The 72089-nt window shown below is 38.3% G+C and overlaps 1 protein-coding gene and 2 long non-coding RNA genes across 3 annotated transcripts; 2 read left to right on the forward strand and 1 right to left on the reverse strand.

Moving 5' to 3' along the window:
* The first annotated feature begins 36306 nt into the window (after nt 1-36306).
* LOC143482278 (uncharacterized) lies at nt 36307-40251 on the forward strand. The gene is made up of 10 exons (XM_076980604.1): nt 36307-36565; nt 36819-36934; nt 37582-37748; nt 37940-38137; nt 38231-38317; nt 38636-38889; nt 38968-39100; nt 39264-39404; nt 39586-39700; nt 39803-40251. The coding sequence occupies exons 1-8, from the start codon at nt 36509-36511 to the stop codon at nt 39278-39280; spliced, it is 1029 nt and encodes a 342-aa protein (XP_076836719.1). The 5' UTR covers nt 36307-36508; the 3' UTR covers nt 39281-39404; nt 39586-39700; nt 39803-40251.
* Nucleotides 40252-40382: 131 nt separating this feature from the next.
* LOC143481418 (uncharacterized) lies at nt 40383-41590 on the reverse strand. The gene is made up of 3 exons (XR_013122023.1): nt 41184-41590; nt 40689-40953; nt 40383-40558 (listed from the first exon to the last, which is right to left on the reverse strand). It is a non-coding gene; the product is annotated as an uncharacterized LOC143481418 (long non-coding RNA).
* A 3111-nt stretch (nt 41591-44701) lies between these two features.
* On the forward strand, nt 44702-45592 carry LOC143482052 (uncharacterized). The gene is made up of 3 exons (XR_013122126.1): nt 44702-44827; nt 44939-45046; nt 45183-45592. It is a non-coding gene; the product is annotated as an uncharacterized LOC143482052 (long non-coding RNA).
* The last annotated feature ends 26497 nt before the right edge of the window (nt 45593-72089 follow it).

Genomic DNA, 72089 nt, shown 5'->3' on the forward strand with positions numbered 1-72089 from the left:
TTTAAAATTGTCTTTGTTTCTTGCCTATTTTGCAAACTGGTCTATTAACAGTAAAGCATAGGTGTTAGGGCAGGTGTGCACATGTTTAAACATTCCCTGCTTGTTTTAGTGTTGCTCTCCTCCAGCATGCCTAATTTAATTGTCATTTAGGAAAACATCAAAATGTTCCAGACAGAAAATCCACGACCATGGTTGAGGCACATTGTATAATATTCTGGTCACTTGACAGTTCTGCAACAAGCTATCAAAGGTTAATTGTAAATTTAAAATACTAGTTATTTTACAGAATACCAGGTACAAGCTGGTTTTGGACAGTAAAACCACCCACCAGCAACAAGATGGTTTAAGATGGTGTAACCAGCTATAAACCAGCTACCACCTATGAACCAGCTAACAGCTGGTTTTGAATGGTTTAACCAGCTACCAGCTACAAACCAGCTACCAGGTTCCAAAACACAGCTTAAGCTGGTCAAGCTGGTTAACCAGCTTGACCAGCTTAAGATGGTATGAGCTGGTTTTTCCAGCAGGGCAGGCTTTAAGCTGGTTTATACTTGAAGCCTGGTTTATACTTGACGCGCCGCGAGCGGCGCGAGGGTCCGCGCGGCGAAAATGACGTAATCGCTGAGGCTCCGCCCGTGCGCGAGTGCCTCGCGCGCTGTCGCTGCACGAGGTCGTGCACCTCTCGAATTTTGCAACTTTGCGCGCGCGCCGCGCTTCAGCGCGATCGACAAAGTCATGTTTGCAGGGTTCATACACCTATACAAGGTGGAATTAAAGCACTTGTACGGCACTTTCAAGGTCCATTTCAATATTTTCCAGCATGATAAACATAATTAAGTTAAATATTGACACGCCGCGAGCGGCGCGAGGGTCCGCGCGGCGAAAATTACGTAATCGCTGAGGCTCCGCCCGTGCGCGAGTGCCTCGCGCGGTCGTGCACCTCTAGAATTTTGTAACTTCGCGCGCGCTGCGCTTCAGCGCGATCGACAAAGTCATGTTTGCAGGGTTCATACACCTATACAAGGTGGAATTAAAGCACTTGTACGGCACTTTCAAGGTCCATTTCAATATTTTCCAGCATGATAAACATAATTAAGTTAAATATTGACGCGCCGCGAGCGGCGAGGGTCCGCGCGGCGAAAATGACGTAATTGCTGAGGCTCCGCCCGTGCGCGAGTGCCTCGCGCGTTGTCGCTGCGCGAGGTCGTGCACCTCTCTAAAGCCTGGTTTATACTTTCGCGAGTGACTGTAGCGCGCGGCTCCGCCCACCTCGCGCGACCCTGCGCGAGCGGTGTAGGCGTTTATACTTTCGCGAACGTCGCGAGCGTCGCTGCAGTGTTCTCCGAAACGATAGGTGGCGATAGGTGGCAGTGGAGAATAAAAAACCCCTGCAAAACCGGGGAAAGAACATTTTTACCTGACCAGAGACCGTATATATACACCAGGCATCAAACATAAATATGACTTTGAAATGTTGTCCGAAACTATATGTGGTAGTATAAAGAAACACCCCTCAAAAAAAAGGGAATGAACATTTACCTGACGCATTTTAATGTTGCTTTGTGTTTCAGGTTTGAAAAGTGCTGGAATTTAGGCTAAAGTACATTAAAATGTTGAAATTACGTTAACAAATACGAGCCTCTTGTAATTCCAGGACGAAACATGAGAGAACGTGAAGACGTTAAGATTGGGCGTTTTGAAAATAAACAACCATTAAATAATGTGATAAAAAAGCGAATTATTTCGATTCATTTCGAGTATATGTATAAATATTTAAATTAATTAAGTTTAACGTGCTGGGAAATATTGAAATGGACCTTTAAAGTGACGTACAAGTGCTTTAATTCCACCTTGTATAGGCGTATGAACCCGGCAAACATGACTTTGTCCATCGCGCTGAAGCGCGGCGCGCGCGCGAAGTTACAAAATTCTAGAGGTGCACGACCTCGCGCCGCGACAGCGCGCGAGGCCCTCGCGCACGGGCGGAGCCACAGCGATTGCGTCATTTTCGCCGCGCGGACCCTCGCGCCGCTCGCGGCGCGTCGAGTATAAACCAGGCTTAATTTTGCAACTTCGCGCGCGCGCCGCGCTTCAGCGCCATCGACAAAGTCATGTTTGCAGGGTTCATACACCTATACAAGGTGGAATTAAAGCATTTGTACGGCACTTTCCCACTGCGCAAAGATACGTTGAAACGACGTCTTTTCCAAGTCATTTTTGCACGTCGGATTTTGGTCCCCTGAAGGTGCAGACTGTGACGCCAGATGACGTCTTTTTTCCGACGTCTTCTGCACGTCGTGTATCGACGACCCCGGGACGTCCGGATAAGGGCCATTTCTAGTCCAAATGAAGTCTTGTGTAGGTCTTTTTTGCGTAAAACGTTGACTCCTTTTAGACATCGTTTTTATAAGCCTACCAACAGCTATTTCTAAATAGAGCTGTAATATCGAAGGAAATGCTTTCTTAAAACACAATTTCCATGGGGATTCATAGTTTCTGTGCACAACTAGTGCCATTTTAGAAGGTAGCATTTTGTCCTGGTAAATTTTCCTAGCTTCCTTTCCGTCGCAGCAGATAACTGGAAACGTATACAAAAGTGTAAGGTTCAAATCTGCTGAGCCTAACGAACTTCAGAAAGATGAACGGGAACAATAAACAGGTCCGCCACCTTCTGGCACCAGTTACACACGTTACAATTGTATATGCTTTACAAATAAATCACATGAATGGCATTTCCAATTTCTTTCCACCTTCATTTTTATTGATCACTGGCCAAAACGCCAACTTATAAAAGTAGTAATGTCTGTGGTAAATTCCATCCAATACGTGAGTAGCTAGCTAGCCTTTTGGCTAACGTTAAAACGTAACAAACCTTACAAAAATCCATTACAAAAGTACAAGGTAATGTGATTATATCTATTGATCTGTTACTACAACATATAAACATTTTAGGTTAATATTTTGAGGTTTGTTAAAGACCAGTTGTTAATGTTACCTTGAAATCGCCAGTAAATAACTGTAAAAAGTAACGGATTTCTTTTTAATTTAAACTCCTAAATGCGCGAGGCAACTCGCTCGAGCTTTTTATGTAGGCTCACTTTTGTATCATAGTCAATTGATTGTATTTAACATAATAGTTATACATAAATATTATATATAAACAAATATTTTGATAATACATACATTTTCTTATACGTGTCTACATTAAATAATGTATAATAATATGGATTTATTACAGTTCACAGGCTGCACCATTGAGGACATGGAGTTTTAGGTTGACGGAGTCGAGCAAAAGTGTTTATCGCCCAAAAGACAAATTTTCTCATACCGCTTTACTCAACATTTAGAAATGTTCATTAATATAAAAAAAACAAATATTATGTATCATGTACATTTCTGTACCCTTCTTAGACGTCTCCGTGACGTTGAAATTCCGACGTTCAAGTGTTTAACTGCATATCGACGTCCAAGTGGGGTCATAGTTAGACGTCCAAATAACGGACCTAGTTTGCACGTCGAGTAGAAGTCCAGAATTGGTCTTGGACCGACGGACGCAATATAGACTTGATCTGCACGTCCATAAGACGTCTAATGTTTAGTGGGTTCAAGGTCCATTTCAATATTTTCCAGCTTGATAAACATAATTCAGTTAAATATTGACACGCCGCGAGCGGCGCGAGGGTCCGCGCGGCGAAAATTACGTAATCGCTGAGGCTCCGCCCGTGCGCGAGTGCCTCGCGCGGTCGTGCACCTGTCGAATTTTGTAACTTCGCGCGTGCGCTGCGCTTCAGCGCGATCGACAAAGTCATGTTTGCAGGGTTCATACACCTATACAAGGTGGAATTAAAGCACTTGTACGGCACTTTCAAGGTCCATTTCAATATTTTCCAGCATGATAAACATAATTAAGTTAAATATTAATACATATACTCGAAATGATTCAAAATAATTCGCTTTTTTATCACATTATTTGATGGTTGTTTATTTTCAAAACGCTCAATCTTAACGTCTTCACGTTCTCTCATGTTTCGTCCTGGAATTACAAGAGGCTCGTATTTGTTAACGTAATTTCAACATTTTAATGTACTTTAGCCTAAATTCCAGCACTTTTCAAACCTGAAACACAAAGCAACATTAAAATGCGTCAGGTAAATGTTCATGAATATATATACAGATAAAAACGGTCTGCAAGCGAGTTAAATTTAATTAGTGGTCGGCCGTTATCGGCGTTAACGGCCCACCACTAATATATATACACATATTCACACGCACGCACACACACACAGCATAATTATATATGTATGTGTCTGTGTGTCCTCATTATTGCTGGCTATAAAATCGCATCACCGTGTCATACTTTAATGTCCTGCACTGATGAGCTGCGCGAGCCTCAGAATTGTTCGAATGGAGGCTGCGTTCGAATACCATTACAAGTTTGTTAGCCACCTAGCTCTCTCATATTTTTCCTTGTTCTTTTCTTAAGATTTTTTCGCATTAATAAAATGTTTGCCTACGTACAATACATCGAAGACGGAGTAAAAAATATTGTACATATTAAAGACATCAAAAACTTTGACCCAAAAAATACAGAAGACTATTCTGCAGTACACGCATACTGGATTCTGTGGAAAGGGGAGTTATTCGCTGGCCAAATCTTGATGCTAAAAGGTAAGTAGCTAACGTTTTTATAATACAGAATAATAGTATATCGTATAATAATAACAATTCAACATTTTGTTTGACGTACGACGTGAGTTAAACTTGTCGCTATCTGATACAATTTGGCTACAAGTTACCCGAACCGGGATCTACAAAACATTACCTGTCGCAGCGATCAAAATCGTCCGTGGTCTGTTCATTAAATGTTACTTTGATCTGTCTGTATGAAGCTGTCTACACTGTCAAGACTGGATATTAGTTAGCAGGTTGTGCTACTCGTGTTACCATTAAGAGGGTTACTCAGCAACATCATCTACGAACCTAATAAGACCTAATAAGCCTTTATATAGTTAGTTGTGTCGCGTGCGGTAGCCTGGCGACCATGGACCACCTTGCTCGTTAAAATATATTTATAAAACAAAAGACTTACCTTCTGCACCAACAGCCGATGCAACATCCCATGCGTTGTCTTTCATTTTTTACATTCTTATAATTAGTCTGGTCTGAGAATCATATTAGTTGATCAAGTTTAAAAGGGCACGATTTAACCGAAAGGCTGCCTTCTACCTGTTCTTGGGTAATACTTAACTGAGAATGTTGGTGGAGAACTTTTCACTTCCCTTTTGAGGACCAAAATGCCGCAAGCGCACTGACAATATCTGCTCTTTAATTATAATTAAACACGGAGGTCTGTAAACTGTGATTTTCATGTTTTAGCTGAGCCATTTGTATAAGACAAATACTGAACATTCAATGATTAAACTATCATTCTGGGTTCGACATTCAGCATGAAAAAGAAACTGAGCATAATATAAATGTTTGTATTAATTTTTTGTATATAAATTTTATATAATCATATATAAAAATTATAAGAGGGAAGACTTGAGTGTGCCTGACCAGTATTACGGTTTAAAGTGTTACATATTTTTCTTCACAGACACTTCTGAAGAAATAGAGGACATTCTAGGTGCAGGGAAAAGGATTCGGGTTCCAAAGTTACTGGAGAGAAATCCTGTGGAGAGCCAGAGAAACTCAGAAAGGAAAGAAATTGAAGATACTGCTGTAAGTATATATGTGCATGCATATATATATATATATATATATATATATATATATATATATATAAGAGCAAGTGAGATGTTATGTGCTATTATTATTTGCAGATGTCACAAAAGGCAAGCATTATTGAGGGAAAGCGGGCCTCACTAATAGAAATTTTAAAAGAGCGGCAAAGCCAGAAAAGAATCCAGCCACTGTGTGCCTCTAATAGTCAATCAAAGAGGCAGAGGATTCTGCTGGATGATGAAACATCTAGTGGCAGTGATGATGATTTAATTGCCAAATCTGAATTTGATGAATTAAAGAAGAAGCACACAGTACTTGGGCATAAATATCAAGAAGCCATTAGTGAACTGGAACAACTGAGAAAATTGAACACTGAACTCCAAAAGTGTTTGGTCTCCAAAATCCTTCCTGGTAAGTTTGTAACACTCACCCTTCTTTCCTAAAAGGCTGCCTCACAAAACACAAAACAATCGTTATCATTTTATCTAAACTGGAATTTAAAGCTGTACTATTTATTGAATGTAATGACAGTGAATTACATTTAAGGTCTCATTTATGTTATAGAGAATAACAGCCTTCCTGATTTTATGGACACCCCTCAAACAATTAGTAAGACCTTTCAGTTATACTGCTATTACTATTACTGTTGTTATTATATTTTGAACATTATCTGTTTTGCTTGAGAAGGTGTTTGTGGTTTTGTTGCATATAACACTAACAGCTTGTTGCGTCTACCTATTGTCTAATAAAAAAGCCCTAGTTAATGTTCATTTAATCTGTGATACAAACTTGTACTGAAGATTTATTATCATTATATTATACATTTCAGGGCAATCCAACTTGTCACCCCCATTAAACACTTCTCAAGCAACAGTTGGTAAGTATATTGCTAATAAAACATGAATGACTTGGTTACACTTATACATTCATCCTATCTCTGATAAGAGATAAGAGACATGCACAATAATATTGTACTATTTAATCATTCTACAACTGTCATTTACCAAAAGTAAGGTAATAATTATTCAATTATTTTATATTTGCAGTAGAAATAAGCCAACAGAAAGAGCAAGCTTCAGAAGAAGAAAGGGTATTTTAGATTTAATTATAAATGTACAGTAACGGTGGTATTGTCTTTGATTATACTGATATGATTTAGAAATAATCGTAAAATAAAATAAAATTTCACACAGACGCACATTGGTGAAGGAATTTACATCAATACAAATCAGTGGAAGAGAGTCCAAGGAAACAGCAAGGACAGCTTGTTTGTGAAGGAGCTGGCAGTGTGCATTTGGGGCACAAACATTTTGGCCAACCGGAGTCTGGAGGGTAAAAGTTGTCCAACAACAAAGACAACCCCCAGGCCCCCTCTAACCCCTCACAAATTAAGAGCACTAAAAAGTAAGTAAGAATGTTGATAAAGAATACTAATCTGAAAATGATGGAGGATATTACTGCTGCATGAAATATTACATGTGTCTCTTTTGGACCAGGACACTTGAATTTTATTAAAATTTCTCAATGACCTGCTAATAATCTTATACATATCTTCTGTGCAAAATGTTGACATTTAATAAAACTGTTCATAATAATAGTCATGTGGCCTTTGAGCAGGTTATCTAGTCTTCATATAGGCTAGAAGTTTATACCTCACATTTAGGAGTTTAGCTCCTCTGAGAAGGCCTATACATGCAAGTAAATGATTTGTACTTTGTTTCAAGTAAATAGTTTTTGAAGTCTTTAGAAAACTATATGATTTTATTGTTGTGCAGTAACATGCATATTTTATGCATATTAAAGTTTTCTCATGACATTTTGCTTTATTTTGTTTTGTTAAAGATTGCTTCCAAAAGTGGCTCGAGACAAAAAACCTGGAAGAGTTCGAGCTAAGGACCAGAGCAGGAAAATTTGGACGTTATGTTACAGAAAAAATCCAAGACATCAACAAAAAACAAAAAAAACAAAATCAATAAGTACATGATTTGTTATTTGATAAAATTATATTACTTGTTTAAAATGTCGTTTGTACAAATAGCATTTTATTAAAGCAGCTGTTATAATAATTTCTCAGTAAATTAAGAAAAATAAATATTTTTGAGTTGTCTTTTAAAATTGTCTTTGTTTCTTGCCTATTTTGCAAACTGGTCTATTAACAGTAAAGCATAGGTGTTAGGGCAGGTGTGCACATGTTTAAACATTCCCTGCTTGTTTTAGTGTTGCTCTCCTCCAGCATGCCTAATTTAATTGTCATTTAGGAAAACATCAAAATGTTCCAGACAGAAAATCCACGACCATGGTTGAGGCACATTGTATAATATTCTGGTCACTTGACAGTTCTGCAACAAGCTATCAAAGGTTAATTGTAAATTTAAAATACTAGTTATTTTACAGAATACCAGGTACAAGCTGGTTTTGGACAGTAAAACCACCCACCAGCAACAAGATGGTTTAAGATGGTGTAACCAGCTATAAACCAGCTACCACCTATGAACCAGCTAACAGCTGGTTTTGAATGGTTTAACCAGCTACCAGCTACAAACCAGCTACCAGGTTCCAAAACACAGCTTAAGCTGGTCAAGCTGGTTAACCAGCTTGACCAGCTTAAGATGGTATGAGCTGGTTTTTCCAGCAGGGCAGGCTTTAAGCTGGTTTATACTTGAAGCCTGGTTTATACTTGACGCGCCGCGAGCGGCGCGAGGGTCCGCGCGGCGAAAATGACGTAATCGCTGAGGCTCCGCCCGTGCGCGAGTGCCTCGCGCGCTGTCGCTGCACGAGGTCGTGCACCTCTCGAATTTTGCAACTTCGCGCGCGCGCCGCGCTTCAGCGCGATCGACAAAGTCATGTTTGCAGGGTTCATACACCTATACAAGGTGGAATTAAAGCACTTGTACGGCACTTTCAAGGTCCATTTCAATATTTTCCAGCATGATAAACATAATTAAGTTAAATATTGACACGCCGCGAGCGGCGCGAGGGTCCGCGCGGCGAAAATTACGTAATCGCTGAGGCTCCGCCCGTGCGCGAGTGCCTCGCGCGGTCGTGCACCTCTCGAATTTTGTAACTTCGCGCGCGCGCTGCGCTTCAGCGCGATCGACAAAGTCATGTTTGCAGGGTTCATACACCTATACAAGGTGGAATTAAAGCACTTGTACGGCACTTTCAAGGTCCATTTCAATATTTTCCAGCATGATAAACATAATTAAGTTAAATATTGACGCGCCGCGAGCGGCGAGGGTCCGCGCGGCGAAAATGACGTAATTGCTGAGGCTCCGCTCGTGCGCGAGTGCCTCGCGGGCTGTCGCTGCGCGAGGTCGTGCACCTCTCTAATTTTGCAACTTCGCGCGCGCGCCGCGCTTCAGCGCCATCGACAAAGTCATGTTTGCAGGGTTCATACACCTATACAAGGTGGAATTAAAGCACTTGTACGGCACTTTCCCACTGCGCAAAGATACGTTGAAACGACGTCTTTTCCAAGTCATTTTTGCACGTCGGATTTTGGTCCCCTGAAGGTGCAGACTGTGACGCCAGATGACGTCTTTTTTCCGACGTCTTCTGCACGTCGTGTATCGACGACCCCGGGACGTCCGGATAAGGGCCATTTCTAGTCCAAATGAAGTCTTGTGTAGGTCTTTTTTGCGTAAAACGTTGACTCCTTTTAGACATCGTTTTTATAAGCCTACCAACAGCTATTTCTAAATAGAGCTGTAATATCGAAGGAAATGCTTTCTTAAAACACAATTTCCATGGGGATTCATAGTTTCTGTGCACAACTAGTGCCATTTTAGAAGGTAGCATTTTGTCCTGGTAAATTTTCCTAGCTTCCTTTCCGTCGCAGCAGATAACTGGAAACGTATACAAAAGTGTAAGGTTCAAATCTGCTGAGCCTAACGAACTTCAGAAAGATGAACGGGAACAATAAACAGGTCCGCCACCTTCTGGCACCAGTTACACACGTTACAATTGTATATGCTTTACAAATAAATCACATGAATGGCATTTCCAATTTCTTTCCACCTTCATTTTTATTGATCACTGGCCAAAACGCCAACTTATAAAAGTAGTAATGTCTGTGGTAAATTCCATCCAATACGTGAGTAGCTAGCTAGCCTTTTGGCTAACGTTAAAACGTAACAAACCTTACAAAAATCCATTACAAAAGTACAAGGTAATGTGATTATATCTATTGATCTGTTACTACAACATATAAACATTTTAGGTTAATATTTTGAGGTTTGTTAAAGACCAGTTGTTAATGTTACCTTGAAATCGCCAGTAAATAACTGTAAAAAGTAACGGATTTCTTTTTAATTTAAACTCCTAAATGCGCGAGGCAACTCGCTCGAGCTTTTTATGTAGGCTCACTTTTGTATCATAGTCAATTGATTGTATTTAACATAATAGTTATACATAAATATTATATATAAACAAATATTTTGATAATACATACATTTTCTTATACGTGTCTACATTAAATAATGTATAATAATATGGATTTATTACAGTTCACAGGCTGCACCATTGAGGACATGGAGTTTTAGGTTGACGGAGTCGAGCAAAAGTGTTTATCGCCCAAAAGACAAATTTTCTCATACCGCTTTACTCAACATTTAGAAATGTTCATTAATATAAAAAAAACAAATATTATGTATCATGTACATTTCTGTACCCTTCTTATACGTCTCCGTGACGTTGAAATTCCGACGTTCAAGTGTTTAACTGCATATCGACGTCCAAGTGGGGTCATAGTTAGACGTCCAAATAACGGACCTAGTTTGCACGTCGAGTAGAAGTCCAGAATTGGTCTTGGACCGACGGACGCAATATAGACTTGATCTGCACGTCCATAAGACGTCTAATGTTTAGTGGGTTCAAGGTCCATTTCAATATTTTCCAGCTTGATAAACATAATTCAGTTAAATATTGACACGCCGCGAGCGGCGCGAGGGTCCGCGCGGCGAAAATTACGTAATCGCTGAGGCTCCGCCCGTGCGCGAGTGCCTCGCGCGGTCGTGCACCTGTCGAATTTTGTAACTTCGCGCGTGCGCTGCGCTTCAGCGCGATCGACAAAGTCATGTTTGCAGGGTTCATACACCTATACAAGGTGGAATTAAAGCACTTGTACGGCACTTTCAAGGTCCATTTCAATATTTTCCAGCATGATAAACATAATTAAGTTAAATATTAATACATATACTCGAAATGATTCAAAATAATTCGCTTTTTTATCACATTATTTGATGGTTGTTTATTTTCAAAACGCTCAATCTTAACGTCTTCACGTTCTCTCATGTTTCGTCCTGGAATTACAAGAGGCTCGTATTTGTTAACGTAATTTCAACATTTTAATGTACTTTAGCCTAAATTCCAGCACTTTTCAAACCTGAAACACAAAGCAACATTAAAATGCGTCAGGTAAATGTTCATGAATATATATACAGATAAAAACGGTCTGCAAGCGAGTTAAATTTAATTAGTGGTCGGCCGTTATCGGCGTTAACGGCCCACCACTAATATATATATACACATATTCACACGCACGCACACACACACAGCATAATTATATATGTATGTGTCTGTGTGTCCTCATTATTGCTGGCTATAAAATCGCATCACCGTGTCATACTTTAATGTCCTGCACTGATGAGCTGCGCGAGCCTCAGAATTGTTCGAATGGAGGCTGCGTTCGAATACCATTACAAGTTTGTTAGCCACCTAGCTCTCTCATATTTTTCCTTGTTCTTTCCTTAAGATTTTTTCGCATTAATAAAATGTTTGCCTACGTACAATACATCGAAGACGGAGTAAAAAATATTGTACATATTAAAGACATCAAAAACTTTGACCCAAAAAATACAGAAGACTATTCTGCAGTACACGCATACTGGATTCTGTGGAAAGGGGAGTTATTCGCTGGCCAAATCTTGATGCTAAAAGGTAAGTAGCTAACGTTTTTATAATACAGAATAATAGTATATCGTATAATAATAACAATTCAACATTTTGTTTGACGTACGACGTGAGTTAAACTTGTCGCTATCTGATACAATTTGGCTACAAGTTACCCGAACCGGGATCTACAAAACATTACCTGTCGCAGCGATCAAAATCGTCCGTGGTCTGTTCATTAAATGTTACTTTGATCTGTCTGTATGAAGCTGTCTACACTGTCAAGACTGGATATTAGTTAGCAGGTTGTGCTACTCGTGTTACCATTAAGAGGGTTACTCAGCAACATCATCTACGAACCTAATAAGACCTAATAAGCCTTTATATAGTTAGTTGTGTCGCGTGCGGTAGCCTGGCGACCATGGACCACCTTGCTCGTTAAAATATATTTATAAAACAAAAGACTTACCTTCTGCACCAACAGCCGATGCAACATCCCATGCGTTGTCTTTCATTTTTTACATTCTTATAATTAGTCTGGTCTGAGAATCATATTAGTTGATCAAGTTTAAAAGGGCACGATTTAACCGAAAGGCTGCCTTCTACCTGTTCTTGGGTAATACTTAACTGAGAATGTTGGTGGAGAACTTTTCACTTCCCTTTTGAGGACCAAAATGCCGCAAGCGCACTGACAATATCTGCTCTTTAATTATAATTAAACACGGAGGTCTGTAAACTGTGATTTTCATGTTTTAGCTGAGCCATTTGTATAAGACAAATACTGAACATTCAATGATTAAACTATCATTCTGGGTTCGACATTCAGCATGAAAAAGAAACTGAGCATAATATAAATGTTTGTATTAATTTTTTGTATATAAATTTTATATAATCATATATAAAAATTATAAGAGGGAAGACTTGAGTGTGCCTGACCAGTATTACGGTTTAAAGTGTTACATATTTTTCTTCACAGACACTTCTGAAGAAATAGAGGACATTCTAGGTGGAGGGAAAAGGATTCGGGTTCCAAAGTTACTGGAGAGAAATCCTGTGGAGAGCCAGAGAAACTCAGAAAGGAAAGAAATTGAAGATACTGCTGTAAGTATATATGTGCATGCATATATATATATATATATATATATATATATATATATATATATATGATAAGAGCAAGTGAGATGTTATGTGCTATTATTATTTGCAGATGTCACAAAAGGCAAGCATTATTGAGGGAAAGCGGGCCTCACTAATAGAAATTTTAAAAGAGCGGCAAAGCCAGAAAAGAATCCAGCCACTGTGTGCCTCTAATAGTCAATCAAAGAGGCAGAGGATTCTGCTGGATGATGAAACATCTAGTGGCAGTGATGATGAATTAATTGCCAAATCTGAATTTGATGAATTAAAGAAGAAGCACACAGTACTTGGGCATAAATATCAAGAAGCCATTAGTGAACTGGAACAACTGAGAAAATTGAACACTGAACTCCAAAAGTGTTTGGTCTCCAAAATCCTTCCTGGTAAGTTTGTAACACTCACCCTTCTTTCCTAAAAGGCTGCCTCACAAAACACAAAACAATCGTTATCATTTTATCTAAACTGGAATTTAAAGCTGTACTATTTATTGAATGTAATGACAGTGAATTACATTTAAGGTCTCATTTATGTTATAGAGAATAACAGCCTTCCTGATTTTATGGACACCCCTCAAACAATTAGTAAGACCTTTCAGTTATACTGCTATTACTATTACTGTTGTTATTATATTTTGAACATTATCTGTTTTGCTTGAGAAGGTGTTTGTGGTTTTGTTGCATATAACACTAACAGCTTGTTGCGTCTACCTATTGTCTAATAAAAAAGCCCTAGTTAATGTTCATTTAATCTGTGATACAAACTTGTACTGAAGATTTATTATCATTATATTATACATTTCAGGGCAATCCAACTTGTCACCCCCATTAAACACTTCTCAAGCAACAGTTGGTAAGTATATTGCTAATAAAACATGAATGACTTGGTTACACTTATACATTCATCCTATCTCTGATAAGAGATAAGAGACATGCACAATAATATTGTACTATTTAATCATTCTACAACTGTCATTTACCAAAAGTAAGGTAATAATTATTAAATTATTTTATATTTGCAGTAGAAATAAGCCAACAGAAAGAGCAAGCTTCAGAAGAAGAAAGGGTATTTTAGATTTAATTATAAATGTACAGTAACGGTGGTATTGTCTTTGATTATACTGATATGATTTACATATAATCGTGAAATAAAATAAAATTTCACACAGATGCACATTGGTGAAGGAATTTACATCAATACAAATCAGTGGAAGAGAGTCCAAGGAAACAGCAAGGACAGCTTGTTTGTGAAGGAGCTGGCAGTGTGCATTTGGGGCACAAACATTTTGGCCAACCGGAGTCTGGAGGGTAAAAGTTGTCCAACAACAAAGACAACCCCCAGGCCCCCTCTAACCCCTCACAAATTAAGAGCACTAAAAAGTAAGTAAGAATGTTGATAAAGAATACTAATCTGAAAATGATGGAGGATATTACTGCTGCATGAAATATTACATGTGTCTCTTTTGGACCAGGACACTTGAATTTTATTAAAATTTCTCAATGACCTGCTAATAATCTTATACATATCTTCTGTGCAAAATGTTGACATTTAATAAAACTGTTCATAATAATAGTCATGTGGCCTTTGAGCAGGTTATCTAGTCTTCATATAGGCTAGAAGTTTATACCTCACATTTAGGAGTTTAGCTCCTCTGAGAAGGCCTATACATGCAAGTAAATGATTTGTACTTTGTTTCAAGTAAATAGTTTTTGAAGTCTTTAGAAAACTATATGATTTTATTGTTGTGCAGTAACATGCATATTTTATGCATATTAAAGTTTTCTCATGACATTTTGCTTTATTTTGTTTTGTTAAAGATTGCTTCCAAAAGTGGCTCGAGACAAACAACCTGGAAGAGTTCGAGCTAAGGACCAGAGCAGGAAAATTTGGACGTTATGTTACAGAAAAAATCCAAGACATCAACAAAAAACAAAAAAAACAAAATCAATAAGTACATGATTTGTTATTTGATAAAATTATATTACTTGTTTAAAATGTCGTTTGTACAAATAGCATTTTATTAAAGCAGCTGTTATAATAATTTCTCAGTAAATTAAGAAAAATAAATATTTTTGAGTTGTCTTTTAAAATTGTCTTTGTTTCTTGCCTATTTTGCAAACTGGTCTATTAACAGTAAAGCATAGGTGTTAGGGCAGGTGTGCACATGTTTAAACATTCCCTGCTTGTTTTAGTGTTGCTCTCCTCCAGCATGCCTAATTTAATTGTCATTTAGGAAAACATCAAAATGTTCCAGACAGAAAATCCACGACCATGGTTGAGGCACATTGTATAATATTCTGGTCACTTGACAGTTCTGCAACAAGCTATCAAAGGTTAATTGTAAATTTAAAATACTAGTTATTTTACAGAATACCAGGTACAAGCTGGTTTTGGACAGTAAAACCACCCACCAGCAACAAGATGGTTTAAGATGGTGTAACCAGCTATAAACCAGCTACCACCTATGAACCAGCTAACAGCTGGTTTTGAATGGTTTAACCAGCTACCAGCTACAAACCAGCTACCAGGTTCCAAAACACAGCTTAAGCTGGTCAAGCTGGTTAACCAGCTTGACCAGCTTAAGATGGTATGAGCTGGTTTTTCCAGCAGGGCAGGCTTTAAGCTGGTTTATACTTGAAGCCTGGTTTATATTTGACGCGCCGCGAGCGGCGCGAGGGTCCGCGCGGCGAAAATGACGTAATCGCTGAGGCTCCGCCCGTGCGCGAGTGCCTCGCGCGCTGTCGCTGCACGAGGTCGTGCACCTCTCGAATTTTGCAACTTCGCGCGCGCGCCGCGCTTCAGCGCGATCGACAAAGTCATGTTTGCAGGGTTCATACACCTATACAAGGTGGAATTAAAGCACTTGTACGGCACTTTCAAGGTCCATTTCAATATTTTCCAGCATGATAAACATAATTAAGTTAAATATTGACACGCCGCGAGCGGCGCGAGGGTCCGCGCGGCGAAAATTACGTAATCGCTGAGGCTCCGCCCGTGCGCGAGTGCCTCGCGCGGTCGTGCACCTCTAGAATTTTGTAACTTCGCGCGCGCGCTGCGCTTCAGCGCGATCGACAAAGTCATGTTTGCAGGGTTCATACACCTATACAAGGTGGAATTAAAGCACTTGTACGGCACTTTCAAGGTCCATTTCAATATTTTCCAGCATGATAAACATAATTAAGTTAAATATTGACGCGCCGCGAGCGGCGAGGGTCCGCGCGGCGAAAATGACGTAATTGCTGAGGCTCCGCCCGTGCGCGAGTGCCTCGCGCGGTCGTGCACCTCTCTAATTTTGCAACTTCGCGCGCGCGCCGCGCTTCAGCGCCATCGACAAAGTCATGTTTGCAGGGTTCATACACCTATACAAGGTGGAATTAAAGCATTTGTACGGCACTTTCCCACTGCGCAAAGATACGTTGAAACGACGTCTTTTCCAAGTCATTTTTGCACGTCGGATTTTGGTCCCCTGAAGGTGCAGACTGTGACGCCAGATGACGTCTTTTTTCCGACGTCTTCTGCACGTCGTGTATCGACGACCCCGGGACGTCCGGATAAGGGCCATTTCTAGTCCAAATGAAGTCTTGTGTAGGTCTTTTTTGCGTAAAACGTTGACTCCTTTTAGACATCGTTTTTATAAGCCTACCAACAGCTATTTCTAAATAGAGCTGTAATATCGAAGGAAATGCTTTCTTAAAACACAATTTCCATGGGGATTCATAGTTTCTGTGCACAACTAGTGCCATTTTAGAAGGTAGCATTTTGTCCTGGTAAATTTTCCTAGCTTCCTTTCCGTCGCAGCAGATAACTGGAAACGTATACAAAAGTGTAAGGTTCAAATCTGCTGAGCCTAACGAACTTCAGAAAGATGAACGGGAACAATAAACAGGTCCGCCACCTTCTGGCACCAGTTACACACGTTACAATTGTATATGCTTTACAAATAAATCACATGAATGGCATTTCCAATTTCTTTCCACCTTCATTTTTATTGATCACTGGCCAAAACGCCAACTTATAAAAGTAGTAATGTCTGTGGTAAATTCCATCCAATACGTGAGTAGCTAGCTAGCCTTTTGGCTAACGTTAAAACGTAACAAACCTTACAAAAATCCATTACAAAAGTACAAGGTAATGTGATTATATCTATTGATGTGTTACTACAACATATAAACATTTTAGGTTAATATTTTGAGGTTTGTTAAAGACCAGTTGTTAATGTTACCTTGAAATCGCCAGTAAATAACTGTAAAAAGTAACGGATTTCTTTTTAATTTAAACTCCTAAATGCGCGAGGCAACTCGCTCGAGCTTTTTATGTAGGCTCACTTTTGTATCATAGTCAATTGATTGTATTTAACATAATAGTTATACATAAATATTATATATAAACAAATATTTTGATAATACATACATTTTCTTATACGTGTCTACATTAAATAATGTATAATAATATGGATTTATTACAGTTCACAGGCTGCACCATTGAGGACATGGAGTTTTAGGTTGACGGAGTCGAGCAAAAGTGTTTATCGCCCAAAAGACAAATTTTCTCATACCGCTTTACTCAACATTTAGAAATGTTCATTAATATAAAAAAACAAATATTATGTATCATGTACATTTCTGTACCCTTCTTAGACGTCTCCGTGACGTTGAAATTCCGACGTTCAAGTGTTTAACTGCATATCGACGTCCAAGTGGGGTCATAGTTAGACGTCCAAATAACGGACCTAGTTTGCACGTCGAGTAGAAGTCCAGAATTGGTCTTGGACCGACGGACGCAATATAGACTTGATCTGCACGTCCATAAGACGTCTAATGTTTAGTGGGTTCAAGGTCCATTTCAATATTTTCCAGCTTGATAAACATAATTCAGTTAAATATTGACACGCCGCGAGCGGCGCGAGGGTCCGCGCGGCGAAAATTACGTAATCGCTGAGGCTCCGCCCGTGCGCGAGTGCCTCGCGCGGTCGTGCACCTGTCGAATTTTGTAACTTCGCGCGTGCGCTGCGCTTCAGCGCGATCGACAAAGTCATGTTTGCAGGGTTCATACACCTATACAAGGTGGAATTAAAGCACTTGTACGGCACTTTCAAGGTCCATTTCAATATTTTCCAGCATGATAAACATAATTAAGTTAAATATTAATACATATACTCGAAATGATTCAAAATAATTCGCTTTTTTATCACATTATTTGATGGTTGTTTATTTTCAAAACGCTCAATCTTAACGTCTTCACGTTCTCTCATGTTTCGTCCTGGAATTACAAGAGGCTCGTATTTGTTAACGTAATTTCAACATTTTAATGTACTTTAGCCTAAATTCCAGCACTTTTCAAACCTGAAACACAAAGCAACATTAAAATGCGTCAGGTAAATGTTCATGAATATATATACAGATAAAAACGGTCTGCAAGCGAGTTAAATTTAATTAGTGGTCGGCCGTTATCGGCGTTAACGGCCCACCACTAATATATATACACATATTCACACGCACGCACACACACACAGCATAATTATATATGTATGTGTCTGTGTGTCCTCATTATTGCTGGCTATAAAATCGCATCACCGTGTCATACTTTAATGTCCTGCACTGATGAGCTGCGCGAGCCTCAGAATTGTTCGAATGGAGGCTGCGTTCGAATACCATTACAAGTTTGTTAGCCACCTAGCTCTCTCATATTTTTCCTTGTTCTTTCCTTAAGATTTTTTCGCATTAATAAAATGTTTGCCTACGTACAATACATCGAAGACGGAGTAAAAAATATTGTACATATTAAAGACATCAAAAACTTTGACCCAAAAAATACAGAAGACTATTCTGCAGTACACGCATACTGGATTCTGTGGAAAGGGGAGTTATTCGCTGGCCAAATCTTGATGCTAAAAGGTAAGTAGCTAACGTTTTTATAATACAGAATAATAGTATATCGTATAATAATAACAATTCAACATTTTGTTTGACGTACGACGTGAGTTAAACTTGTCGCTATCTGATACAATTTGGCTACAAGTTACCCGAACCGGGATCTACAAAACATTACCTGTCGCAGCGATCAAAATCGTCCGTGGTCTGTTCATTAAATGTTACTTTGATCTGTCTGTATGAAGCTGTCTACACTGTCAAGACTGGATATTAGTTAGCAGGTTGTGCTACTCGTGTTACCATTAAGAGGGTTACTCAGCAACATCATCTACGAACCTAATAAGACCTAATAAGCCTTTATATAGTTAGTTGTGTCGCGTGCGGTAGCCTGGCGACCATGGACCACCTTGCTCGTTAAAATATATTTATAAAACAAAAGACTTACCTTCTGCACCAACAGCCGATGCAACATCCCATGCGTTGTCTTTCATTTTTTACATTCTTATAATTAGTCTGGTCTGAGAATCATATTAGTTGATCAAGTTTAAAAGGGCACGATTTAACCGAAAGGCTGCCTTCTACCTGTTCTTGGGTAATACTTAACTGAGAATGTTGGTGGAGAACTTTTCACTTCCCTTTTGAGGACCAAAATGCCGCAAGCGCACTGACAATATCTGCTCTTTAATTATAATTAAACACGGAGGTCTGTAAACTGTGATTTTCATGTTTTAGCTGAGCCATTTGTATAAGACAAATACTGAACATTCAATGATTAAACTATCATTCTGGGTTCGACATTCAGCATGAAAAAGAAACTGAGCATAATATAAATGTTTGTATTAATTTTTTGTATATAAATTTTATATAATCATATATAAAAATTATAAGAGGGAAGACTTGAGTGTGCCTGACCAGTATTACGGTTTAAAGTGTTACATATTTTTCTTCACAGACACTTCTGAAGAAATAGAGGACATTCTAGGTGCAGGGAAAAGGATTCGGGTTCCAAAGTTACTGGAGAGAAATCCTGTGGAGAGCCAGAGAAACTCAGAAAGGAAAGAAATTGAAGATACTGCTGTAAGTATATATGTGCATGCATATATATATATATATATATATATATATATATATATATATATATATATATATATATATATATATATATATATATATATATATGATAAGAGCAAGTGAGATGTTATGTGCTATTATTATTTGCAGATGTCACAAAAGGCAAGCATTATTGAGGGAAAGCGGGCCTCACTAATAGAAATTTTAAAAGAGCGGCAAAGCCAGAAAAGAATCCAACCACTGTGTGCCTCTAATAGTCAATCAAAGAGGCAGAGGATTCTGCTGGATGATGAAACATCTAGTGGCAGTGATGATGAATTAATTGCCAAATCTGAATTTGATGAATTAAAGAAGAAGCACACAGTACTTGGGCATAAATATCAAGAAGCCATTAGTGAACTGGAACAACTGAGAAAATTGAACACTGAACTCCAAAAGTGTTTGGTCTCCAAAATCCTTCCTGGTAAGTTTGTAACACTCACCCTTCTTTCCTAAAAGGCTGCCTCACAAAACACAAAACAATCGTTATCATTTTATCTAAACTGGAATTTAAAGCTGTACTATTTATTGAATGTAATGACAGTGAATTACATTTAAGGTCTCATTTATGTTATAGAGAATAACAGCCTTCCTGATTTTATGGACACCCCTCAAACAATTAGTAAGACCTTTCAGTTATACTGCTATTACTATTACTGTTGTTATTATATTTTGAACATTATCTGTTTTGCTTGAGAAGGTGTTTGTGGTTTTGTTGCATATAACACTAACAGCTTGTTGCGTCTACCTATTGTCTAATAAAAAAGCCCTAGTTAATGTTCATTTAATCTGTGATACAAACTTGTACTGAAGATTTATTATCATTATATTATACATTTCAGGGCAATCCAACTTGTCACCCCCATTAAACACTTCTCAAGCAACAGTTGGTAAGTATATTGCTAATAAAACATGAATGACTTGGTTACACTTATACATTCATCCTATCTCTGATAAGAGATAAGAGACATGCACAATAATATTGTACTATTTAATCATTCTACAACTGTCATTTACCAAAAGTAAGGTAATAATTATTAAATTATTTTATATTTGCAGTAGAAATAAGCCAACAGAAAGAGCAAGCTTCAGAAGAAGAAAGGGTATTTTAGATTTAATTATAAATGTACAGTAACGGTGGTATTGTCTTTGATTATACTGATATGATTTACATATAATCGTGAAATAAAATAAAATTTCACACAGACGCACATTGGTGAAGGAATTTACATCAATACAAATCAGTGGAAGAGAGTCCAAGGAAACAGCAAGGACAGCTTGTTTGTGAAGGAGCTGGCAGTGTGCATTTGGGGCACAAACATTTTGGCCAACCGGAGTCTGGAGGGTAAAAGTTGTCCAACAACAAAGACAACCCCCAGGCCCCCTCTAACCCCTCACAAATTAAGAGCACTAAAAAGTAAGTAAGAATGTTGATAAAGAATACTAATCTGAAAATGATGGAGGATATTACTGCTGCATGAAATATTACATGTGTCTCTTTTGGACCAGGACACTTGAATTTTATTAAAATTTCTCAATGACCTGCTAATAATCTTATACATATCTTCTGTGCAAAATGTTGACATTTAATAAAACTGTTCATAATAATAGTCATGTGGCCTTTGAGCAGGTTATCTAGTCTTCATATAGGCTAGAAGTTTATACCTCACATTTAGGAGTTTAGCTCCTCTGAGAAGGCCTATACATGCAAGTAAATGATTTGTACTTTGTTTCAAGTAAATAGTTTTTGAAGTCTTTAGAAAACTATATGATTTTATTGTTGTGCAGTAACATGCATATTTTATGCATATTAAAGTTTTCTCATGACATTTTGCTTTATTTTGTTTTGTTAAAGATTGCTTCCAAAAGTGGCTCGAGACAAACAACCTGGAAGAGTTCGAGCTAAGGACCAGAGCAGGAAAATTTGGACGTTATGTTACAGAAAAAATCCAAGACATCAACAAAAAACAAAAAAAACAAAATCAATAAGTACATGATTTGTTATTTGATAAAATTATATTACTTGTTTAAAATGTCGTTTGTACAAATAGCATTTTATTAAAGCAGCTGTTATAATAATTTCTCAGTAAATTAAGAAAAATAAATATTTTTGAGTTGTCTTTTAAAATTGTCTTTGTTTCTTGCCTATTTTGCAAACTGGTCTATTAACAGTAAAGCATAGGTGTTAGGGCAGGTGTGCACATGTTTAAACATTCCCTGCTTGTTTTAGTGTTGCTCTCCTCCAGCATGCCTAATTTAATTGTCATTTAGGAAAACATCAAAATGTTCCAGACAGAAAATCCACGACCATGGTTGAGGCACATTGTATAATATTCTGGTCACTTGACAGTTCTGCAACAAGCTATCAAAGGTTAATTGTAAATTTAAAATACTAGTTATTTTACAGAATACCAGGTACAAGCTGGTTTTGGACAGTAAAACCACCCACCAGCAACAAGATGGTTTAAGATGGTGTAACCAGCTATAAACCAGCTACCACCTATGAACCAGCTAACAGCTGGTTTTGAATGGTTTAACCAGCTACCAGCTACAAACCAGCTACCAGGTTCCAAAACACAGCTTAAGCTGGTCAAGCTGGTTAACCAGCTTGACCAGCTTAAGATGGTATGAGCTGGTTTTTCCAGCAGGGCAGGCTTTAAGCTGGTTTATACTTGAAGCCTGGTTTATACTTGACGCGCCGCGAGCGGCGCGAGGGTCCGCGCGGCGAAAATGACGTAATCGCTGAGGCTCCGCCCGTGCGCGAGTGCCTCGCGCGCTGTCGCTGCACGAGGTCGTGCACCTCTCGAATTTTGCAACTTCGCGCGCGCGCCGCGCTTCAGCGCGATCGACAAAGTCATGTTTGCAGGGTTCATACACCTATACAAGGTGGAATTAAAGCACTTGTACGGCACTTTCAAGGTCCATTTCAATATTTTCCAGCATGATAAACATAATTAAGTTAAATATTGACGCGCCGCGAGCGGCGAGGGTCCGCGCGGCGAAAATGACGTAATTGCTGAGGCTCCGCCCGTGCGCGAGTGCCTCGCGCGCTGTCGCTGCGCGAGGTCGTGCACCTCTCTAATTTTGCAACTTCCGCGCGCGCCGCGCTTCAGCGCCATCGACAAAGTCATGTTTGCAGGGTTCATACACCTATACAAGGTGGAATTAAAGCATTTGTACGGCACTTTCCCACTGCGCAAAGATACGTTGAAACGACGTCTTTTCCAAGTCATTTTTGCACGTCGGATTTTGGTCCCCTGAAGGTGCAGACTGTGACGCCAGATGACGTCTTTTTTCCGACGTCTTCTGCACGTCGTGTATCGACGACCCCGGGACGTCCGGATAAGGGCCATTTCTAGTCCAAATGAAGTCTTGTGTAGGTCTTTTTTGCGTAAAACGTTGACTCCTTTTAGACATCGTTTTTATAAGCCTACCAACAGCTATTTCTAAATAGAGCTGTAATATCGAAGGAAATGCTTTCTTAAAACACAATTTCCATGGGGATTCATAGTTTCTGTGCACAACTAGTGCCATTTTAGAAGGTAGCATTTTGTCCTGGTAAATTTTCCTAGCTTCCTTTCCGTCGCAGCAGATAACTGGAAACGTATACAAAAGTGTAAGGTTCAAATCTGCTGAGCCTAACGAACTTCAGAAAGATGAACGGGAACAATAAACAGGTCCGCCACCTTCTGGCACCAGTTACACACGTTACAATTGTATATGCTTTACAAATAAATCACATGAATGGCATTTCCAATTTCTTTCCACCTTCATTTTTATTGATCACTGGCCAAAACGCCAACTTATAAAAGTAGTAATGTCTGTGGTAAATTCCATCCAATACGTGAGTAGCTAGCTAGCCTTTTGGCTAACGTTAAAACGTAACAAACCTTACAAAAATCCATTACAAAAGTACAAGGTAATGTGATTATATCTATTGATCTGTTACTACAACATATAAACATTTTAGGTTAATATTTTGAGGTTTGTTAAAGACCAGTTGTTAATGTTACCTTGAAATCGCCAGTAAATAACTGTAAAAAGTAACGGATTTCTTTTTAATTTAAACTCCTAAATGCGCGAGGCAACTCGCTCGAGCTTTTTATGTAGGCTCACTTTTGTATCATAGTCAATTGATTGTATTTAACATAATAGTTATACATAAATATTATATATAAACAAATATTTTGATAATACATACATTTTCTTATACGTGTCTACATTAAATAATGTATAATAATATGGATTTATTACAGTTCACAGGCTGCACCATTGAGGACATGGAGTTTTAGGTTGACGGAGTCGAGCAAAAGTGTTTATCGCCCAAAAGACAAATTTTCTCATACCGCTTTACTCAACATTTAGAAATGTTCATTAATATAAAAAAAACAAATATTATGTATCATGTACATTTCTGTACCCTTCTTAGACGTCTCCGTGACGTTGAAATTCCGACGTTCAAGTGTTTAACTGCATATCGACGTCCAAGTGGGGTCATAGTTAGACGTCCAAATAACGGACCTAGTTTGCACGTCGAGTAGAAGTCCAGAATTGGTCTTGGACCGACGGACGCAATATAGACTTGATCTGCACGTCCATAAGACGTCTAATGTTTAGTGGGTTCAAGGTCCATTTCAATATTTTCCAGCTTGATAAACATAATTCAGTTAAATATTGACACGCCGCGAGCGGCGCGAGGGTCCGCGCGGCGAAAATTACGTAATCGCTGAGGCTCCGCCCGTGCGCGAGTGCCTCGCGCGGTCGTGCACCTGTCGAATTTTGTAACTTCGCGCGTGCGCTGCGCTTCAGCGCGATCGACAAAGTCATGTTTGCAGGGTTCATACACCTATACAAGGTGGAATTAAAGCACTTGTACGGCACTTTCAAGGTCCATTTCAATATTTTCCAGCATGATAAACATAATTAAGTTAAATATTAATACATATACTCGAAATGATTCAAAATAATTCGCTTTTTTATCACATTATTTGATGGTTGTTTATTTTCAAAACGCTCAATCTTAACGTCTTCACGTTCTCTCATGTTTCGTCCTGGAATTACAAGAGGCTCGTATTTGTTAACGTAATTTCAACATTTTAATGTACTTTAGCCTAAATTCCAGCACTTTTCAAACCTGAAACACAAAGCAACATTAAAATGCATCAGGTAAATGTTCATGAATATATATACAGATAAAAACGGTCTGCAAGCGAGTTAAATTTAATTAGTGGTCGGCCGTTATCGGCGTTAACGGCCCACCACTAATATATATACACATATTCACACGCACGCACACACACACAGCATAATTATATATGTATGTGTCTGTGTGTCCTCATTATTGCTGGCTATAAAATCGCATCACCGTGTCATACTTTAATGTCCTGCACTGATGAGCTGCGCGAGCCTCAGAATTGTTCGAATGGAGGCTGCGTTCGAATACCATTACAAGTTTGTTAGCCACCTAGCTCTCTCATATTTTTCCTTGTTCTTTCCTTAAGATTTTTTCGCATTAATAAAATGTTTGCCTACGTACAATACATCGACGACGGAGTAAAAAATATTGTACATATTAAAGACATCAAAAACTTTGACCCAAAAAATACAGAAGACTATTCTGCAGTACACGCATACTGGATTCTGTGGAAAGGGGAGTTATTCGCTGGCCAAATCTTGATGCTAAAAGGTAAGTAGCTAACGTTTTTATAATACAGAATAATAGTATATCGTATAATAATAACAATTCAACATTTGGTTTGACGTACGACGTGAGTTAAACTTGTCGCTATCTGATACAATTTGGCTACAAGTTACCCGAACCGGGATCTACAAAACATTACCTGTCGCAGCGATCAAAATCGTCCGTGGTCTGTTCATTAAATGTTACTTTGATCTGTCTGTATGAAGCTGTCTACACTGTCAAAACTGGATATTAGTTAGCAGGTTGTGCTACTCGTGTTACCATTAAGAGGGTTACTCAGCAACATCATCTACGAACCTAATAAGACCTAATAAGCCTTTATATAGTTAGTTGTGTCGCGTGCGGTAGCCTGGCGACCATGGACCACCTTGCTCGTTAAAATATATTTATAAAACAAAAGACTTACCTTCTGCACCAACAGCCGATGCAACATCCCATGCGTTGTCTTTCATTTTTTACATTCTTATAATTAGTCTGGTCTGAGAATCATATTAGTTGATCAAGTTTAAAAGGGCACGATTTAACCGAAAGGCTGCCTTCTACCTGTTCTTGGGTAATACTTAACTGAGAATGTTGGTGGAGAACTTTTCACTTCCCTTTTGAGGACCAAAATGCCGCAAGCGCACTGACAATATCTGCTCTTTAATTATAATTAAACACGGAGGTCTGTAAACTGTGATTTTCATGTTTTAGCTGAGCCATTTGTATAAGACAAATACTGAACATTCAATGATTAAACTATCATTCTGGGTTCGACATTCAGCATGAAAAAGAAACTGAGCATAATATAAATGTTTGTATTAATTTTTTGTATATAAATTTTATATAATCATATATAAAAATTATAAGAGGGAAGACTTGAGTGTGCCTGACCAGTATTACGGTTTAAAGTGTTACATATTTTTCTTCACAGACACTTCTGAAGAAATAGAGGACATTCTAGGTGCAGGGAAAAGGATTCGGGTTCCAAAGTTACTGGAGAGAAATCCTGTGGAGAGCCAGAGAAACTCAGAAAGGAAAGAAATTGAAGATACTGCTGTAAGTATATATGTGCATGCATATATATATATATATATATATATATATATATATATATATATATATATATATATATATATATATATATATGATAAGAGCAAGTGAGATGTTATGTGCTATTATTATTTGCAGATGTCACAAAAGGCAAGCATTATTGAGGGAAAGCGGGCCTCACTAATAGAAATTTTAAAAGAGCGGCAAAGCCAGAAAAGAATCCAGCCACTGTGTGCCTCTAATAGTCAATCAAAGAGGCAGAGGATTCTGCTGGATGATGAAACATCTAGTGGCAGTGATGATGAATTAATTGCCAAATCTGAATTTGATGAATTAAAGAAGAAGCACACAGTACTTGGGCATAAATATCAAGAAGCCATTAGTGAACTGGAACAACTGAGAAAATTGAACACTGAACTCCAAAAGTGTTTGGTCTCCAAAATCCTTCCTGGTAAGTTTGTAACACTCACCCTTCTTTCCTAAAAGGCTGCCTCACAAAACACAAAACAATCGTTATCATTTTATCTAAACTGGAATTTAAAGCTGTACTATTTATTGAATGTAATGACAGTGAATTACATTTAAGGTCTCATTTATGTTATAGAGAATAACAGCCTTCCTGATTTTATGGACACCCCTCAAACAATTAGTAAGACCTTTCAGTTATACTGCTATTACTATTACTGTTGTTATTATATTTTGAACATTATCTGTTTTGCTTGAGAAGGTGTTTGTGGTTTTGTTGCATATAACACTAACAGCTTGTTGCGTCTACCTATTGTCTAATAAAAAAGCCCTAGTTAATGTTCATTTAATCTGTGATACAAACTTGTACTGAAGATTTATTATCATTATATTATACATTTCAGGGCAATCCAACTTGTCACCCCCATTAAACACTTCTCAAGCAACAGTTGGTAAGTATATTGCTAATAAAACATGAATGACTTGGTTACACTTATACATTCATCCTATCTCTGATAAGAGATAAGAGACATGCACAATAATATTGTACTATTTAATCATTCTACAACTGTCATTTACCAAAAGTAAGGTAATAATTATTAAATTATTTTATATTTGCAGTAGAAATAAGCCAACAGAAAGAGCAAGCTTCAGAAGAAGAAAGGGTATTTTAGATTTAATTATAAATGTACAGTAACGGTGGTATTGTCTTTGATTATACTGATATGATTTACATATAATCGTGAAATAAAATAAAATTTCACACAGACGCACATTGGTGAAGGAATTTACATCAATACAAATCAGTGGAAGAGAGTCCAAGGAAACAGCAAGGACAGCTTGTTTGTGAAGGAGCTGGCAGTGTGCATTTGGGGCACAAACATTTTGGCCAACCGGAGTCTGGAGGGTAAAAGTTGTCCAACAACAAAGACAACCCCCAGGCCCCCTCTAACCCCTCACAAATTAAGAGCACTAAAAAGTAAGTAAGAATGTTGATAAAGAATACTAATCTGAAAATGATGGAGGATATTACTGCTGCATGAAATATTACATGTGTCTCTTTTGGACCAGGACACTTGAATTTTATTAAAATTTCTCAATGACCTGCTAATAATCTTATACATATCTTCTGTGCAAAATGTTGACATTTAATAAAACTGTTCATAATAATAGTCATGTGGCCTTTGAGCAGGTTATCTAGTCTTCATATAGGCTAGAAGTTTATACCTCACATTTAGGAGTTTAGCTCCTCTGAGAAGGCCTATACATGCAAGTAAATGATTTGTACTTTGTTTCAAGTAAATAGTTTTTGAAGTCTTTAGAAAACTATATGATTTTATTGTTGTGCAGTAACATGCATATTTTATGCATATTAAAGTTTTCTCATGACATTTTGCTTTATTTTGTTTTGTTAAAGATTGCTTCCAAAAGTGGCTCGAGACAAACAACCTGGAAGAGTTCGAGCTAAGGACCAGAGCAGGAAAATTTGGACGTTATGTTACAGAAAAAATCCAAGACATCAACAAAAAACAAAAAAAACAAAATCAATAAGTACATGATTTGTTATTTGATAAAATTATATTACTTGTTTAAAATGTCGTTTGTACAAATAGCATTTTATTAAAGCAGCTGTTATAATAATTTCTCAGTAAATTAAGAAAAATAAATATTTTTGAGTTGTCTTTTAAAATTGTCTTTGTTTCTTGCCTATTTTGCAAACTGGTCTATTAACAGTAAAGCATAGGTGTTAGGGCAGGTGTGCACATGTTTAAACATTCCCTGCTTGTTTTAGTGTTGCTCTCCTCCAGCATGCCTAATTTAATTGTCATTTAGGAAAACATCAAAATGTTCCAGACAGAAAATCCACGACCATGGTTGAGGCACATTGTATAATATTCTGGTCACTTGACAGTTCTGCAACAAGCTATCAAAGGTTAATTGTAAATTTAAAATACTAGTTATTTTACAGAATACCAGGTACAAGCTGGTTTTGGACAGTAAAACCACCCACCAGCAACAAGATGGTTTAAGATGGTGTAACCAGCTATAAACCAGCTACCACCTATGAACCAGCTAACAGCTGGTTTTGAATGGTTTAACCAGCTACCAGCTACAAACCAGCTACCAGGTTCCAAAACACAGCTTAAGCTGGTCAAGCTGGTTAACCAGCTTGACCAGCTTAAGATGGTATGAGCTGGTTTTTCCAGCAGGGCAGGCTTTAAGCTGGTTTATACTTGAAGCCTGGTTTATACTTGACGCGCCGCGAGCGGCGCGAGGGTCCGCGCGGCGAAAATGACGTAATCGCTGAGGCTCCGCCCGTGCGCTGTCGCTGCGCGAGGTCGTGCACCTCTCTAAAGCCTGGTTTATACTTTCGCGAGCGACCGTAGCGCGCGGCTCCGCCCACCTCGCGCGACCCTGCGCGAGCGGTGTAGGCGTTTATACTTTCGCGAACGTCGCGAGCGTCGCTGCAGTGTTCTCCGAAACGATAGGTGGCGATAGGTGGCAGTGGAGAATAAAAAACCCCTGCAAAAACGGGGAAAGAACATTTTTACCTGACCAGAGACCGTATATATACACATCAGGCATCAAACGTAAATATGGCTTTGCAGTGTTGTCCGAAACGATACGTTAACAAATACGAGCCTCTTGTAATTCCAGGGCGACACATGAGAGAACGTGAAGACGTTAAGATTGGGCGTTTTGAAAATAAACAACCATAAACTAATGTGATAAAAAAGCGAATTATTTCGATTCATTTCGAGTATATGTATAAATATTTAACTTAATTAAGTTTAACGTGCTGGGAAATATTGAAATGGACCTTTAAAGTGACGTACAAGTGCATTAATTCCACCTTGTATAGGTGTATGAACCCGGCAAACATGACTTTTTCCATCGCGCTGAAGCGCGGCGCGCGCGCGAAGTTACAAAATTCGGGAGGTGCACGACCTCGCGCCGCGACAGCGCGCGAGGCCCTCGCGCACGGGCGGAGCCACCGCGATTACGTCATTTTCGCCGCGCGGACCCTCGCGCCGCTCGCGGCGCGTCGAGTATAAACCAGGCTTAATTTTGCAACTTCGCGCGCGCGCCGCGCTTCAGCGCCATCGACAAAGTCATGTTTGCAGGGTTCATACACCTATACAAGGTGGAATTAAAGCACTTGTACGGCACTTTCCCACTGCGCAAAGATACGTTGAAACGACGTCTTTTCCAAGTCATTTTTGCACGTCGGATTTTGGTCCCCTGAAGGTGCAGACTGTGACGCCAGATGACGTCTTTTTTCCGACGTCTTCTGCACGTCGTGTATCGACGACCCCGGGACGTCCGGATAAGGGCCATTTCTAGTCCAAATGAAGTCTTGTGTAGGTCTTTTTTGCGTAAAACGTTGACTCCTTTTAGACATCGTTTTTATAAGCCTACCAACAGCTATTTCTAAATAGAGCTGTAATATCGAAGGAAATGCTTTCTTAAAACACAATTTCCATGGGGATTCATAGTTTCTGTGCACAACTAGTGCCATTTTAGAAGGTAGCATTTTGTCCTGGTAAATTTTCCTAGCTTCCTTTCCGTCGCAGCAGATAACTGGAAACGTATACAAAAGTGTAAGGTTCAAATCTGCTGAGCCTAACGAACTTCAGAAAGATGAACGGGAACAATAAACAGGTCCGCCACCTTCTGGCACCAGTTACACACAATTGTATATGCTTTACAAATAAATCACATGCATGGCATTTCCAATTTCTTTCCACCTTCATTTTTATTGATCACTGGCCAAAACGCCAACTTATAAAAGTAGTAATGTCTGTGGTAAATTCCATCCAATACGTGAGTAGCTAGCTAGCCTTTTGGCTAACGTTAAAACGTAACAAACCTTACAAAAATCCATTACAAAAGTACAAGGTAATGTGATTATATCTATTGATCTGTTACTACAACATATAAACATTTTAGGTTAATATTTTGAGGTTTGTTAAAGACCAGTTGTTAATGTTACCTTGAAATCGCCAGTAAATAACTGTAAAAAGTATCGGATTTCTTTTTAATTTAAACTCCTAAATGCGCGAGGCAACTCGCTCGAGCTTTTTATGTAGGCTCACTTTTGTATCATAGTCAATTGATTGTATTTAACATAATAGTTATACATAAATATTATATATAAACAAATATTTTGATAATACATACATTTTCTTATACGTGTCTACATTAAATAATGTATAATAATATGGATTTATTACAGTTCACTGGCTGCACCATTGAGGACATGGAGTTTTAGGTTGACGGAGTCGAGCAAAAGTGTTTATCGCCCAAAAGACAAATTTTCTCATACCGCTTTACTCAACATTTAGAAATGTTCATTAATATAAAAAAACAAATATTATGTATCATGTACATTTCTGTACCCTTCTTAGACGTCTCCGTGACGTTGAAATTCCGACGTTCAAGTGTTTAACTGCATATCGACGTCCAAGTGGGGTCATAGTTAGACGTCCAAATAACGGACCTAGTTTGCACGTCGAGTAGAAGTCCAGAATTGGTCTTGGACCGACGGACGCAATATAGACTTGATCTGCACGTCCATAAGACGTCTAATGTTTAGTGGGTTCAAGGTCCATTTCAATATTTTCCAGCTTGATAAACATAATTCAGTTAAATATTGACACGCCGCGAGCGGCGCGAGGGTCCGCGCGGCGAAAATTACGTAATCGCTGAGGCTCCGCCCGTGCGCGAGTGCCTCGCGCGGTCGTGCACCTGTCGAATTTTGTAACTTCGCGCGTGCGCTGCGCTTCAGCGCGATCGACAAAGTCATGTTTGCAGGGTTCATACACCTATACAAGGTGGAATTAAAGCACTTGTACGGCACTTTCAAGGTCCATTTCAATATTTTCCAGCATGATAAACATAATTAAGTTAAATATTAATACATATACTCGAAATGATTCAAAATAATTCGCTTTTTTATCACATTATTTGATGGTTGATTATTTTCAAAACGCTCAATCTTAACGTCTTCACGTTCTCTCATGTTTCGTCCTGGAATTACAAGAGGCTCGTATTTGTTAACGTAATTTCAACATTTTAATGTACTTTAGCCTAAATTCCAGCACTTTTCAAACCTGAAACACAAAGCAACATTAAAATGCGTCAGGTAAATGTTCATGAATATATATACAGATAAAAACGGTCTGCAAGCGAGTTAAATTTAATTAGTGGTCGGCCGTTATCGGCGTTAACGGCCCACCACTAATATATATACACATATTCACACGCACGCACACACACACAGCATAATTATATATGTATGTGTCTGTGTGTCCTCATTATTGCTGGCTATAAAATCGCATCACCGTGTCATACTTTAATGTCCTGCACTGATGAGCTGCGCGAGCCTCAGAATTGTTCGAATGGAGGCTGCGTTCGAATACCATTACAAGTTTGTTAGCCACCTAGCTCTCTCATATTTTTCCTTGTTCTTTCCTTAAGATTTTTTCGCATTAATAAAATGTTTGCCTACGTACAATACATCGACGACGGAGTAAAAAATATTGTACATATTAAAGACATCAAAAACTTTGACCCAAAAAATACAGAAGACTATTCTGCAGTACACGCATACTGGATTCTGTGGAAAGGGGAGTTATTCGCTGGCCAAATCTTGATGCTAAAAGGTAAGTAGCTAACGTTTTTATAATACAGAATAATAGTATATCGTATAATAATAACAATTCAACATTTTGTTTGACGTACGACGTGAGTTAAACTTGTCGCTATCTGATACAATTTGGCTACAAGTTACCCGAACCGGGATCTACAAAACATTACCTGTCGCAGCGATCAAAATCGTCCGTGGTCTGTTCATTAAATGTTACTTTGATCTGTCTGTATGAAGCTGTCTACACTGTCAAGACTGGATATTAGTTAGCAGGTTGTGCTACTCGTGTTACCATTAAGAGGGTTACTCAGCAACATCATCTACGAACCTAATAAGACCTAATAAGCCTTTATATAGTTAGTTGTGTCGCGTGCGGTAGCCTGGCGACCATGGACCACCTTGCTCGTTAAAATATATTTATAAAACAAAAGACTTACCTTCTGCACCAACAGCCGATGCAACATCCCATGCGTTGTCTTTCATTTTTTACATTCTTATAATTAGTCTGGTCTGAGAATCATATTAGTTGATCAAGTTTAAAAGGGCACGATTTAACCGAAAGGCTGCCTTCTACCTGTTCTTGGGTAATACTTAACTGAGAATGTTGGTGGAGAACTTTTCACTTCCCTTTTGAGGACCAAAATGCCGCAAGCGCACTGACAATATCTGCTCTTTAATTATAATTAAACACGGAGGTCTGTAAACTGTGATTTTCATGTTTTAGCTGAGCCATTTGTATAAGACAAATACTGAACATTCAATGATTAAACTATCATTCTGGGTTCGACATTCAGCATGAAAAAGAAACTGAGCATAATATAAATGTTTGTATTAATTTTTTGTATATAAATTTTATATAATCATATATAAAAATTATAAGAGGGAAGACTTGAGTGTGCCTGACCAGTATTACGGTTTAAAGTGTTACATATTTTTCTTCACAGACACTTCTGAAGAAATAGAGGACATTCTAGGTGCAGGGAAAAGGATTCGGGTTCCAAAGTTACTGGAGAGAAATCCTGTGGAGAGCCAGAGAAACTCAGAAAGGAAAGAAATTGAAGATACTGCTGTAAGTATATATGTGCATGCATATATATATATATATATATATATATATATATATATATATATATATATATATATATATATATATATATATATGATAAGAGCAAGTGAGATGTTATGTGCTATTATTATTTGCAGATGTCACAAAAGGCAAGCATTATTGAGGGAAAGCGGGCCTCACTAATAGAAATTTTAAAAGAGCGGCAAAGCCAGAAAAGAATCCAACCACTGTGTGCCTCTAATAGTCAATCAAAGAGGCAGAGGATTCTGCTGGATGATGAAACATCTAGTGGCAGTGATGATGAATTAATTGCCAAATCTGAATTTGATGAATTAAAGAAGAAGCACACAGTACTTGGGCACAAATATCAAGAAGCCATTAGTGAACTGGAACAACTGAGAAAATTGAACACTGAACTCCAAAAGTGTTTGGTCTCCAAAATCCTTCCTGGTAAGTTTGTAACACTCACCCTTCTTTCCTAAAAGGCTGCCTCACAAAACACAAAACAATCGTTATCATTTTATCTAAACTGGAATTTAAAGCTGTACTATTTATTGAATGTAATGACAGTGAATTACATTTAAGGTCTCATTTATGTTATAGAGAATAACAGCCTTCCTGATTTTATGGACACCCCTCAAACAATTAGTAAGACCTTTCAGTTATACTGCTATTACTATTACTGTTGTTATTATATTTTGAACATTATCTGTTTTGCTTGAGAAGGTGTTTGTGGTTTTGTTGCATATAACACTAACAGCTTGTTGCGTCTACCTATTGTCTAATAAAAAAGCCCTAGTTAATGTTCATTTAATCTGTGATACAAACTTGTACTGAAGATTTATTATCATTATATTATACATTTCAGGGCAATCCAACTTGTCACCCCCATTAAACACTTCTCAAGCAACAGTTGGTAAGTATATTGCTAATAAAACATGAATGACTTGGTTACACTTATACATTCATCCTATCTCTGATAAGAGATAAGAGACATGCACAATAATATTGTACTATTTAATCATTCTACAACTGTCATTTACCAAAAGTAAGGTAATAATTATTAAATTATTTTATATTTGCAGTAGAAATAAGCCAACAGAAAGAGCAAGCTTCAGAAGAAGAAAGGGTATTTTAGATTTAATTATAAATGTACAGTAACGGTGGTATTGTCTTTGATTATACTGATATGATTTACATATAATCGTGAAATAAAATAAAATTTCACACAGACGCACATTGGTGAAGGAATTTACATCAATACAAATCAGTGGAAGAGAGTCCAAGGAAACAGCAAGGACAGCTTGTTTGTGAAGGAGCTGGCAGTGTGCATTTGGGGCACAAACATTTTGGCCAACCGGAGTCTGGAGGGTAAAAGTTGTCCAACAACAAAGACAACCCTCAGGCCCCCTCTAACCCCTCACAAATTAAGAGCACTAAAAAGTAAGTAAGAATGTTGATAAAGAATACTAATCTGAAAATGATGGAGGATATTACTGCTGCATGAAATATTACATGTGTCTCTTTTGGACCAGGACACTTGAATTTTATTAAAATTTCTCAATGACCTGCTAATAATCTTATACATATCTTCTGTGCAAAATGTTGACATTTAATAAAACTGTTCATAATAATAGTCATGTGGCCTTTGAGCAGGTTATCTAGTCTTCATATAGGCTAGAAGTTTATACCTCACATTTAGGAGTTTAGCTCCTCTGAGAAGGCCTATACATGCAAGTAAATGATTTGTACTTTGTTTCAAGTAAATAGTTTTTGAAGTCTTTAGAAAACTATATGATTTTATTGTTGTGCAGTAACATGCATATTTTATGCATATTAAAGTTTTCTCATGACATTTTGCTTTATTTTGTTTTGTTAAAGATTGCTTCCAAAAGTGGCTCGAGACAAAAAACCTGGAAGAGTTCGAGCTAAGGACCAGAGCAGGAAAATTTGGACGTTATGTTACAGAAAAAATCCAAGACATCAACAAAAAACAAAAAAAACAAAATCAATAAGTACATGATTTGTTATTTGATAAAATTATATTACTTGTTTAAAATGTCGTTTGTACAAATAGCATTTTATTAAAGCAGCTGTTATAATAATTTCTCAGTAAATTAAGAAAAATAAATATTTTTGAGTTGTCTTTTAAAATTGTCTTTGTTTCTTGCCTATTTTGCAAACTGGTCTATTAACAGTAAAGCATAGGTGTTAGGGCAGGTGTGCACATGTTTAAACATTCCCTGCTTGTTTTAGTGTTGCTCTCCTCCAGCATGCCTAATTTAATTGTCATTTAGGAAAACATCAAAATGTTCCAGACAGAAAATCCACGACCATGGTTGAGGCACATTGTATAATATTCTGGTCACTTGACAGTTCTGCAACAAGCTATCAAAGGTTAATTGTAAATTTAAAATACTAGTTATTTTACAGAATACCAGGTACAAGCTGGTTTTGGACAGTAAAACCACCCACCAGCAACAAGATGGTTTAAGATGGTGTAACCAGCTATAAACCAGCTACCACCTATGAACCAGCTAACAGCTGGTTTTGAATGGTTTAACCAGCTACCAGCTACAAACCAGCTACCAGGTTCCAAAACACAGCTTAAGCTGGTCAAGCTGGTTAAATTGCCTTTTTTATTGAGAAGGTTTGCTAATGAACTTTGAAATTGTCCCTTCATTTCAGACAAATGCTGCAGTCCACAGGATTTTTCAGAGCGTATACTTTTAAATTTCCCTGCCTTGAAGGAATGTGGTGGATTTCAGCTGTTGCGATCCAAGGGATACACTCGCTGTAAACTGCTTGAGGAAATACCATGTCCAGATGATGGTTATTCTCCTGAGTATCTCTTGAGTGAATCACTCATGGTTGGACAAGCTCTTGTATATATACGACCACTACAGAAGGACATAGATGTACAGGTATATAAACAACTTGTAATGTTACATGTGTTGAAGTGCAGATGAAACTCTGCATGCACATCTTTCTGCTAGTTTCTGACAATACAGGCTTGTTGGTGTGCTGATGTCCATGGTGGAAAATAGCTGGATAAGCATGACTTGAAGGGTACATGTGCTAAAATCTGGTCTGTTGAACCCCTGTGCTAGAGGACTGGAGTCTTGCAGAGTTCTGTTTTCAAGCTTGCATTTTTTGTGTGCTTACATGATATTGCAGAGCCTTGAGCTTGGGTATGATCAGTCCATATCATCTGGCCCATTGACTGAATGCTTGTATTGCAATGAGAAATACAGCCTGTCAGAAATGCCAGGCCATGTTGATGTCTGTGAGAAGTAAGTGGCAGGGTTTACATATCTCAAGAATAATACTTTTATTCTAAAATTATACATTAGGTATTTTGTTTCCCTTTAGGTATCTTCATTTAGCTACAAAAATTATTTCTAGAAAAAAATCGAGACCACTTAAAAATGACTGACCTAGGTTTGTGTTTTTGGTTTGAATTTGTTTTTATTTTATAAATTATTGAAACATTTCTCCAATTCCAAAATGAATAATAATTTAGCTATTTTTTGCAATTATAAATTGGGCAAGCATAGCCTGAAGGGTAGCGGGAGGGTCACTGTATCAAATCGACCTGCCAGGATGTGACTGAAGAGCCCTTGATCATGACACCTAACCTGCATCTGCTCCCCTGTGCTCTGTTTACATGTTTCACTGCTTGGGCGGGTCAAAGGCAGAATGGTTCACTTCACACAAGCGGTCAGTGATTGGATATTAAATATCAGAAGCAAAGAAGCTGGTCATTTTTAAGTGGTGTCTGTTTTAGTTTTTTTTATTCCTTCCCCCAGAGGTGCATTGGTGTTAAAGGAATACACATCTCTGATGTTTTGTAATTACTTGGGCATTAAAATGCAGCACCAGTGAACATAATGTCTACTGCAAAATGTCACAAGCCTTAACATATTGGTGATTACACTAGGTTGTATGAGAGAGACAGAGAGAGGTTGGATGATGATGATGCAGGGCAGGAAGGAACATCAGTAATAGTGGCGGAGAGCAACACTGAAAGGCAGGACAGGGTTTCAGCATCAGTGTCTGATGGTCCCTCAACCAGTCATTGTTCAACAGCAGAGTTTGCCATTGAAGGTTCAGTCCTAATCATATCGCAGAGCTGTATATGTGTTCATTTGCATTTTAAGAGGCCAACCAATGATAAACTTTTTCTTTAATGAATCAGAACTGTTCTGAACATTATTTACATCATATAAAAGCCCTTTGTCTTTTTGATGTGGATATTTAACTTATTGTATTATTAATATTTCACACAAACACCACAGAGTGGAAGATGGAGCCTGATCTTGACACAGCTGCCAAGATGTATCGAAGGCACATTTTAAGGAATGCTGAGGAAAAGCCAGATGTAGTTGTGACACTTGATGTACATGCCAGTGAACAGGATCGTGAACGAGAAATGCTTACCTTCTATAAACGACAAAATCTTGATTGGACAAGTCCCTTCAGTGTAAGATTTAAAGGTAACATGGTCTATGTAATTACATTTGACTGACTTTGTTGCTATAGACTAATAATGATTCTTATAGCTTTCTGCTCATTATAATCATAAACAGGAGATGCTGCAATGGGGGACGGAGTAACACGACATTTTTTCTCCCTACTAATGGACAAGCTGCACTTTGGATTTGACATTGACCTTGGTGAGTAGATGTAATTCCCATAAGATGGAATGTGTGCAGTTTTTCAAAAAAGGTAAATGTTGCCTGAAAAGGATTTAGCAGACATTATTTCAAGTTCAGAATTACGTCCACGATGTACAGCGCTATTCAATTGGTTGTTTTGGTAAACCACTGATTGTTTCAGACTGTGGGTGATTTGTGCTATTGCAATTTTTTTTTGCAGTTTTTTGGCAGTCATGTTCAGGCAATTAATTATTCACTTAATCAACATTGCTATTCAAAGAATTAGTGTGACTTTTTATCTAGGTTTTAAAATGTCTCCTAACCTCTAACCCCCAGATAACTGTGGAAAAACACTTCTATTCAATGGAGAAGATGATCACAAGGTTCCTTCAACATCAAGAGCACTTGTAGATGGTGACCTGTTTAGAGTTGTGGGAAGAATGATTGGCCACACATTTATTCATGGAGGTCCACTCTTCTCAGGGCTGAGCCCATCTCTCCTTCCCCTTCTAAGTGGCAGTAAAGATGCTGCTCCTATTTTGGAGTTGAAAGACTGCCCTGATATAGATGTGGCCAATATTGTGACTCTAGTAAGAATTTACATTATCTTAAAACAGAAATTGAAAAAGCCTGTTGGCGGTTTTGTCTCACAAATTATAATTTTACAGCTGGAAAGCCAGAGTGAGCTGAGCCCACAGGAAAAAGACAGCCTAAATAAACAGCCTGGCCTTAAGTTGGGATCTGCCTCCAGTCACCAACTCGAACAGAAGGTGGTTAGCAGAAGCTGTCCTCCACCATGGGGTATGTTGGAGGGTGCTGTTTTGTGGCGTTGCATTTTATTTATGGTGGTGTATGTGCTGTCTCAGACAGTGGGTGCACACTCCATCTGTATCAAAGTAATTCTCATACCAATGGTTGTCTTTGCATATTTTCTCTTCAGTCTATTTTTAATAAATATTTTCAGGTTATTGGCAGACGTGAAAAGCAGCTTGCACAAATTCTAAGGGGGCTGAAGGACACGGGGGTGCTGCGAATGATCAAAGAACGGCCAGATTTAACAGTGGTGCTGTTCCCCAGATCCTCTGCTCTATTGCTGGACCCAGAGGTAATATTCCCAACATCCTCCTATTTTTAAATATTTTTGTTTTATGCATATGAATGGAACAGAATTCAACACTCGGTGATTTACATTAGTCACATAACTTGATATTTGATGAAATGCAGGCAAACTTCATTTTTGGAATCATGATTGGTTTAGACTTAATTCAATAACTTCTGCCCCTTAGATGATACTTAAAAGGGTTATCTGGCCTGAACCTGACAGTGATGAAGAGGAGGACCAGCTCAACTTGGAACAATCTTGCCAAGTCACAGGCTTTTTGAGAGAATATATTCAGAAAGGTTCGTCTGTCAAACAGGCCTCTCCTTAATAGAAGTGATGCTAAGCACTCTTGCTTTTTTTAATTTGAATTTGAACGTTTGAATTTAACAAACCTCTTGCAGGTTCTCCATCAGAACTACATGAGCTGGTGCAGTTTTGGACTGGTTGGTCAGTCCTCCCAGATCATCTCTATGTTGAAGTAATGCCTGACCTGTCTTTGCCAGTGGCTTCAACCTGCCTTACGACCCTTAAACTTCCTCTGAAATGTGAGACTTTCCTTGTTTTTACACAAAACATGAAGGCTGCTGTGAAATCCACAAAGTTTGGCTTTGGTCTAATCTGAGCATAGGGAGACCCTAGATATTCAGGTAGTGTGAATTAAGCCATTAAGCTTTTGAAAAACTGAAAATTGCTTATTCTACTAAAACGTATTCAAGAAATTAGTTCTATGAAATGCATACTTGTTAGACAAGAATTAACAAAATACATGGTTCATTTTGTACTTGTGACTTTTATTTCAAATCAAATGTTAAATACTGAAATCTTACCACGACAGATGCAAAGCTGTACTTCATACAAATTGGCTTTTTGAAAAAAATAAAAATATTAAAATACACTTCTGCATTTATTATTGCTTAATTATTCTAGATGTTCTGGCCAAGATCAATCCTTTTAAGCTACACTAAATATATCGACCAGACGCTCTATTGTCAACAAATAACGTCTACTGCTTCAGTAAGGGATACATGTTGGTTGGGCAGGCTTGCAATCTCCTCTGCAGTGAGATCACGAGGTAACTGGGCATCTGGTACTGCCAGGGAGTCTACATCTTCCACCTCATGTGGGCCATCCCAGTCAATACCATATTCAGCATTAACCTAAAATAACAGATTACATACTCTTCCTCAGTATTATACACATATTTCCTTTAAATGGTTTTACTATCCTGCTTCATTGCACAACATCCCACATCACTCATTATTTCATTTTTTAAACATGTATACTTACTATCTCGGGATCCTCTGCAGTATCTCTGTATTGTAGCCAAAGTTGGTATGGCGATCGATTGTTCTCTGTTCTTAGTTTGTGCAAGTTCCAGGCTTCTTTAAAGACACTGAGATGATGCTGTAACTGGGGAAGGAAAATCCAGTGTAGAGCATACAGATGTAGCTCATCATCAGGACTCAGCATCCCTTCTGCCTCCAAGTTGTGGAAGAGCGTGTAGAACAAGTCAAGAACCTGTGTGTACACATCTCGCCAAAGACGCTCAATGCTAAAAAAAATAAAATAAACAGCAGTACTTTGATATGGTTTCCATTTTACAACATTTTCAAGCTATTATTTTGCATTAAAATAAGATTGTACATTATAGTATAATTGGAACATTGAAATAATCTTGCAGTATAAAAGGTAATCAACACAATAGTGTAGGATAATGCAGAATACAAAAATGGATAAAACTGTCCCCTTCAAAGTAAAACAAGGAAAAAGACATCTTGTTACCGTTGATTGTGAACACTTCTCCCAGTAATGTGAGAATTCCGGTTTTCTCCACGGTTTTGTACCATAAAGTGTGCCACTTCAATGTTTTCTCCTCCTTTATCCGAACGAACACGAGACGGCATGCCATACTGGTTAACAGCATCAAGGAAGGCATCCAGTACAGTAGTAGCATAGTTGTTGGTTGCAACAGCAAGATACACGATAACACGGCTAAAGCCATCGATCCCTCCATGAATCACGAATCGCCAGTTGATGTAAGACAAAAAATATTGAGAAGAGGAAAATACATGACAAGTTGAAACAGCATATTGAGTGCAATGACAAAGATTTAAATATTTATTTTAATTAGATACCAGATGAAGTTAAAAACACCCTGTAAAAACCCAGTAACACTGCTGTGACATGTACCAGCACCACACTATTATGTCTCCTACCACTGAGACTATTGACAGCTTTCTTTGATTGTCTGTATACCATGTGTTTTCTTCTGTGTAGCCCACCTATTTACCTGGATCATCTTGGATTTTGTTTCTGCCTAGTCCCTCTGGTTTGTATGCCTGGTTTTCTATTCTCTCCTGTTCTTTGACCCTGGACTATTTTGATGCTGTACTATTGGATTCTGCTTACTGTCAGTTCACTGCCTGTGTGTTTTGGATTGCCCCACTTTAATAACAGTATTTTTTACTTTTATCTGAGCATCTGAAACTGAGTTTCACACGTACACACACACTACCATGTCAGTGTCACTGATGTGCTGGGAATCATCCACCACCCAAATAATGTCTGGACATGGCAGATATCACTTATATGGTATAAGCACACTCATATGGTAACTATACCTGATAAAATTGCTAATGAGTGAAGCAAAAAAGTAGGTGTAAGAAAGCAAATAATACCGGATTAGTTTATGGTTTCCATCAATGTGCCACATGCAATTTGGAGCAGGAACTGAGTATGATCTTCGATGAAGAGTTCGGTTGGCCAAGGCTCGAAGTTCAGTGCCCTCTGGATCCACTCTTCTCAATGACTCTCGCACTCTAGTAACTTTGGAAAACCATGCAAATGATTAGTGTAATACATGACATTTAATATTGCTGTAACAAAGGCGATATGAAATGTGGCAGTAAACATTTTTCAAACATACTTTGTACCATATGTCCTCTTGCTTGGAGTAAGGCTCTCATCATGCGATATCCTGACTGTGGGTGAGCCTGGTGAAGTTGTAAAACCAAATTATCCAGCTCTGCATTACTTATGTTAGAGTACAATGCTGCTACTCTGGAATACAAAAAGAAAGAAATTGGATTCAAGTTAAATTTCAAATAAGTAGTGTGAAATAAATATTGATTATATTCCAGAGGTGTCAATTCCAGGTTCAGAAAGTAAATGTCCTCACCAGGATTTTGCTCAAGCATTCTAGATTTTCTAATTAGTGCAATCCAGGTAAAATTAGTGGAATCAACACAATCCAGGAAGCCTGAGCAACATCCTGGTGAGGACTTTTACTTTCTAAACCTGGAATTGACACTTCTGTTATATTCATGTGTAATTCATTGTAATCATGTCAATGCAGATACTATAGCGCAGTCTGTGAAAAGTACTGCTAGCACTGCTTAGTAATGAACTATGACCATATTGAAGATGTTTTATCTGTAAGACTGAAGTCTTCTGTGCAGTAGCAGAGTTAGTGATAATATTGCTTATCCGTTTAAGCCTGGTTCACACTACACGATTTTAGGCTGGTTTTTCAGTCGCCGACTGATCGCCGACAAAAACTGTGGTCGGAGGCAAATCGGCGATCACTCGTCACTCGCTCAGTCGTGTAGTGTGAACTGCTGAAAGACGCTCGCCGAGCCGTCGCCGACTGATCGCAGACGACTGGCAGATATCTAGCATGTGCGCCCAAGGTTGAATACCAGGGAAACTGATAACTGCTCCTGGGAAGCAGGCATCCTTAGTTTTTTCTACCCACACACACACACACACTTTGACTATAAGAATCTGGACTGAGAGACAGTTCAGAGTTACTGCATGAAGCGTAAGCTTCACATCATACTTTTATACTTTTATATTTTGTAACTCTCTTGCTATCAAATAAATACTGTTTAATACGAGACCTCAACTTCTGTGCCATCAATTCCACCACAGTAGTCATTATAATAAGCATAAATCCAACATATCAGTTCAATTCTGTCATATATAGACATTAATTATGAAGTGATTCCACTGTCCAGGTTTAAAGTAAATGCAATCCAAAATTTGAATGTCAAATATTTAAATTCTAGAGTAAAACCACTTCATATTTTATAGCTACAAAGCATGATGAATTTATATTTGTAGGACGTCTGAACTATTTATTAGAAATGACTTATCAACTGGTGATTTTTAATTCTGCACCTTTTCTCAGATCAAGTGCTGTGACTCTTACCGCTAAGTGTGTTGTAGTCGCGCACTCATATCTTACGTGCGACCAGTATGTTTTTGTCGAAACACAGGTGGTTTAACCACGGTCGCAAAAATGCCGTGCGTGAGCGGGTGAATGAATAAACCAACAAAAATAATTTACCTTAATCCATTCTCCAGCATACGACGAACAATAGTGCTCCGACTCACTCCATACACAGTTGCAATATCTTTAATTTTCATTCCGAAAAGAAGATATCCTTCGATGGCATCCGCCGAAATGTTTATAGCGGGTCTTCCCACCGCCATGGGCACACTCAGTTGCTGTGCAACGGCTCTCAGTTTGGCAATGACACCAGTCACATCAGTGCCAGATAAAGCCGAGAATTCTGATACTTGATCGATTAAGCTTTCACACTGATCAAGTGTAAATGTAACTTCACCATGAGGACTCTCGTCCACCTCGTCTGCTACCCTTCGGATTAATCTGATAAGTTCTTCTGCTGCCATGTTTAAAAATCTCGTCTGTACTGCTTAGTGTGCTATAGTCCTGTCCTGATTGGCTGTCTGAGGTGGAAAGCTATGGAACCCGATTGGCTGAATAAAGTGAAGGACTGTGGAATCTGATTGGAAGGCTGATGGGATCTAATTTGACTATAATTTGACTATAGTGGAAGACCATGGAAATGAAAATGCAATCTGCTCGGATTGCATTTTCAAGATGCATTTTGACACATTTTGAGCGCTGTTGGTATCGTAATATTATTGCAAACAGGGGTGGCGCTATTTCTCCTTTAACGTTTGAATATTGACATCTTTTTAGCGTGGTGGTGAGGTTGAAAATTACATTTCAAACGCGTTATCACGAAATGTACAGCATATTAAGCGAATAGCATTTTAATTATAATTTTGATACAACCTTTGCATGATCACATGAACTTGATAATTCAAATCGGGAAATACATTTTCATTTCAATAAAGGCACAAATAAAGCATCAAAATGTATGTGTAAATGAAATGTGAATAGATGTCCATCACATTGCAAATGTAAATGGAATTATTGCATTTGAATTTGAATTTTGAGCTCAAAGTTGCTTGTATGAGTGGAACATGTAAATGCAAATGCGTATTACATTTTCATTTGAATATTGACACAGAATAACTTCCATACAGGTCAGGCAGTCAGGATCAGAACTGGAGCTGTTCCTTCAGTCTTCTGTTTCCCAGCTCACCTCCAAAAGGTCGGTGCTTCTAGAAAGCCAAGATTCAGAGCCACACCATCCTGGAAAACGTATTTTCCCTTTTTGGATCTGCTTGTTAGATAATTTTTTATCTTTTATCATTGGTTTTAGCACGTGTCTACCAGGACATCTAAGAGCTCAAAGAAGGCTCAGGAGACCCCGTCACTAGACTGCTCCCAACCTGTTCAGGAGGCTGAGCCAGTGTCTGTGGGCAAACATGTGAGTCAATACATGATAACTTTGTCTTAAGCAGCTGTTAGCATTATGACAGCCATGAACAAACGCTGAAGCATGTCATTATGGAGCATTCTTCAAACACACACAGATATTAACAATATTCACATCTCTGTTATAGGATCACTCCTATGCTCTGCCTTCATCCAATGAGGATCTGAGGGCCAGACTCAGGGAAGCCTTGGCTAGGGTGGAGAGTCTGGAAAGGGAGAGGAGGAATGCAAAGGACAGAGAGAAGAGGGCAAAGAACACTGTGAGTGGTCTTTTGGAGGATCTCAGGATGAAGAAACTGATTAATGAAGATTTGAAAGAGCAGCTCGATATATACTCAGGTATAAACAAAAAAATTTTCATTTCATGTTGATGTCTCAAGTTGTGTCTGTCTTCCACAAACTGAGACTGCACCATATTGCCAAGCTGAACACTCTTAAGTTGCAGAGTGGTAACACACGGAAAAAGCTGTGCAAGACTGTTCTTTTCCAAGGGTATTAGCTTCAAACAATAGAGATCCCAGTATATACAGAGATAGATATAGATCGATATATAGACATATATATAGATATATATATATATAGATATATAGATATTAATGTGTACATATATATAGATATAGATATTAATGTGTACATATAGATATAGACATTAATGTGTACATATATAGATAGATAGATATTAATGTGTACATATATATATAGATAGATATAGATATTAATGTGTACATATATAAAAAGATATTTTATTTATTATTTCATATATTGATGATGTGTGTGTACATATGTTCATAAATGTTAATTACTGTAAATATAAAAACTGAATCAATTGTATCATAGGTTGACATTTTTTTATTCAGAAATTACAATTAAAATATAATGAAAAGTCATAAATGTTGTCTTTGGTGATTGTTTAATTTCCAAATATATTAACGTTTATATGTGAGTGGGTCGATGACGAACATTAGCTAAAAATACTTTGTAGAAGAGCACTTTCTGAAGTTCGCTCCATTCACTTGCATTAGCCTTACTGGCACATATGCCCTCACCAATATGGCGGACGCTGTTACATATCGCAGCAGCGGGCTGCCCCGCTCGATGAGGCGTCTATGTATATATGTCTATGGTTACATGCATATATCATCTGTTAAACATGAGGAAATACAGAATTTCACCAGCACAAGGTGGAATAATTTTCGAAATAGTCTTCGGCAGTGGCTAGAGTTGCGGGGCGAGTGCAGAGACGTAGCAGAAAGTTTCAAACACTCTTGAACTGCATTTGAAGAAATTCCCGATGATCGATGATACGGGTTTACATCTCACATGTAACGGATGATTATTGACCAGCGAGAGATCGGAAGAACTAAACGGCGTCTCGTGCGAGAAACAGAGAGGGGAGATGACCAACAGGACCCCCAAACTACTGGGAATACTCTGACCAGGACACTTCGGTCCAGATCAAGCCTGTCCATCTCCAGCTCTGGCCCCGTTCTTCCTGCCATCTGCATCATTTGCAAGAAAGGCTGCAAATTTGTCGTCGCGGGTGGCAGATGCCATAAAGAAGCTTTGACAAAAACACAGACTTTAACTGCAGGTAAGACTGTGTATCACCCTCTCCCCCCACCACACAGTAGGTAGTCTATGCAAATGCATCCCATCCCCCAACACACACACACACACACAGATGTTGGGAGAAGTTGAATGACTATGTAGCCTATACTGCTACACAATCCTTGTATTTGTCTAATTCTAATATCAATGTATGTCTGAATTGCCATAATGTGATGTGTGTTGCCATTGTTTTGAGATCTTTGATATAGAATGAAGCACACTTTGACTTTAATGGGGTACTGGGTATGTTTGTATAAATGTCATAGCATGCCTGATGTTAATATGCCACTGAATACCTGTTTAGAATTGTGGCTCCTCAGCCTGATGCCCTGTCTGGTCAACACACTGCTTTACAGCAGCAAGCCCATCCCCCGGTCCATTCCCCCACCCCCCACTGCCCCTCTCTCACACTTGAACACTTGGGACTGTCCCTGTGTGTTGCTGGGCAGCCCCAGCAACCAGACTTGTCTCTAGAGGTGTGTCCTGGCAGTGCTGTACATCTGTGTGCACAAGAAATACTTTTTTTGGGTGCAACACCTAGCACCATTTTTACAACACCACACCACCAGGAAAAATGAAGTCTTCATTTTTTGCCTGCCTATTTATTCATCCTTTGTTCTTTTCTTTTGTACAAGGCAAGTTGCAGGAAGCTGCTGAGGTGAAGGATGACCAGAGCATCCTCATTCACATCAAGGACAGAGACTGGAAGATGGAAATCTTCAAGTGACATGGATGACAAGAAATCCAGCCCCTGATTCTGTTCTACATGTCATACACTGTGTGTGTGTGTGTGTGTGTGTGTGTGTGTGTGTGTGTGTGTGTGTGTGTGTGTGTGTGTGTGTGTGTGTGTGTGTGTGAGATTTTACCTCTATTCTATTTGTGTCATTGTCATTCCTTTTATTATGGTTATGTATATACGTACATAAGTTTATGCCAGTTGATGTGTATACCCTCATTGTTTTGATAGTTTTTTATGTGTTGTTAGTGAATAAATGAATACCTGAAGGGTCCTTATTTACATTTACATTTATGGCATTTAGCAGACGCTCTTATCCAGAGCGACTTACAAAAGTGCTATGTAGTTGCTTGGAATCTCCAAGGTAGAATAGATAGTCCTGAACACAAGGTACTCTAAGCTGGAAAAACCACTAGACGAAAGTCAAATGATACCTAACAATTATACCTGAATATACACATCCCCTGAGGAAAAAGACAGTAAACAATTCCTATAACCCAATTATGCACAATACCTGAGGAAAGAGACGATAAAGTACAATAGACAAAGCATAATTATGCAAAGTGCACTTGAAAGAGGTGGGTCTTCAGTCGGCGTCTGAAGACAGCAAGTGACTCCGATGTTCGGACACACAAGGGAAGTTCATTCCACCACCTTGGAGCCAGGACAGAGAAAAGTCTGGATGCTTGTCTCCCATGTGTCCTGGATGATGGAGGGTCAAGACGAGACATACTTGAGGCGCGGAGGGTTCTAGGTATGCATCTGGGTTTTACCATGGCCATCAAGTAAGGAGGAGCTGGACCATTCTTTGCTTTGTAGGCCAGCACCAGGGTTTTATATTTGATGCGGGCAGCTACCGGAAGCCAGTGGAGGGAGGACAGCAAGGGAGTGACATGGCTGAACTTGGGAAGGTTGAAGACCAACCGAGCTGCAGCGTTCTGGATCAGTTGCAGGGGTTTGATGGCATGCATAGGAAGACCAGCCAGTAGGGAGTTGCAGTAGTCCAGTCTTGAGATAACAAGGGACTGGACAAGGACCTGAGTGGCCTCCCTCCCTTATTGATAATTATTGATAAATAAAATTATTTCCATTTATTTATAAAAATAACATGAAAGGGTAACCTTATCATCCACTTGCACAATAGTTGTTTGTTCTATAAATAAAGCGCTGCTTGGAATTCATTTAGCCCCTGTTACAAACACATGGATGGCTATCAATAATTATTGGAATTATTTCCATTAATTGATCAACTGACAACATGAAAGGTCACTTGCATAATTGTAATTCGTGCTGTAAATAAAGCAATATTTAGTATTAATTTGGCCCAATTCAGAAATACATGAATGAGGATTATGATAATGCTCATTCATGTATTTCTGAGGGCCAAATAAATACTAAATAGTGCGTTATTGTATATAAAGTGGGCATAAAATAATATTAATCAACGATATTGTTGATAATAATTATTTTATGCACACTATAAAATTATATTTTGGGAGATTTCTTTCTGTAGATTATATTTGACAGCACTAGGCAGGTTGTCATTTTTTCCCGTTTGTTGTCGTAAATCGGTTACGTGATTGGTTTAGCGCGGTCACGCGGTGTCTTTTGACGTCAAAATCGTCATTCAGCGTGAGGAAAATAGTTCTTCAGAAAACGTCTCGGTTCAAACAAAGTACAGGATTCTGTGACGCGAAACTTTTTTGGTAAGTGCAATATAACCTGATCGTTTTTATCAGCTAACGGGCATGTAGTTCGGAGGTCGCGGAGCGGATCAGAACGAAAACGGGGTTCACCTTACGGCCTAAGTTCACCGTCTCGGTCGGCGGGAGGAGAACAGAGTGAGGCAAGTTATTGTGCAGTTTACACAGAGAACACACCGCGACATGCTGTGGAGGAAGACCAAGGAGTGTGCGGTCTGCAGGGAGCTTGGCGTCCGTTTCACCGAAGATCTTTGTCCGGCTGACCGGGAGACGCGTGCGGCGCTATGGCCGAAAATTCAGCAAGCGAGAGCAGAAGGTAAACAAGCTTATTACCGCACTACCGCGGTGGAGATGGATTCATCAACGGGCGAAAAATCACCAGGTGAACAGGGTTCGGCAGAGTATGCAATTATTCAAATGACTTAAAGTTGTGTACTTTAAATAAGATGTCCGGTTGGATGGTTTACATTGTAAATGTTAATAAGGGACGGTTTACGTTTGAGCTACTGACACTTTTTGGTATTTTTCTAAAACGTTGCACTAATTAGTAGTTACTGAGCAACATTGTGTTATGTCTTCTTTTTCTTGTTTATCTGTTAATGCTAGGGGCTTAAGGAACAATATTAAAAGAAAATCTGTTTTTTTGTTCTGTAAAGGCGGTAAGAACAATTTTAATTTTTTGCAAGAAACACATTCAACAGCTGTGGACGAAAGGTTTTGGATTAATCAGTGGGGTGATGATATTCTGTTTGATCATGGCTCATCTGCATCTGCTGGTGTGGCTATTCTTTTTCACAACTCGCCAGGTAAAGTGATCAAATCTAGCTCCAGTGGTAACGGTCACTGGCTTTCGTGTGTTATAGATATTGATGGTCAATACTATACTTTAATTAATGTATATGGGTTTAACATTGCTGCGTTAAACAGAAAGCTTATGTCAGAAATCTCTGATATGATTCAGGAGCTTAATTTTTCTTTTCCAAATGCAAAGTTGATTGTTGGGGGGGACTTTAATATGGTTTTTGATGAACACTTGGACAGATTCCCATCAAAATTTCAAGACAGTTTTTTTTAACCCCATCCTCATTAACTTTTGCTCTGTCCACAATTTGCTGGATCCATGGCGCAGCAAATATCCTAACACCTTAGAATACTCGTGGTTTAAACCGAATAGCATAATTAAATCCAGGATAGACTATTGGTTGATTTCACCGTTCATGACCAATGCTGTTTATGATTGTTCCATCTCAGCCGCACCTCTTACTGATCACGCTGCCGTAAGGTTGGTCTTTAAACCATCTAGTGACTTCCCTAGAAACAAAGGATACTGGAAATTTAACTCCAGTTTACTAAAATCACAAAGTTTCTGTGACCACATCAAAACTTTAGTCTCAGAAGTAATGAACAATAAGTCCATACCATCTTATAATTCTAAATGGGAATTTTTGAAATACAAAATCCGTCAATACTCTATTGAATATGGTAAATATCAAAATAAAGCTTCCATAATTACAGAGCAAAAAATAATTAAAGATATTAACCTCCTCTGCAATAAGGCAATTCTTTCTGATAATGATAAAGAGAGTTTACAATCACTGTCAGTTAAACTGGATGACATTTATATAAGGAAAGCTGAAGGGGCTTATGTAAGATCCAGGGCTAAATGGATAGAGGAGGGTGAAAGAAGTTCTGCCTATTTTTGTCGTTTAGAAAAAGGGAGACAGAAAAATAACTCTAATAAAGCTTTATTGATAAATGGACAGATTGTAGTAAACCCTTCTGAGATCACGAAAGAAATTCTCTCCTTTTACTCCAACTTGTACTCCTGATCCTATTCTGATAATGATCTTAAATCATTCTTTGATTCAATAAATCATCTGATTCCCCGTATTGATAGTGATTTTTCTGAGCTGTGTGATGCAGATGTTACTATGAGTGAATTGAACACGGCAGTAGGACGCCTTTCTTTAAACAAATCACCTGGATGTGATGGCCTTACGGCCGACTTTTACAAACGTTTTTGGGATATTCTGAGAGAACCGTTTTATTTAATGATGACAGAAGCAGTAAATGATCTGTCCTTCCCAGCTTCTATGAAGCAAGGGGTTATAACACTTATTTCCAAAGTTGGTAAGGACCACATTATTTTAGATAATTTAAGACCCATCACTTTGCTTAACACTGATTATAAAATTATTACTTCGTTATTTGCAAATAGATTGAAAACTAATATGCACCAAATTATCAGTGAGACACAATCTGGTTTTATGAAGGGAAGATCTATACATAATAATATTTGTCTTATACAGGATCTCATTGATTATAACCATCTTATTAAAGATGATGGTTTTATTCTTTTCCTGGATTTTTACAAGGCCTTTGATTCTGTAGAGCATCCGTTTATTTTTCATAGCTTAAAATCTTTTGGTTTTGGAATTCGCTTTCAGAATATCATTAAATGTTTATATGAGAACACAACTTCATCAGTTTCACTGCCGAGAGGAACCTCTCCTCGATTCTCTATAGAACGTGGAATTAAACAAGGATGTCCCATTTCTCCTTTACTTTTTATAATGGCCACAGAGATGCTCTCTATCTGTATAAAGAACTCCAATATTGCTCCTCTTAATATGTTAGGTAGACCTCTTATCATTAGTCAATTTGCAGACGACACCACTATTTTCATGAAGGATATAAATGAGACTCCAAAAATTTTTCAAATTATTAGTATGTTCTCGAAAGTGTCAGGCCTTAAATTAAATCTGAATAAATGTGAAATGATGTCAGTTCATCCCACTGACTTAGAAGAAGTACATAATATCCCAGTTAGGAAATCGGTTAAATATTTGGGTATAGTGATATCTAAGGATCCTGATGAGAGTGAAAGACAGAATATATGGAAGCTGATTGAGAGATGTCAATCCAGACTCAATTTGTGGTTGTTGAGGGACATTAGTGTGTTTGGCAGAGCTTTTCTAGTTAAATTGGAATCAATATCTAGATGTATTTATCCATCATACTCATTAGCCATTCCAAACAAAGCTGTTAAAAAAATCAATCAGATTAATTATGACTTTATATGGAAGAAAAAGGTACACTACATCAAAAAAACAGATATGACTAAAGTTTATGAGGATGGGGGTCTACAAACTATAGACTTTGATTTTATGAACGGAACTCTTAAATTAAATTGGTTAAAACTATGCCTTAATTCTAACAACTTGTGGTTTCACATTCCCCAAAGTCTGTTCAAAACAATGGGAGGGATTGATTTTCTCCTAAGCTGTGACTTCAGTGTTCAACGTCTTCCTGTGAAACTTTCAAATTTTCACCAGCAGGTGCTGTTATATTGGAAACTTATATACAGTCATAACTTCACTCCACATAATTCACCAATCTGGAATAATCGCTACATCACAGTTAAGAACAAATCATTGTTTAATGAGGACTGGATGGAAAAAGGTATCTGGTCGGTGTTGCACTTAGTCGATAGTAATGGCTGTCTGTTGTCCTACAATGCTCTATGTCAGCAATATAATTTAAAGTCAAACCCAAAAATATTTAAGTCCATTGTGAATGCCATTCCTAAATCTGTTTTATGTCTAATTGTTGGAGCTCTCACTTATTCACCCATTGTCCCCAGTTTACCACAATTATTGATTGCAAACTGTTCTTTTAAGGACTCTAAACTTTCCAATAAGGTCATCCGGCACACATTTGATAGCATCTTGTACCCCACTCTGCCATATAGGAACTCCATTCTTCAAATTTACACAATACAATCTATCCAAAAGTTGCGTACCAGATATCTCAAATATCCAATTGCTCCTAAAGCCAAAGAAGTCCACTTTAAAACTTTAAATGGAATCTATCCCTCCAGTGATTTTATTAAGCATCGGTTTGGAATTGAAACCAACAATTGTGTTTTTTGTGATGGCACCGAAACAACTGAGCATTTATTTGTTCACTGCTCATTTGTTCAAACACTGTGGTCTGATATTTTTAATTGGTTATCTTTTATCTTTTAAAATACTTTCTCTCAAACGGTTTTCAGTTAATGACATAATTTATGGAATGTGCATAGACAACTATAAGGATGATTTTCTTGTTAATAATATCATCATCCTGGGACAATTCTTCATACACAAATCAAAATATCTTAAAGTCAAGCCTCACTTTTGTCATTTCCACAATTACTTCAGTCTCCACTGCAAAACTGTTTGTTTGCTGCATGGTCGTTATGCCCGCCTTTTCTGTTCTTTAATAGAAGATTATAATTTAGAATAATTTAGCCCCTGTTTTCCCTTTTTTTTTCCTCTGTGTGCACCTATGCATCTTTCTTTCTTGGTGGAATTGTAATGTCTTTGCACCTTATTGTTTGTAAACTGCATCTATGTATGTTCACTTTTTGTTCAATAAAAAAAAAATGTTCGTTCACCGGTTTTGCAGAGGTTTTTTATTCTCCACTGCCACCTATCGTTTCGGAGAACACTGCAGCGACGCTTGCGACGTTCGCGAAAGTATAAAGCCTGGTTTATACTTTCGCGAGCGACCGTAGCGCGCGGCTCCGCCCACCTTGCGCGACCCTGCGCGAGCGGTGTAGCCGTTTATACGAGCGTCGCTGCAGTGTTCTCCGAAACGATAGGTGGCGATAGGTGGCAGTGGAGAATAAAAAACCCCTGCAAAACCGGTGAAAGAACATTTTTACCTGACCAGAGACCTATATACACCAGGCATCAAACATAAATATGGCTTTGCAATGTTGTCCGAAACGATATGTGGTAGTATAAAGAAACACCCCTCAAAAAAGGGGAATGAACATTTACCTGACGCATTTTGATGTTGCTTTGTGTTTCAGGTTTGAAAAGTGCTGGAATTTAGGCTAAAGTACATTAAAATGTTGAAATTACGTTAACAAATACGAGCCTCTTGTAATTCCAGGACGAAACATGAGAGAACGTGAAGACGTTAAGATTTGGCGTTTTGAAAATAAACAAATAAACAACCATTAAATAATGTGATAAAAAAGCGAATTATTTCGAGTATATGTATTAATATTTAACTTAATTAAGTTTAACGTGCTGGGAAATACTGAAATAGACCTTTAAAGTGACGTACAAGTGCTTTAATTCCACCTTATAAAGGTGTATGAACCCGGCAAACATGACTCTGTCCATCGCGCTGAAGCGCGCGCGAAGTTACAAAATTCGAGAGGTGCACGACCTCGCGCCGCGACAGCGCGCGAGGCCCTCGCGCACGGGCGGAGCCACAGCGATTACGTCATTTTCGCCGCGCGGATAAACCAGGCTTAAACCTACACCGCTCGCGCAGGGTCGCGCGAGGTGGGCGGAGTCGCGCGCTACGGTCGCTCGCGAAAGTATAAACCAGGCTTACACCAGGCTTAAGCCTACTTGAGGGTCTGCGCGGCGAAAATGACGTAATCGCTGTGGCTCCGCTTATGCGCGAGGGCCTCGCGCGCTGTCGATTCGCGAGGTCGTGCACCTCTCGAATTTTGTAACTTCTTGCGCGCGCGCGCGCTTCAGCGCGATAAACAAAGTCATGTTTGCAGGGTTCATGCACCTTAACAAGGTGGAATTAAAGCATTTGTACATCACTTTCAAGGTCCATTTCAATATTTCCCAGCACGTTAAACTTAGTTAAATATTTATACATATACTCGAAATTATTCGCTTTTTATCACATTATTTAATGGTTGTACACCGCTCACGCAGGGTCGCGCGCTACGGTCGCTCGCGAAAGTTAAACCAGGCTAAAGTCATGTTTGCAGTGTTCATACACCTAAACAAGGTAGAATTAAAGCACTTGTACGGCACTTTCAAGGTCCATTTAAATATTTCCCAGCACGATAAACACAATTAAGTTAATTATTAATATATATACTCGAAATAATTCACTTTTTATCACATTATTTAATGGTTGTTTATTTTCAAAACGCCCAATCTTAACGTCTTCACGTTCTCTCATGTTTCGTCCTGGAATTACAAGAGGCTCGTATTTGTTAACGTAATTTCAACATTTTAATGTACTTTAGCTTAAATTCCAGCACTTTTCAAACCTGAAAACACAAAGCAACATTAAAATGCGTCAGGTAAATGTTCATGAATATATATACAGATAAAAACGATCTGCAAGCGAGTTAAATTTAATTAGTGGTCGGCCGTTATCGGCGTTAACGCCGTTAACGGCCCACCACTAATATATATACACATATTCACACGCACGCACACACACAGCATAATTATATATGTATGTGTCTGTGTGTCCTCATTATTGCTGGCTATAAAATCGCATCACCGTGTCATACTTTAATGTCCTGCACTGATGAGCTGCGTGAGCCTCAGAATTGTTCGAATGGAGGCTGCGTTCGAATACCGTTACAAGTTTGTTAGCCACCTAGCTCTCTCATATTTTTCCTTGTTCTTTCCTTAAGATTTTTTCGCATTAATAAAATGTTTGCCTACGTACAATACATCGACGACGGAGTAAAAAATATTGTACATATTAAAGACATCAAAAACTTTGACCCAAAAAATACAGAAGACTATTCTGCAGTACACGCATACTGGATTCTGTGGAAAGGGGAGTTATTCGCTGGCCAAATCTTGATGCTAAAAGGTAAGTAGCTAACGTTTTTATAATACAGAATAATAGTATATCGTATAATAATAACAATTCAACATTTTGTTTGACGTACGACGTGAGTTAAACTTGTCGCTATCTGATACAATTTGGCTACAAGTTACCCGAACCGGGATCTACAAAACATTACCTGTCGCAGCGATCAAAATCGTCCGTGGTCTGTTCATTAAATGTTACTTTGATCTGTCTGTATGAAGCTGTCTACACTGTCAAGACTGGATATTAGTTAGCAGGTTGTGCTACTCGTGTTACCATTAAGAGGGTTACTCAGCAACATCATCTACGAACCTAATAAGACCTAATAAGCCTTTATATAGTTAATTGTGTCGCGTGCGGTAGCCTGGCGACCATGGACCACCTTGCTCGTTAAAATATATTTATAAAACAAAAGACTTACCTTCTGCACCAACAGCCGATGCAACATCCCATGCGTTGTCTTTCATTTTTTACATTCTTATAATTAGTCTGGTCTGAGAATCATATTAGTTGATCAAGTTTAAAAGGGCACGATTTAACCGAAAGGCTGCCTTCTACCTGTTCTTGGGTAATACTTAACTGAGAATGTTGGTGGAGAACTTTTCACTTCCCTTTTGAGGGCCAAAATGCCGCAAGCGCACTGACAATATCTGCTCTTTAATTATAATTAAACACGGAGGTCTGTAAACTGTGATTTTCATGTTTTAGCTGAGCCATTTGTATAAGACAAATACTGAACATTCAATGATTAAACTATCATTCTGGGTTCGACATTCAGCATGAAAAAGAAACTGAGCATAATATAAATGTTTGTATAAATTTTTTGTATATAAATTTTATATAATCATATATAAAAATTATAAGAGGGAAGACTTGAGTGTGCCTGGCCAGTATTACGGTTTAAAGTGTTACATATTTTTCTTCACAGACACTTCTGAAGAAATAGAGGACATTCTAGGTGCAGGGAAAAGGATTCGGGTTCCAAAGTTACTGGAGAGAAATCCTGTGGAGAGCCAGAGAAACTCAGAAAGGAAAGAAATTGAAGATACTGCTGTAAGTATATATGTGCATGCATATATATATATATATATGATAAGAGCAAGTGAGATGTTATGTGCTATTATTATTTGCAGATGTCACAAAAGGCAAGCATTATTGAGGGAAAGCGGGCCTCACTAATGGAAATTTTAAAAGAGCGGCAAAGCCAGAAAAGAATCCAGCCACTGTGTGCCTCTAATAGTCAATCAAAGAGGCAGAGGATTCTGCTGGATGATGAAACATCTAGTGGCAGTGATGATGAATTAATTGCCAAATCTGAATTTGATGAATTAAAGAAGAAGCACACAGTACTTGGGCATAAATATCAAGAAGCCATTAGTGAACTGGAACAACTGAGAAAATTGAACACTGAACTCCAAAAGTGTTTGGTCTCCAAAATCCTTCCTGGTAAGTTTGTAACACTCACCCTTCTTTCCTAAAAGGCTGCCTCACAAAACACAAAACAATCGTTATCATTTTATCTAAACTGGAATTTAAAGCTGTACTATTTATTGAATGTAATGACAGTGAATTACATTTAAGGTCTCATTTATGTTATAGAGAATAACAGCCTTCCTGATTTTATGGACACCCCTCAAACAATTAGTAAGACCTTTCAGTTATACTGCTATTACTATTACTGTTGTTATTATATTTTGAACATTATCTGTTTTGCTTGAGAAGGTGTTTGTGGTTTTGTTGCATATAACACTAACAGCTTGTTGCGTCTACCTATTGTCTAATAAAAAAGCCCTAGTTAATGTTCATTTAATCTGTGATACAAACTTGTACTGAAGATTTATTATCATTATATTATACATTTCAGGGCAATCCAACTTGTCACCCCCATTAAACACTTCTCAAGCAACAGTTGGTAAGTATATTGCTAATAAAACATGAATGACTTGGTTACACTTATACATTCATCCTATCTCTGATAAGAGATAAGAGACATGCACAATAATATTGTACTATTTAATCATTCTACAACTGTCATTTACCAAAAGTAAGGTAATAATTATTAAATTATTTTATATTTGCAGTAGAAATAAGCCAACAGAAAGAGCAAGCTTCAGAAGAAGAAAGGGTATTTTAGATTTAATTATAAATGTACAGTAACGGTGGTATTGTCTTTGATTATACTGATATGATTTACATATAATCGTGAAATAAAATAAAATTTCACACAGACGCACATTGGTGAAGGAATTTACATCAATACAAATCAGTGGAAGAGAGTCCAAGGAAACAGCAAGGACAGCTTGTTTGTGAAGGAGCTGGCAGTGTGCATTTGGGGCACAAACATTTTGGCCAACCGGAGTCTGGAGGGTAAAAGTTGTCCAACAACAAAGACAACCCCCAGGCCCCCTCTAACCCCTCACAAATTAAGAGCACTAAAAAGTAAGTAAGAATGTTGATAAAGAATACTAATCTGAAAATGATGGAGGATATTACTGCTGCATGAAATATTACATGTGTCTCTTTTGGACCAGGACACTTGAATTTTATTAAAATTTCTCAATGACCTGCTAATAATCTTATACATATCTTCTGTGCAAAATGTTGACATTTAATAAAACTGTTCATAATAATAGTCATGTGGCCTTTGAGCAGGTTATCTAGTCTTCATATAGGCTAGAAGTTTATACCTCACATTTAGGAGTTTAGCTCCTCTGAGAAGGCCTATACATGCAAGTAAATGATTTGTACTTTGTTTCAAGTAAATAGTTTTTGAAGTCTTTAGAAAACTATATGATTTTATTGTTGTGCAGTAACATGCATATTTTATGCATATTAAAGTTTTCTCATGACATTTTGCTTTATTTTGTTTTGTTAAAGATTGCTTCCAAAAGTGGCTCGAGACAAAAAACCTGGAAGAGTTCGAGCTAAGGACCAGAGCAGGAAAATTTGGACGTTATGTTACAGAAAAAATCCAAGACATCAACAAAAAACAAAAAAAACAAAATCAATAAGTACATGATTTGTTATTTGATAAAATTATATTACTTGTTTAAAATGTCGTTTGTACAAATAGCATTTTATTAAAGCATCTGTTATAATAATTTCTCAGTAAATTAAGAAAAATAAATATTTTTGAGTTGTCTTTTAAAATTGTCTTTGTTTCTTGCCTATTTTGCAAACTGGTCTATTAACAGTAAAGCATAGGTGTTAGGGCAGGTGTGCACATGTTTAAACATTCCCTGCTTGTTTTAGTGTTGCTCTCCTCCAGCATGCCTAATTTAATTGTCATTTAGGAAAACATCAAAATGTTCCAGACAGAAAATCCACGACCATGGTTGAGGCACATTGTATAATATTCTGGTCACTTGACAGTTCTGCAACAAGCTATCAAAGGTTAATTGTAAATTTAAAATACTAGTTATTTTACAGAATACCAGGTACAAGCTGGTTTTGGACAGTAAAACCACCCACCAGCAACAAGATGGTTTAAGATGGTGTAACCAGCTATAAACCAGCTACCACCTATGAACCAGCTAACAGCTGGTTTTGAATGGTTTAACCAGCTACCAGCTACAAACCAGCTACCAGGTTCCAAAACACAGCTTAAGCTGGTCAAGCTGGTTAACCAGCTTGACCAGCTTAAGATGGTATGAGCTGGTTTTTCCAGCAGGGCAGGCTTTAAGCTGGTTTATACTTGAAGCCTGGTTTATACTTGACGAGCGGCGCGAGGGTCCGCGCGGCGAAAATGACGTAATCGCTGAGGCTCCGCCCGTGCGCGAGTGCCTCGCACGCTGTCGCTGCACGAGGTCGTGCACCTCTCGAATTTTGCAACTTCGCGCGCGCGCCGCGCTTCAGCGCAATCGACAAAGTCATGTTTGCAGGGTTCATACACCTATACAAGGTGCAATTAAAGCACTTGTACGGCACTTTCAAGGTCCATTTCAATATTTTCCAGCATGATAAACATAATTAAGTTAAATATTGACACGCCGCGAGCGGCGCGAGGGTCCGCGCGGCGAAAATTACGTAATCGCTGAGGCTCCGCCCGTGCGCGAGTGCCTCGCGCGGTCGTGCACCTCTCGAATTTTGTAACTTCGCGCGCGCGCTGCGCTTCAGCGCGATCGACAAAGTCATGTTTGCAGGGTTCATACACCTATACAAGGTGGAATTAAAGCACTTGTACGGCACTTTCAAGGCGCGGCGAAAATTACGTAATCGCTGAGGCTCCGCCCGTGCGCGAGTGCCTCGCGCGTTCGTGCACCTCTCGAATTTTGTAACTGCGCGCGCTGCGCTTCAGCGCGATCGACAAAGTCATGTTTGCAGGGTTCATACACCTATACAAGGTGGAATTAAAGCACTTGTACGGCACTTTCAAGGTCCATTTCAATATTTTCCAGCATGATAAACATAATTAAGTTAAATATTGACGCGCCGCGAGCGGCGAGGGTCCGCGCGGCGAAAATGACGTAATTGCTGAGGCTCCGCCCGTGCGCGAGTGCCTCGCGCGTTCGTGCACCTCTCTAATTTTGCAACTTCGTGCGCGCGCCGCGCTTCAGCGCCATCGACAAAGTCATGTTTGCAGGGTTCATACACCTATACAAGGTGGAATTAAAGCACTTGTACGGCACTTTCCCACTGCGCAAAGATACGTTGAAACGACGTCTTTTCCAAGTCATTTTTGCACGTCGGATTTTGGTCCCCTGAAGGTGCAGACTGTGACGCCAGATGACGTCTTTTTTCCGACGTCTTCTGCACGTCGTGTATCGACGACCCCGGGACGTCCGGATAAGGGCCATTTCTAGTCCAAATGAAGTCTTGTGTAGGTCTTTTTTGCGTAAAACGTTGACTCCTTTTAGACATCGTTTTTATAAGCCTACCAACAGCTATTTCTAAATAGAGCTGTAATATCGAAGGAAATGCTTTCTTAAAACACAATTTCCATGGGGATTCATAGTTTCTGTGCACAACTAGTGCCATTTTAGAAGGTAGCATTTTGTCCTGGTAAATTTTCCTAGCTTCCTTTCCGTCGCAGCAGATAACTGGAAACGTATACAAAAGTGTAAGGTTCAAATCTGCTGAGCCTAACGAACTTCAGAAAGATGAACGGGAACAATAAACAGGTCCGCCACCTTCTGGCACCAGTTACACACGTTACAATTGTATATGCTTTACAAATAAATCACATGAATGGCATTTCCAATTTCTTTCCACCTTCATTTTTATTGATCACTGGCCAAAACGCCAACTTATAAAAGTAGTAATGTCTGTGGTAAATTCCATCCAATACGTGAGTAGCTAGCTAGCCTTTTGGCTAACGTTAAAACGTAACAAACCTTACAAAAATCCATTACAAAAGTACAAGGTAATGTGATTATATCTATTGATCTGTTACTACAACATATAAACATTTTAGGTTAATATTTTGAGGTTTGTTAAAGACCAGTTGTTAATGTTACCTTGAAATCGCCAGTAAATAACTGTAAAAAGTAACGGATTTCTTTTTAATTTAAACTCCTAAATGCGCGAGGCAACTCGCTCGAGCTTTTTATGTAGGCTCACTTTTGTATCATAGTCAATTGATTGTATTTAACATAATAGTTATACATAAATATTATATATAAACAAATATTTTGATAATACATACATTTTCTTATACGTGTCTACATTAAATAATGTATAATAATATGGATTTATTACAGTTCACAGGCTGCACCATTGAGGACATGGAGTTTTAGGTTGACGGAGTCGAGCAAAAGTGTTTATCGCCCAAAAGACAAATTTTCTCATACCGCTTTACTCAACATTTAGAAATGTTCATTAATATAAAAAAAACAAATATTATGTATCATGTACATTTCTGTACCCTTCTTAGACGTCTCCGTGACGTTGAAATTCCGACGTTCAAGTGTTTAACTGCATATCGACGTCCAAGTGGGGTCATAGTTAGACGTCCAAATAACGGACCTAGTTTGCACGTCGAGTAGAAGTCCAGAATTGGTCTTGGACCGACGGACGCAATATAGACTTGATCTGCACGTCCATAAGACGTCTAATGTTTAGTGGGTTCAAGGTCCATTTCAATATTTTCCAGCTTGATAAACATAATTCAGTTAAATATTCACACGCCGCGAGCGGCGCGAGGGTCCGCGCGGCGAAAATTACGTAATCGCTGAGGCTCCGCCCGTGCGCGAGTGCCTCGCGCGGTCGTGCACCTGTCGAATTTTGTAACTTCGCGCGTGCGCTGCGCTTCAGCGCGATCGACAAAGTCATGTTTGCAGGGTTCATACACCTATACAAGGTGGAATTAAAGCACTTGTACGGCACTTTCAAGGTCCATTTCAATATTTTCCAGCATGATAAACATAATTAAGTTAAATATTAATACATATACTCGAAATGATTCAAAATAATTCGCTTTTTTATCACATTATTTGATGGTTGTTTATTTTCAAAACGCTCAATCTTAACGTCTTCACGTTCTCTCATGTTTCGTCCTGGAATTACAAGAGGCTCGTATTTGTTAACGTAATTTCAACATTTTAATGTACTTTAGCCTAAATTCCAGCACTTTTCAAACCTGAAACACAAAGCAACATTAAAATGCGTCAGGTAAATGTTCATGAATATATATACAGATAAAAACGGTCTGCAAGCGAGTTAAATTTAATTAGTGGTCGGCCGTTATCGGCGTTAACGGCCCACCACTAATATATATACACATATTCACACGCACGCACACACACACAGCATAATTATATATGTATGTGTCTGTGTGTCCTCATTATTGCTGGCTATAAAATCGCATCACCGTGTCATACTTTAATGTCCTGCACTGATGAGCTGCGCGAGCCTCAGAATTGTTCGAATGGAGGCTGCGTTCGAATACCATTACAAGTTTGTTAGCCACCTAGCTCTCTCATATTTTTCCTTGTTCTTTCCTTAAGATTTTTTCGCATTAATAAAATGTTTGCCTACGTACAATACATCGAAGACGGAGTAAAAAATATTGTACATATTAAAGACATCAAAAACTTTGACCCAAAAAATACAGAAGACTATTCTGCAGTACACGCATACTGGATTCTGTGGAAAGGGGAGTTATTCGCTGGCCAAATCTTGATGCTAAAAGGTAAGTAGCTAACGTTTTTATAATACAGAATAATAGTATATCGTATAATAATAACAATTCAACATTTTGTTTGACGTACGACGTGAGTTAAACTTGTCGCTATCTGATACAATTTGGCTACAAGTTACCCGAACCGGGATCTACAAAACATTACCTGTCGCAGCGATCAAAATCGTCCGTGGTCTGTTCATTAAATGTTACTTTGATCTGTCTGTATGAAGCTGTCTACACTGTCAAGACTGGATATTAGTTAGCAGGTTGTGCTACTCGTGTTACCATTAAGAGGGTTACTCAGCAACATCATCTACGAACCTAATAAGACCTAATAAGCCTTTATATAGTTAGTTGTGTCGCGTGCGGTAGCCTGGCGACCATGGACCACCTTGCTCGTTAAAATATATTTATAAAACAAAAGACTTACCTTCTGCACCAACAGCCGATGCAACATCCCATGCGTTGTCTTTCATTTTTTACATTCTTATAATTAGTCTGGTCTGAGAATCATATTAGTTGATCAAGTTTAAAAGGGCACGATTTAACCGAAAGGCTGCCTTCTACCTGTTCTTGGGTAATACTTAACTGAGAATGTTGGTGGAGAACTTTTCACTTCCCTTTTGAGGACCAAAATGCCGCAAGCGCACTGACAATATCTGCTCTTTAATTATAATTAAACACGGAGGTCTGTAAACTGTGATTTTCATGTTTTAGCTGAGCCATTTGTATAAGACAAATACTGAACATTCAATGATTAAACTATCATTCTGGGTTCGACATTCAGCATGAAAAAGAAACTGAGCATAATATAAATGTTTGTATTAATTTTTTGTATATAAATTTTATATAATCATATATAAAAATTATAAGAGGGAAGACTTGAGTGTGCCTGACCAGTATTACGGTTTAAAGTGTTACATATTTTTCTTCACAGACACTTCTGAAGAAATAGAGGACATTCTAGGTGCAGGGAAAAGGATTCGGGTTCCAAAGTTACTGGAGAGAAATCCTGTGGAGAGCCAGAGAAACTCAGAAAGGAAAGAAATTGAAGATACTGCTGTAAGTATATATGTGCATGCATATATATATATATATATATATATATATATATATATATATATATATATATATATATGATAAGAGCAAGTGAGATGTTATGTGCTATTATTATTTGCAGATGTCACAAAAGGCAAGCATTATTGAGGGAAAGCGGGCCTCACTAATAGAAATTTTAAAAGAGCGGCAAAGCCAGAAAAGAATCCAACCACTGTGTGCCTCTAATAGTCAATCAAAGAGGCAGAGGATTCTGCTGGATGATGAAACATCTAGTGGCAGTGATGATGAATTAATTGCCAAATCTGAATTTGATGAATTAAAGAAGAAGCACACAGTACTTGGGCATAAATATCAAGAAGCCATTAGTGAACTGGAACAACTGAGAAAATTGAACACTGAACTCCAAAAGTGTTTGGTCTCCAAAATCCTTCCTGGTAAGTTTGTAACACTCACCCTTCTTTCCTAAAAGGCTGCCTCACAAAACACAAAACAATCGTTATCATTTTATCTAAACTGGAATTTAAAGCTGTACTATTTATTGAATGTAATGACAGTGAATTACATTTAAGGTCTCATTTATGTTATAGAGAATAACAGCCTTCCTGATTTTATGGACACCCCTCAAACAATTAGTAAGACCTTTCAGTTATACTGCTATTACTATTACTGTTGTTATTATATTTTGAACATTATCTGTTTTGCTTGAGAAGGTGTTTGTGGTTTTGTTGCATATAACACTAACAGCTTGTTGCGTCTACCTATTGTCTAATAAAAAAGCCCTAGTTAATGTTCATTTAATCTGTGATACAAACTTGTACTGAAGATTTATTATCATTATATTATACATTTCAGGGCAATCCAACTTGTCACCCCCATTAAACACTTCTCAAGCAACAGTTGGTAAGTATATTGCTAATAAAACATGAATGACTTGGTTACACTTATACATTCATCCTATCTCTGATAAGAGATAAGAGACATGCACAATAATATTGTACTATTTAATCATTCTACAACTGTCATTTACCAAAAGTAAGGTAATAATTATTAAATTATTTTATATTTGCAGTAGAAATAAGCCAACAGAAAGAGCAAGCTTCAGAAGAAGAAAGGGTATTTTAGATTTAATTATAAATGTACAGTAACGGTGGTATTGTCTTTGATTATACTGATATGATTTACATATAATCGTGAAATAAAATAAAATTTCACACAGACGCACATTGGTGAAGGAATTTACATCAATACAAATCAGTGGAAGAGAGTCCAAGGAAACAGCAAGGACAGCTTGTTTGTGAAGGAGCTGGCAGTGTGCATTTGGGGCACAAACATTTTGGCCAACCGGAGTCTGGAGGGTAAAAGTTGTCCAACAACAAAGACAACCCTCAGGCCCCCTCTAACCCCTCACAAATTAAGAGCACTAAAAAGTAAGTAAGAATGTTGATAAAGAATACTAATCTGAAAATGATGGAGGATATTACTGCTGCATGAAATATTACATGTGTCTCTTTTGGACCAGGACACTTGAATTTTATTAAAATTTCTCAATGACCTGCTAATAATCTTATACATATCTTCTGTGCAAAATGTTGACATTTAATAAAACTGTTCATAATAATAGTCATGTGGCCTTTGAGCAGGTTATCTAGTCTTCATATAGGCTAGAAGTTTATACCTCACATTTAGGAGTTTAGCTCCTCTGAGAAGGCCTATACATGCAAGTAAATGATTTGTACTTTGTTTCAAGTAAATAGTTTTTGAAGTCTTTAGAAAACTATATGATTTTATTGTTGTGCAGTAACATGCATATTTTATGCATATTAAAGTTTTCTCATGACATTTTGCTTTATTTTGTTTTGTTAAAGATTGCTTCCAAAAGTGGCTCGAGACAAAAAACCTGGAAGAGTTCGAGCTAAGGACCAGAGCAGGAAAATTTGGACGTTATGTTACAGAAAAAATCCAAGACATCAACAAAAAACAAAAAAAACAAAATCAATAAGTACATGATTTGTTATTTGATAAAATTATATTACTTGTTTAAAATGTCGTTTGTACAAATAGCATTTTATTAAAGCATCTGTTATAATAATTTCTCAGTAAATTAAGAAAAATAAATATTTTTGAGTTGTCTTTTAAAATTGTCTTTGTTTCTTGCCTATTTTGCAAACTGGTCTATTAACAGTAAAGCATAGGTGTTAGGGCAGGTGTGCACATGTTTAAACATTCCCTGCTTGTTTTAGTGTTGCTCTCCTCCAGCATGCCTAATTTAATTGTCATTTAGGAAAACATCAAAATGTTCCAGACAGAAAATCCACGACCATGGTTGAGGCACATTGTATAATATTCTGGTCACTTGACAGTTCTGCAACAAGCTATCAAAGGTTAATTGTAAATTTAAAATACTAGTTATTTTACAGAATACCAGGTACAAGCTGGTTTTGGACAGTAAAACCACCCACCAGCAACAAGATGGTTTAAGATGGTGTAACCAGCTATAAACCAGCTACCACCTATGAACCAGCTAACAGCTGGTTTTGAATGGTTTAACCAGCTACCAGCTACAAACCAGCTACCAGGTTCCAAAACACAGCTTAAGCTGGTCAAGCTGGTTAACCAGCTTGACCAGCTTAAGATGGTATGAGCTGGTTTTTCCAGCAGGGCAGGCTTTAAGCTGGTTTATACTTGAAGCCTGGTTTATACTTGACGAGCGGCGCGAGGGTCCGCGCGGCGAAAATGACGTAATCGCTGAGGCTCCGCCCGTGCGCGAGTGCCTCGCACGCTGTCGCTGCACGAGGTCGTGCACCTCTCGAATTTTGCAACTTCGCGCGCGCGCCGCGCTTCAGCGCAATCGACAAAGTCATGTTTGCAGGGTTCATACACCTATACAAGGTGCAATTAAAGCACTTGTACGGCACTTTCAAGGTCCATTTCAATATTTTCCAGCATGATAAACATAATTAAGTTAAATATTGACACGCCGCGAGCGGCGCGAGGGTCCGCGCGGCGAAAATTACGTAATCGCTGAGGCTCCGCCCGTGCGCGAGTGCCTCGCGCGGTCGTGCACCTCTCGAATTTTGTAACTTCGCGCGCGCGCTGCGCTTCAGCGCGATCGACAAAGTCATGTTTGCAGGGTTCATACACCTATACAAGGTGGAATTAAAGCACTTGTACGGCACTTTCAAGGCGCGGCGAAAATTACGTAATCGCTGAGGCTCCGCCCGTGCGCGAGTGCCTCGCGCGTTCGTGCACCTCTCGAATTTTGTAACTGCGCGCGCTGCGCTTCAGCGCGATCGACAAAGTCATGTTTGCAGGGTTCATACACCTATACAAGGTGGAATTAAAGCACTTGTACGGCACTTTCAAGGTCCATTTCAATATTTTCCAGCATGATAAACATAATTAAGTTAAATATTGACGCGCCGCGAGCGGCGAGGGTCCGCGCGGCGAAAATGACGTATTTGCAGAGGCTCCGCCCGTGCGCGAGTGCCTCGCGCGTTCGTGCACCTCTCTAATTTTGCAACTTCGTGCGCGCGCCGCGCTTCAGCGCCATCGACCACGTCATGTTTGCAGGGTTCATACACCTATACAAGGTGGAATTAAAGCACTTGTACGGCACTTTCCCACTGCGCAAAGATACGTTGAAACGACGTCTTTTCCAAGTCATTTTTGCACGTCGGATTTTGGTCCCCTGAAGGTGCAGACTGTGACGCCAGATGACGTCTTTTTTCCGACGTCTTCTGCACGTCGTGTATCGACGACCCCGGGACGTCCGGATAAGGGCCATTTCTAGTCCAAATGAAGTCTTGTGTAGGTCTTTTTTGCGTAAAACGTTGACTCCTTTTAGACATCGTTTTTATAAGCCTACCAACAGCTATTTCTAAATAGAGCTGTAATATCGAAGGAAATGCTTTCTTAAAACACAATTTCCATGGGGATTCATAGTTTCTGTGCACAACTAGTGCCATTTTAGAAGGTAGCATTTTGTCCTGGTAAATTTTCCTAGCTTCCTTTCCGTCGCAGCAGATAACTGGAAACGTATACAAAAGTGTAAGGTTCAAATCTGCTGAGCCTAACGAACTTCAGAAAGATGAACGGGAACAATAAACAGGTCCGCCACCTTCTGGCACCAGTTACACACGTTACAATTGTATATGCTTTACAAATAAATCACATGAATGGCATTTCCAATTTCTTTCCACCTTCATTTTTATTGATCACTGGCCAAAACGCCAACTTATAAAAGTAGTAATGTCTGTGGTAAATTCCATCCAATACGTGAGTAGCTAGCTAGCCTTTTGGCTAACGTTAAAACGTAACAAACCTTACAAAAATCCATTACAAAAGTACAAGGTAATGTGATTATATCTATTGATCTGTTACTACAACATATAAACATTTTAGGTTAATATTTTGAGGTTTGTTAAAGACCAGTTGTTAATGTTACCTTGAAATCGCCAGTAAATAACTGTAAAAAGTAACGGATTTCTTTTTAATTTAAACTCCTAAATGCGCGAGGCAACTCGCTCGAGCTTTTTATGTAGGCTCACTTTTGTATCATAGTCAATTGATTGTATTTAACATAATAGTTATACATAAATATTATATATAAACAAATATTTTGATAATACATACATTTTCTTATACGTGTCTACATTAAATAATGTATAATAATATGGATTTATTACAGTTCACAGGCTGCACCATTGAGGACATGGAGTTTTAGGTTGACGGAGTCGAGCAAAAGTGTTTATCGCCCAAAAGACAAATTTTCTCATACCGCTTTACTCAACATTTAGAAATGTTCATTAATATAAAAAAAACAAATATTATGTATCATGTACATTTCTGTACCCTTCTTAGACGTCTCCGTGACGTTGAAATTCCGACGTTCAAGTGTTTAACTGCATATCGACGTCCAAGTGGGGTCATAGTTAGACGTCCAAATAACGGACCTAGTTTGCACGTCGAGTAGAAGTCCAGAATTGGTCTTGGACCGACGGACGCAATATAGACTTGATCTGCACGTCCATAAGACGTCTAATGTTTAGTGGGTTCAAGGTCCATTTCAATATTTTCCAGCTTGATAAACATAATTCAGTTAAATATTGACACGCCGCGAGCGGCGCGAGGGTCCGCGCGGCGAAAATTACGTAATCGCTGAGGCTCCGCCCGTGCGCGAGTGCCTCGCGCGGTCGTGCACCTGTCGAATTTTGTAACTTCGCGCGTGCGCTGCGCTTCAGCGCGATCGACAAAGTCATGTTTGCAGGGTTCATACACCTATACAAGGTGGAATTAAAGCACTTGTACGGCACTTTCAAGGTCCATTTCAATATTTTCCAGCATGATAAACATAATTAAGTTAAATATTAATACATATACTCGAAATGATTCAAAATAATTCGCTTTTTTATCACATTATTTGATGGTTGTTTATTTTCAAAACGCTCAATCTTAACGTCTTCACGTTCTCTCATGTTTCGTCCTGGAATTACAAGAGGCTCGTATTTGTTAACGTAATTTCAACATTTTAATGTACTTTAGCCTAAATTCCAGCACTTTTCAAACCTGAAACACAAAGCAACATTAAAATGCGTCAGGTAAATGTTCATGAATATATATACAGATAAAAACGGTCTGCAAGCGAGTTAAATTTAATTAGTGGTCGGCCGTTATCGGCGTTAACGGCCCACCACTAATATATATACACATATTCACACGCACGCACACACACACAGCATAATTATATATGTATGTGTCTGTGTGTCCTCATTATTGCTGGCTATAAAATCGCATCACCGTGTCATACTTTAATGTCCTGCACTGATGAGCTGCGCGAGCCTCAGAATTGTTCGAATGGAGGCTGCGTTCGAATACCATTACAAGTTTGTTAGCCACCTAGCTCTCTCATATTTTTCCTTGTTCTTTCCTTAAGATTTTTTCGCATTAATAAAATGTTTGCCTACGTACAATACATCGAAGACGGAGTAAAAAATATTGTACATATTAAAGACATCAAAAACTTTGACCCAAAAAATACAGAAGACTATTCTGCAGTACACGCATACTGGATTCTGTGGAAAGGGGAGTTATTCGCTGGCCAAATCTTGATGCTAAAAGGTAAGTAGCTAACGTTTTTATAATACAGAATAATAGTATATCGTATAATAATAACAATTCAACATTTTGTTTGACGTACGACGTGAGTTAAACTTGTCGCTATCTGATACAATTTGGCTACAAGTTACCCGAACCGGGATCTACAAAACATTACCTGTCGCAGCGATCAAAATCGTCCGTGGTCTGTTCATTAAATGTTACTTTGATCTGTCTGTATGAAGCTGTCTACACTGTCAAGACTGGATATTAGTTAGCAGGTTGTGCTACTCGTGTTACCATTAAGAGGGTTACTCAGCAACATCATCTACGAACCTAATAAGACCTAATAAGCCTTTATATAGTTAGTTGTGTCGCGTGCGGTAGCCTGGCGACCATGGACCACCTTGCTCGTTAAAATATATTTATAAAACAAAAGACTTACCTTCTGCACCAACAGCCGATGCAACATCCCATGCGTTGTCTTTCATTTTTTACATTCTTATAATTAGTCTGGTCTGAGAATCATATTAGTTGATCAAGTTTAAAAGGGCACGATTTAACCGAAAGGCTGCCTTCTACCTGTTCTTGGGTAATACTTAACTGAGAATGTTGGTGGAGAACTTTTCACTTCCCTTTTGAGGACCAAAATGCCGCAAGCGCACTGACAATATCTGCTCTTTAATTATAATTAAACACGGAGGTCTGTAAACTGTGATTTTCATGTTTTAGCTGAGCCATTTGTATAAGACAAATACTGAACATTCAATGATTAAACTATCATTCTGGGTTCGACATTCAGCATGAAAAAGAAACTGAGCATAATATAAATGTTTGTATTAATTTTTTGTATATAAATTTTATATAATCATATATAAAAATTATAAGAGGGAAGACTTGAGTGTGCCTGACCAGTATTACGGTTTAAAGTGTTACATATTTTTCTTCACAGACACTTCTGAAGAAATAGAGGACATTCTAGGTGCAGGGAAAAGGATTCGGGTTCCAAAGTTACTGGAGAGAAATCCTGTGGAGAGCCAGAGAAACTCAGAAAGGAAAGAAATTGAAGATACTGCTGTAAGTATATATGTGCATGCATATATATATATATATATATATATATATATATATATATATATATATATATATATATATGATAAGAGCAAGTGAGATGTTATGTGCTATTATTATTTGCAGATGTCACAAAAGGCAAGCATTATTGAGGGAAAGCGGGCCTCACTAATAGAAATTTTAAAAGAGCGGCAAAGCCAGAAAAGAATCCAGCCACTGTGTGCCTCTAATAGTCAATCAAAGAGGCAGAGGATTCTGCTGGATGATGAAACATCTAGTGGCAGTGATGATGAATTAATTGCCAAATCTGAATTTGATGAATTAAAGAAGAAGCACACAGTACTTGGGCATAAATATCAAGAAGCCATTAGTGAACTGGAACAACTGAGAAAATTGAACACTGAACTCCAAAAGTGTTTGGTCTCCAAAATCCTTCCTGGTAAGTTTGTAACACTCACCCTTCTTTCCTAAAAGGCTGCCTCACAAAACACAAAACAATCGTTATCATTTTATCTAAACTGGAATTTAAAGCTGTACTATTTATTGAATGTAATGACAGTGAATTACATTTAAGGTCTCATTTATGTTATAGAGAATAACAGCCTTCCTGATTTTATGGACACCCCTCAAACAATTAGTAAGACCTTTCAGTTATACTGCTATTACTATTACTGTTGTTATTATATTTTGAACATTATCTGTTTTGCTTGAGAAGGTGTTTGTGGTTTTGTTGCATATAACACTAACAGCTTGTTGCGTCTACCTATTGTCTAATAAAAAAGCCCTAGTTAATGTTCATTTAATCTGTGATACAAACTTGTACTGAAGATTTATTATCATTATATTATACATTTCAGGGCAATCCAACTTGTCACCCCCATTAAACACTTCTCAAGCAACAGTTGGTAAGTATATTGCTAATAAAACATGAATGACTTGGTTACACTTATACATTCATCCTATCTCTGATAAGAGATAAGAGACATGCACAATAATATTGTACTATTTA

Source organism: Brachyhypopomus gauderio, chromosome 18 (genome assembly GCF_052324685.1).
Source record: "Brachyhypopomus gauderio isolate BG-103 chromosome 18, BGAUD_0.2, whole genome shotgun sequence".
NCBI classification, from domain to species: domain Eukaryota; kingdom Metazoa; phylum Chordata; class Actinopteri; order Gymnotiformes; family Hypopomidae; genus Brachyhypopomus; species Brachyhypopomus gauderio.

Bases quoted from the DNA above. Each gene is read 5' to 3' on its own strand.
- LOC143482278 (XM_076980604.1), top strand. From the start codon at position 36,509: ATGGTTGGACAAGCTCTTGTATATATACGACCACTACAGAAGGACATA. The intron at 36,935-37,581 runs GTAAGTGGCAGG...TGATTACACTAG, and splicing joins CATGTTGATGTCTGTGAGAA to GTTGTATGAGAGAGACAGAG. The intron at 38,890-38,967 runs GTAAGAATTTAC...ATAATTTTACAG, and splicing joins TGGCCAATATTGTGACTCTA to CTGGAAAGCCAGAGTGAGCT.